This window comes from Anoplopoma fimbria, chromosome 19 (genome assembly GCF_027596085.1).
Source record: "Anoplopoma fimbria isolate UVic2021 breed Golden Eagle Sablefish chromosome 19, Afim_UVic_2022, whole genome shotgun sequence".
Lineage (NCBI taxonomy): Eukaryota > Metazoa > Chordata > Actinopteri > Perciformes > Anoplopomatidae > Anoplopoma > Anoplopoma fimbria.
This window is the reverse complement of record NC_072467.1, coordinates 5989008-6058820: the sequence shown is the minus strand read 5'-3', so window position 1 is coordinate 6058820 and position 69813 is coordinate 5989008. Positions and strand designations below refer to the sequence as shown.

At 40.7% G+C, this 69813-nt stretch overlaps 6 protein-coding genes and 3 non-coding genes across 10 annotated transcripts in view; 4 read left to right on the top strand and 5 right to left on the bottom strand.

The window, feature by feature from the left end:
* rhcgb (Rh family, C glycoprotein b) overlaps window positions 1-10123 on the top strand; it is a 10124-nt gene extending 1 nt beyond the window's left edge. The window contains exons 1-11 of one of the 2 annotated variants that reach the window (XM_054619238.1): window positions 1-222; window positions 1439-1631; window positions 2315-2465; window positions 2794-2941; window positions 3046-3212; window positions 3547-3684; window positions 4048-4184; window positions 4345-4469; window positions 4600-4673; window positions 5403-5455; window positions 10099-10123. The exon at window positions 1-222 is cut by the window's left edge and continues 1 nt beyond it. In XM_054619238.1, coding sequence (XP_054475213.1) covers window positions 1-222; window positions 1439-1631; window positions 2315-2465; window positions 2794-2941; window positions 3046-3212; window positions 3547-3684; window positions 4048-4184; window positions 4345-4469; window positions 4600-4673; window positions 5403-5455; window positions 10099-10123 — 1433 coding nt within the window. Of the gene's footprint in view, window positions 223-1438; window positions 1632-2314; window positions 2466-2793; window positions 2942-3045; window positions 3213-3546; window positions 3685-4047; window positions 4185-4344; window positions 4470-4599; window positions 4674-5402; window positions 5471-6080; window positions 6121-10098 lie in introns of those variants that run through there. The other variant, XM_054619236.1, reaches the window with a different exon arrangement.
* A 20020-nt stretch (window positions 10124-30143) lies between these two features.
* Window positions 30144-31639, bottom strand: LOC129107723 (Golgi apparatus membrane protein TVP23 homolog A-like). Its single transcript, XM_054619230.1, has 6 exons — window positions 31509-31639; window positions 30971-31115; window positions 30732-30821; window positions 30517-30645; window positions 30293-30421; window positions 30144-30195 (listed from the first exon to the last, which is right to left on the bottom strand). Exons 1-6 carry the CDS (start codon window positions 31637-31639, stop codon window positions 30169-30171), a joined length of 651 nt encoding a protein of 216 aa, XP_054475205.1. The 3' UTR covers window positions 30144-30168.
* A 391-nt stretch (window positions 31640-32030) lies between these two features.
* trnar-ucg (transfer RNA arginine (anticodon UCG)) lies at window positions 32031-32103 on the bottom strand. Its single transcript has one exon. It is a non-coding gene; the product is annotated as a tRNA-Arg (tRNA).
* A 237-nt stretch (window positions 32104-32340) lies between these two features.
* Window positions 32341-40624, top strand: polg (polymerase (DNA directed), gamma). The gene is made up of 23 exons (XM_054619229.1): window positions 32341-32438; window positions 33012-33609; window positions 33874-34069; window positions 34280-34447; window positions 34546-34692; window positions 34838-34917; window positions 35041-35223; window positions 35427-35569; window positions 35726-35849; window positions 35959-36183; window positions 36308-36425; window positions 36764-36847; window positions 37099-37212; window positions 37316-37476; window positions 37557-37610; window positions 37703-37820; window positions 37902-38037; window positions 38156-38402; window positions 38527-38649; window positions 38768-38936; window positions 39231-39439; window positions 39537-39697; window positions 40534-40624. Exons 2-23 carry the CDS (start codon window positions 33038-33040, stop codon window positions 40596-40598), a joined length of 3597 nt encoding a protein of 1198 aa, XP_054475204.1. The 5' UTR covers window positions 32341-32438; window positions 33012-33037; the 3' UTR covers window positions 40599-40624.
* A 68-nt stretch (window positions 40625-40692) lies between these two features.
* Window positions 40693-50850, bottom strand: fanci (FA complementation group I). Its single transcript, XM_054619228.1, has 37 exons — window positions 50536-50850; window positions 50363-50435; window positions 50119-50249; window positions 49203-49356; window positions 48991-49048; window positions 48766-48807; window positions 48486-48609; window positions 48308-48393; window positions 48073-48205; window positions 47893-47970; window positions 47665-47801; window positions 47297-47477; window positions 47109-47196; window positions 46865-46995; window positions 46635-46705; window positions 46366-46480; window positions 46112-46234; window positions 45786-45854; window positions 45575-45676; window positions 45296-45490; window positions 44770-44891; window positions 44516-44677; window positions 43957-44136; window positions 43683-43849; window positions 43507-43598; window positions 43134-43250; window positions 43005-43056; window positions 42798-42925; window positions 42528-42593; window positions 42318-42414; window positions 42005-42189; window positions 41859-41915; window positions 41717-41776; window positions 41483-41557; window positions 41217-41312; window positions 40944-41045; window positions 40693-40777 (listed from the first exon to the last, which is right to left on the bottom strand). Exons 1-37 carry the CDS (start codon window positions 50626-50628, stop codon window positions 40715-40717), a joined length of 4005 nt encoding a protein of 1334 aa, XP_054475203.1. The 5' UTR covers window positions 50629-50850; the 3' UTR covers window positions 40693-40714.
* Window positions 50851-52165: 1315 nt separating this feature from the next.
* On the top strand, window positions 52166-52238 carry trnar-acg (transfer RNA arginine (anticodon ACG)). Its single transcript has one exon. It is a non-coding gene; the product is annotated as a tRNA-Arg (tRNA).
* Window positions 52239-52746: 508 nt separating this feature from the next.
* trnar-acg (transfer RNA arginine (anticodon ACG)) lies at window positions 52747-52819 on the bottom strand. The gene has a single exon. It is a non-coding gene; the product is annotated as a tRNA-Arg (tRNA).
* An 828-nt stretch (window positions 52820-53647) lies between these two features.
* Window positions 53648-57784, top strand: LOC129108072 (fatty acyl-CoA hydrolase precursor, medium chain-like). The gene is made up of 13 exons (XM_054619720.1): window positions 53648-53782; window positions 54560-54752; window positions 54851-54989; window positions 55136-55269; window positions 55428-55581; window positions 55679-55783; window positions 55891-55986; window positions 56114-56257; window positions 56380-56457; window positions 56546-56693; window positions 56773-56922; window positions 57026-57098; window positions 57178-57784. The coding sequence occupies exons 1-13, from the start codon at window positions 53710-53712 to the stop codon at window positions 57362-57364; spliced, it is 1674 nt and encodes a 557-aa protein (XP_054475695.1). The 5' UTR covers window positions 53648-53709; the 3' UTR covers window positions 57365-57784.
* Window positions 57785-57978: 194 nt separating this feature from the next.
* On the bottom strand, window positions 57979-66739 carry fbxo31 (F-box protein 31). The gene is given in 10 exon segments (XM_054619719.1): window positions 57979-60000; window positions 60683-60858; window positions 60860-61054; window positions 61290-61443; window positions 61770-61879; window positions 62008-62082; window positions 62252-62419; window positions 62614-62690; window positions 63659-63730; window positions 66178-66739. Coding segments are annotated over 10 exon segments (1710 nt in total). The 5' UTR covers window positions 66638-66739; the 3' UTR covers window positions 57979-59777.
* Between the last annotated feature and the right edge of the window lie 3074 nt (window positions 66740-69813).

Below are 69813 nucleotides of genomic sequence, written 5' to 3'. Positions count from 1 at the left end.
TGGGCTGTGTTCAAAGCTTCAGGGAATTGTGCGACCGTCAAAAAAATACTAATGTTCGCATCAGTCTCCCAGCAGTTTGCATCGTGTGGCAAACAGCCATGATCATCTTGTTTGGGATTTTTATCCGCTACAATGAAGAATCGGATCCACACTGGATAGAGTACAGAAAAGAACAAAATATATCAAGTGACATAGAGAACGACTTCTACTTCAGATATCCAAGTAAGTCATTTCATTAGATTTTGTTTTTCTTCTCTCTCTACTATACTCTCTTTTTTCTCCAAATGTTTACTATCTTAATCATATCTTTTTTTTTATTTGTTAATATAGCAACCCTAGCAATTCTTAACTTAATATCTATCTTTTTTCATCCACATTGCTGCGCATTTAGCTTTTTGTTTATAATTTTATTCATTTTTGTCTTGTATTTAATTGACAAATGGATGTACTGTATTCACTAGTGTTAATAAAATGGCAAAAGATTTTTTATTTTAAATTCTAAAAGTTTTTTTGGTATTTATTGAGTGAGTTGTGTGTGGGAATCAAGTAACAACACACGTTGGCTTTTAAAAGCAGGAGAAGCACACATTTGATTAATAACATAAATAATCTCTACATCTAACTTGGTGTTCAAACGAAAAGGATTTGTTCATGCCGACTCGCTGGCATCGTTAATGTCAATTGTTACACCTGTGCTTTTCCTGTAAAGAGAAGTCAGAATATCCATAGTGAAAAAAACCTATGATGCAAAGTTTATTGATTTAAATAACAAAATGGATATAGAGATATATTTTTCCAATGCATTGATAACCCTGTTGATTGGAGATGAGTCTACATCAGTTGTCATTTAAGGACAACACTCTCAGCAGCAGGAGGCTGAGGTGAGAGGATTTTATATATTAATAATACTAAAATGTTTAGGAAACAGGATGTGTTGCCATTAGGTCGCTCTCTTGTCACAAGACTATATGTGTATGTTGAAATGTCACACTGGGAAAAGCTCAGGTGTGAGTAATACAATTAATGATGGCTGATTTTCCATTAAGCTGTTCCAGTTTCAGGGTTGTGATATTGTGCACGCTGGCTCACGATCACGTTGTTATGACTAACTGAGTTTATTAACATTGATGCAGGATGAATCTGAGTGAGGAAAGTCCACCTGCACCTCCCTCATTACCACTAGGGAGTTGCCCTTGAGCAAGACCTTTAACCCCCTACCATAAACTGAGAATACATATTTGTGTTCAAATAGAGGACACCTCTCTAAATGGCTTACCTTGATAGCTAATTTTGCAGAATCCTTGTTTAATTTCTTTATTTTGATAATACATTGCCTCCAATTTGATCTGGATGTGGAATTCCCTGCCTTTTCCTCCCCTTTTCTATTATTTCTACCACTTCCCATCCTCTTCCTCATCTCTCCTTTCTTATGTCCAAGGTTTCCAGGATGTCCATGTGATGATCTTTGTTGGATTTGGCTTCCTGATGACGTTTCTTAAACGCTACAGCTTCGGCGCGGTGGGTTTCAACTTCCTCATCGCAGCTTTTGGCCTCCAATGGGCGCTGCTGATGCAAGGCTGGTTCCACTCCCTGGACTACAATGATGGAAAGATCAAAATTGGAATTGAAAAGTGATTGTTCTGTTTTATTCTCAATCAAAATGCTCATGTTTTTGTATTTTCTTTAGAATCTTCCTTTCATCTTATTCTTTTTAATTTTGATGAATGTATTCAACGCAACCAAAAACAGAAACTTGTGGTTTAAGTACAATATACAAAAGGCCACGACCGTGAGAATCACTGCCAAGCAAATTATGCTATTTAGCTATAGTCCTTTTGTTTAATTTCTAGGAAATATGTCTGATAGGAATATGTTTACACTTGTATGTTTTCAATAGGAAAAAACAGACATGAATACACAACTAGGTGGAGAAACCAGTCTAACTGGCAGGATCTCGTAAAGATATTTCCATGTGGATTCAGTTTTTGTGGTATCAGTAGCTGGAAGGTAAACAGAAACTCAGACTACTGAGAAGATGATACCTTAGAAATGCAGCCACATCACTGTAAACATATCTGATTGCAGTATGAGAGAAAGAATGACAAAGAGTAGGATAACTAGATAAGTTTATGATTGCCTCAGTGCTCAACATGACATCATTCCTAACGGTTGTACTCTTTAAATAGTTTACTGTTGTTTAATAGGTGCATCCTTAGCCATTAATACTGTCTAATATTTGAGCAGAACCGAATACAACTGATTTCCATATTGCCTTCTTTTGTCCGCTACGTTTTGACCTTTTTTCCTTTCTCAGCATGATCAACGCTGACTTCTGCGTGGCGGGGTGCTTGATAGCCTTCGGGGCGGTGCTTGGTAAAGTCAGTGCAGTCCAGCTGCTGGTTATGACCCTGTTTGGGGTCACATTGTTTGCTGTGGAGGAATATATTATCCTAGATCTCATACATGTAAGTTGAAACAATCATTTTATTTTAATATAATTTGGCTGTATCAATAAAGCGGAAGAGAACATATCTCACGGTTTAGCTGACAATGTTTTTACAACTTTCCCAACATACCAACAGCAGGTTGAATGTAGTTCTGTATGTATGTGTATTTATGGTTTAGCTGCTCTATGATTCTGCAGCCGAGCTTTCCCCTAAATCCTTTGACTCACAAATGGGTAGATTTTACTTATGTTCTGTAAATAATGACACCTTGCAGCTGCTAAGTAACAACTAAGTTCATAATATTATTATAGCTGTACTACTAATGCTGTTATATGCTTCCCTGAAGGCCAAAGATGCTGGAGGCTCCATGGTGATCCACACATTTGGAGGTTACTATGGTCTCTCCGTCTCGTGGATGCTCTATCGGCCAAACCTGAACCAGAGCAGTCGTCTGCAGGGCTCCGTCTATCACTCAGATGTGTTCGCCATGATTGGTGAGCGTGATTTAATAAAACACTTACTTTCCCAATACTTCTTGTTATTCTGGAGGCACTGTGGATCTGCTGGATTTTAAAGGTCCACCCTGCTTTCTGCGTAGGGACCCTCTTCCTGTGGATGTTCTGGCCCAGCTTCAACTCAGCCATTACAGACCACGGTGACGGCCAACACAGAGCAGCCATGAACACATACCTGGCTTTGGCCTCAACTGTGCTCACTACTGTCGCCATCTCGAGCCTCTTCCAGAAGCATGGAAAACTAGACATGGTAACATCCAGCACTGTTTTGTTTTTTTATGTCAGTCACGAACACTCATAAAGTTGAGCAATTATGTATGATGGACATGATAATATGAGGTGTTTGTATTTGTCAAGCTGACAGTACTTGAAATAGATCGCCTTGTTAGATTGGTGAACACGACATGCAAAGGCTTTTGTGCACCACCTGAACAAACTAAAACTTAACTTTGTCAAGAAGTGACTGGATGCATACTCTGTTTCATCTGATACAGTCAACACACCATTCAGAAAATTGAGTTTAAACTGATACACAATTTATTCTGTGACTAACAAATGCATTTTTTTCTGCATGCCTTTTTCAGGTCCACATCCAGAACTCCACTCTTGCTGGAGGTGTTGCAGTAGGAACTGCAGCCGAGTTCATGCTGATGCCTTACGGGTCTCTGATCGTAGGATTCATCTGTGGCATCATCTCCACACTGGGATATGTCTACCTCACGGTATGGTATTTATCTGGTTTATTGTGATATAGCTATCATGAGATAAGCCTCACTTAAGTTTTTGAAAGTGTTCATTAGGCCATCCAGGCAATTGACAAAAGAAGTGAACCAATTTGAATGAAAATACAAAACCCTTAGAGTCTCCACAAACATATAAAAAGTTACTGAACCAACATATTTAACTTGCTGATTACTTTTTATCGATGCTTTTCTTCGCTGAGTTATAGTTAATAACATAGCACATTATTTGTTTTACCTCATTGCTTTTGCTGCTTTTAAGTGAACTCTCAGTCTTAACTAAGTCAAATTAAACTGTTAAGATGTTTAAGTAAACTCAGTTAATTCTAATTCTCTTTTTATCAGCCTTTCATGGAGAAGCACCTTAAGATCCAGGACACGTGTGGAATCCATAACTTGCATGCCATGCCAGGAGTCATCGGTGGCATTGTGGGAGCCATTACTGCCGCAGCTGCAACAACGTCTGTTTATGGTGCTGAGGGGTGAGTGGTCCTTGCTGACGAATAGAGAGGTCCAGGTAACTCTCACTTTTTTAATAGATAGACGAGTATCAACCAGTAAAGGAATATTTGAGTTATTTGGCCAAATACGGTCTTTTGTTCTGAATAACATTGTTAGTTCTACTTTTTTTCTGTATTGAAGGCTCATTAACACCTTTGACTTTGAGGGTGAATTCAAAGACAGGGTACCCACAGTGCAGGGTGGTCACCAGGCTGCGGCCCTTTGTGTGGCCATCTGCTTTGGTGTGGGCGGAGGTATTCTTGTCGGTAAGTAAACAGCCCTTCGGTGTGACCATATAACAGAAACTATCCAGTATGTACTGTAAATAACTGTGACCTTCGCACGTAGTAGATGACAGACTGTGTGTTGGGATAATGACTTCATTTGTATTCTCAGGCTGTATTTTAAGATTACCTATATGGGGAGATCCTGCAGATGACAGTTGTTTTGATGATGAGCACTACTGGGAGGTGAGAAACTATTCTTTACAATCATAAAGAGTTTTTCACAGTTTTAATGTCAATATCACTTCAGATCATCTCAGTCAGACGTTTCATCCCACAGAACCTGTGAGTTGCCCAGAAAAAATACCAAATTTGTTATAGTTCAATGATTTTTATTTGAGTTGTGTTTTTTCTGATGTTTGACAAATGCACTTCTGTTAAAATGGATTTCACTAAATGAAATTTAGGAATCATTAGGGCCAAACGGTCACAATGGACCCTGTTTGGTCGGCAGCAACATTCAGCTGCTCTAGTTAATCTGGTGCAAACCGATCTGATCGGAAGAATTTCGGTATTTTTTTATTGTGACGATCGAGTCGAGACCAAGTCCATCAGTGATGCATCACCAGAGATACTCAAAAGGAAAAACTTTTAATATATTCATTCATTCATTCATTCATTCATACCAAATATTAATATCAATGTTTACACATCTTTGCTCTTATGTTTATATAAATATGAAAACAGACTTTGATTTACAGGCTAGACATACATTTTCCCAGTCATTGTGTACAGTTGGGCTGTTAGGAAGTGGGTACCGTCATTGTGCCACCTCTATTTACAAAGGAATGGTTCATCATTTTCCATTTATTGACACTAACAAGGTCACATAGCGTCATACATCTATTTGTTGATTGATCATGCGGTGGTCATTCTACCCCACAATCTTTATATTAAAACTCTAATTGCCCACAGCTCCCTGATGAGGAAGAGACCATCCCACCAATAATTCAGTACAACAGCCACATGCGGAACAAAGATATGTAAGTGTGCTTTTAGTTTATCTGATAACAGTGTTCCTCTGGTCATGCAGCTATGCTATTCTCACACAAAACAAACCATGCAAGAAATGCCTTTGTTGTTGGCGAATGTGTTGCATTCAGCGTCCTCTTGGTGGCAGCAGATCCAAATTTGCAGAGGCCACATGTCACTCATTGCAACCCTTTGTTGGGAATATCTATTCATGGTGTTGAATGTTACCACAGAGGCCTGCAGTGTCCCTGTCACTCAGTGCGGGCCAGATTATGAAATGCTGACGTGGATCCTGTGCTCTGTGCTTTCAAGTGAAACTCATCTGTGCTGTTTGTTGATAGGTTTTTTTTATAATACAGCTCTGCATGTGCAGCTCCTCAAAGTGACCTTGAAGTCATGTTTACTGTGGAATTAAAAATGATACTATTAGAAGAAGCTGAGCAGTCAGTGTAATCTACCCAGTAGAGTGACATAGAGCATGCAGGAACACCGACACAGCAAATCTTTGGCCGAAGAAGAAAATACATTCATGAAAACCTTGACACCACACACTGTGAGACACAACTTGTCTATGAAGTTTCATTGTTTATTACTAATTTTGTGATGCTTATTTCTTTTCAGAGTGGAGTCGAATTTCTCTATGGAGCAGACCTCACGATAGGCCTTTTACAAATGGATGCCTGTCTTTATCACACATAACCCATTTGTTTCTTTTAATCTACTATACAGAAATATTCATTTGATACAATTAATTCCCTCCAATCAAAACCTTATTTTTCATACAGTATGTCTTTTTTATTTATATTTTTAAGTGAAAAAAAATCTGCCAGTGGAATAAGATCTTTTCTGTTTTCCCAAGATATTTATTTCAGTTTAAATCAATTGATATTCAATGAAATATTGGTATTAGTGTGATTGGCATTAGCAGAGTGATTTGCCTGATTTCAAAATTTAAGGTAAATTTACCTAAAACTGCAGACTTTGTCTCTTGTTCAATACAAGATGCAGAGCAGGGATGAAACTAACTTAATCATGACCACGAAAACATAACCTTGGTTCCTTTGAGAGAAATATTTAAAACCATGTTCTGTATTATGTATGTACGTTTGCTTCAGACCCACTTGAGTTGGACTTTGCAGTGGATTTTCCACATTAGCTTTCCCAACTTTTTTTTACTGATGTAGATTTTTTTTCTGTCTGTGTGACATTCCTTTTTAATGCATTTAAAAAAATAACTTAAATAATTTTCTGTTTCTACATGGAGATGTTATGAGATTTATCTAACATGTTAGTTAATATGAATTTTAAAATCAAGAACTGTGGTATTTGTTTTGAACTAAGTTATGCTGTGACATAAAGGATGTTTGGTAACATTTACTTGGACCCACCTTCACTTAGCATTAATAAACATTATATAAACACTAAAAAAATGTCTTGTAAGACACCATGATGTATTGTTGCAACCACAGAAGAATATGTTTTTAAATTGTATTTTACTGTATTGTCATTTATTTTCATCTTTTACACCGGCCTCCCACATATTGGTGCTCACAGGAAGAGTTGCTGAAAAATATGTTAATAAACACCAAATTATGGTGTATTATAAACCAATTAATGAATGTTTATGTACTGCTTATAAATGCTAAATAGGAGGGTTGAAGTAGTGTGTCGGTGAATATTTTTATCCTCGTTATCGTTTTGACAATGAATGATTTTGTCTAAAGCAGTTTGTACACTGAGACGTTGCACAGTAAAATATTTATGTTGTGCTGTTTTGAAAAGTTTAACTGTAATGTAATTTTGAAAATCAGTAAAGTGTAATTAATACAGTGTTGTAATTGCATGACTTGTTTATTGTTACCTAATTAAGTATACACATTTTTTTAGTAATTGAATACCTTTAACCACTTTAAGAAGTCAGTTTGGCAGAACACAATGGATTAGAAACACCTCGACTTACCAATTAAAACAGGAGGAAATAAGTCGTTTCCCTCATTTAAGAGCCCTTCAGCGTCCCCTCTCTCGTGGAGTCAGGCTGAGGGTAAAGGTCACACCCTTATTGCTCTCTCGGGATACTGTGTGACCAAAAACAAACGAGAGACCAGCCTCATCCTCGTGACCTCGGGTCAAACAGCAGCAAAAGGGCAAGGTCACCGGCCGGGCTGCAAACATATGCTGGAGTCTATCAATTTAAATTGATTGCTAGAGAGAATTCCTGTGGATTCATACACAGAATATTGGTGCTATTGTTTGCACATGGCTGGGTAGAAATGTGGAGTTTCATTCTATGAGTAATAGTCTTTCAATAAATGGAGCCTGATGTCTTTAAATACAGAATTTCATTTCACTTTGCAGTTTATTTCTGTCCTTCTGTCCATCATTTTCTGATGATTCATTAATTTCCATATGGTCTGTCTTCTGTCCACTTTGCCGTGGTGTTTTTCGTTGATCGAAGGCAGGCAGCAGCTCACGGTGGGAGTGCAGATGATTCCCACACATGAGTAGCAGCAAGGAATCCATCGCTTCGTCCAGTCTCCGCGCTAACAAAGGCAGGCTTAGTGCTGTTTTCTTTTGTCATCAGTAACGTGTTTGAGTAAAGGAGGTAATGGTGCCACAAGTGCTCCAATTAAACAAGATGCAGCCCTGCTGGGAAGAAAGGCTCCCCCATTGCCCCCGATGCCTCCCAAAATACATACACACACACAAACCGGGCCTCTTCTCATCCTACCCCCATGCAGTTCCCGCCCCAACTCTGCTCATGTTTATTCATCAACCACTTACAGGGCAAAATGTGGAGGCCTATTAAAACAAAATCTCTCTTATTTATAAATGATACGGGGCCATCCTCTCTGAGGTTGACGAAGCCGAGCCTTATGGCATCATGACAGCCATGTTTGAAGATGTTTACCCTCCCTCGGACAGACACTGACCACTGATTTGACTTCTACAGGAGGAAAAAACACAAACTGTACAGGGAAAGCAGGGGGGGACTGAGAGGCCACAGAGAAGGTGGGATGGAAAAACTTGAGGAGGCAAGGGGGCATGAAAAGAGGGAGGGACAGACAGAGAATGAGGCCTCACTTTCATTGCTGATGACTGACTGCCTGCCATCCGGGCTCAATCATGATCTTTGATTGGCAGGTCGGGGGGGGACGGAGAGGGTGGGAAAGAGGGTGCAGGACAAGAGCTTAGAATGGGAGCTGCACAAAACATACTCCCATGCAGGGGGCCGCAGAGACGCTCATTAATGATAAAGAACATACCAGGGAAAGCATGTTTTCTCTGCATGTTGTTTGTAGGTTGAGATTAGTTTGTAATCTTGTGATGTAAAATGCACAGAGCACCGCAGTGCTAAGTCCAACGTGGGAGGTCGCGTCACAGCACCTGGCAGTGGCTATTTGGCTTTTTTGTTTTCTTATTTTTCAGCATCATTCTAAGAAAAACGATGTAATATGTCTAATGGTGATTATGTTGCAAATGTATTCATTTGATTGTTTTACAGTTTACACATCGGTGTCAGTCACTCTGCAGTAAAACCCCCCTGAATTCACTTTACAGTTACGAGGATCTACAGCGGTTAGAGGAGTATTCAGGGATCCATGTTCACTCCCTTATAAAGAGAGCAGTAAAAGCCTCTATTGAAAGAAACCACAAGTCCATAGAACTGGTCATAAACCATTCAAGCCCTCACCCTTTTCTCTCTATACTTAATCTGCTCACGTTTTGTGCAGCTTCAGTGTCCCCTAAAGGTTACTTCTCAGCAGGTGCATCTGACTTCCAAAACATTTCTGACCATTTAGATCTGGACTGTCTTTTTGATGCCCAATACTGGCACTTATGGAGTGCCATAATGTCACAACATCAGTCCTATCCTCATCTACAGTGGTGAAACCAACTCTGCTTTCCAATCCCATACTACCATACTATTCAGTATGCAAGAAAAATATTTAATTTTTCCCAATAAATAGCTTGTCAAATGGAATACACCAAAAATACCTGGATATCCTTGCATTTTGCTGTATGCAAGCCAGAATGCTCTTATAAATACAAGAGGGTCAAGGTCAAGTCTATTGATAAAGTAGTATTTCCCAATTGAATGCATACTGCATACAACAGTACGTACTATGTGAGAGCAGCTGCAAAATGTTTTAAAAGTAAAAAGAAAGGGTATGCAATTTGGATCGCAGTGCAAGTTCATTTATTCAATACTTGGATTTCAGAGGGGTTTTATTTCACAGATATAGCTGCAGCTTTACATTAAATAATGTATGATGAGCTTATAAAATAAAATGTATTTGCTCCTTTGTGGCTTGTGGCCTTGCTTTTTTAGTGACTACTTTTACTTGTAGTGGAATATATTTGATTTGTTTTACTGGTACATTCAGAGTACATGATCCGAGGCTACCTCTTCCACCACTGCCCATCACTTTTTTCCCCTCCTGTTTGCAACTTGCTGATGTCCCTCCTAGCTCTGGCCTCCCCAGGTATCCACAGGCCTCCCCACGCCACTAACTGTCCACAGAGGCTGCTTAAGTGTCCCTATCGGACCACAGTGGAGAGGAACAGCAGATTAACCATGATCCTATCCGCTCACCGCTAGCCCCTTCATACGCTCCGTTACACCAGCATTTATAAGGAGGAGGGGACGCCATTCAGGCCCCTGATATGAATCCCAGACGAAGGGACAAGAACAGAGCTTTCACCCCCGTTTCACAGAAAAGACCCCTTTCTGGCACCCTCTAATTCTGGTTGCTACGGGCTCCTGGGTTCAATGGTGGACTCCCGTTGAGATGGGACAAAGCCCCTCAGTCATCCGGTGATGGTTGCTAGGGGAGGCAGAATGTGTGGGGAGGGACGGGCTGCCGTTGTCCCAGACGAAATGTCTCTCTTAAGGCGGCCGAGATCTGGTGATTGACAGGTGGCTACACGCTCCACTGCCGATCACCCGGGAGGTCTGGGGGGCCTTATATCTGTGACCGTGTGAGTGTGTGTGTATGTGTGTGTCCACGGCAGGTTATGTTAGTTGGCAAAGAGAACAGGGGGGTTGGAGACATATAGTATAGTATGCTTATATGAAAGTGGCACCGTTTATTACCTGTAGAGGGAGCTGCTTCTGCTTCAAATAGCTGTTCAATCACCCTTATGACTAATAATCTACTATGTCGGTGTCTTTGCCTATGAGCCTGGCTGGCCATGGTGTTAAAAGTACCATAAATCAAGTGAAAAAAAATTACAATTCAAAACCTGCATTCAAAATGCTGTTTAAAATGTAAAATGCCCTTAAAGCTCCCGTCCTGTTCAAAATGCTTTCTTTTTGCTGCGTCATTTTCAAGTTTGAGCTTCCCTGTGCAGAATGATTTTATGTGCCAAGTTTGACACCAATAGGTCGTTTACACGTTCAACTGCTGAAGGGGGAAAGTTTCTCTGTTATCATCTTTAATCTGAGTTCAAACGTTTATTTAGGAGCAGGATCTAGTTTAGACGCCAATCATGATTGTGTTTTTGTGTGGAAAAACGTATCTGACACAAATTATAATTCCAAGCAGAGTACTGTTATGTCTTCAAACATGTCTAGAAGGGCTCTTTAATTAAAGATAAAGAGTGAAAATGGCCGAGTGACTGATGTTAAACATGACTTTATTAGATTGTTAATACTGATGCATCAGTGCGTAAGCAGCATTTTACTGCTGTAGCTGGTCACCTTAACTTAAACAGAGGTTTCTTACGTAGCCACAGGGCCCCTATAAACGGTCAAGATAAATCTGAGGGGTTGTGAAAAAAAATACGTTTTGCCTCACAAATCTCTGTGAGTCTCTCTCCCTGTCTTGAGTTGACTTTTTTGTTTTTTTTGTGAAATAAATGGGTAACATTACCTCCTTTGGCCTCCAAATGCTTAAATGAGCCCATCTGAGGACTTGGGGTGGAAATTACTCTTTGGTGAAAATGAGAACAATTCATAGGTATCTAAAACATGACGGTGAACACCTTTTTTTTAGGGTTCACAATCTCCTGTCCTAACCCAGTGTCCCGCCAAATGCCTTTATTCATACATTAAAATGTGAGCGGATTATTAACATTTTAAATGAATATCTTTTAATAAATTGATAAAAAAGGCAATCTGAGTTGAAAAAAATATATAGGACCATACTCCAACTATAAAGTTTAACAATTACAGAGCAACATTCTCTCCATGGTTGTTGTAAATCTAATATATGCTGTATGTTTTCTTATATTGTATGTATATACACACAATATACATATCATGCATGTACAAGCATGTAGGTTAAGTATACTACAGAGATAAAGGTTAGATATTGGATATGAAGAATAAAACATACAGTTGTAGTTCGAAAGTGCAAGTTGGCAATAAGCATCATTGAGTTAACAGAAACTAAAACAGTTTGTCCTAGTTTAAGTGAAAAAGAAAAGCTTTACTGTCAGAGACAAAGATAAAAGCTTTTGTGTAAGTGAGACAGAGAGAACGCATTGTAAATCAAAAAGGGTAAATTAAGGCTGACGGTGTGTGTTTATCTGCATCAAAAGGATTAGTGATATTCAGATTTGCGTCTCTCCCCAGCCTGGGAACCATTACCGCGCCGCTCTCTAGACACCAGCGGTCCCTGTTTCCCCCTCCGGGGCCACGGAGGTGAGTGGGAACAGACGGGGTAGGACGTGGGGATCTAAAGGGGTGCACACAGGACACCGTCTCCCCTCCGATGGATGTCTGGGACAGTCTGGGCTCTGCACTCCCAGACAGGGAGCCCTTCCATCCATCAGACGCTGCCCACGCCCATCCCCATCCCCCTTCCCCTTGACCTTGACTCTCTGTCACCGTGGCCCTCCAGACAGTCTAGGGTCAAAGGGTAACACAGAAGCCACACATCAGACACGGTTCAAGTCCCCTGTGTCCATATGAATGCTGAATGGTAAATCACCCTAAAATCAGCCTGTTGGAATGTGGCTTCAAATTCCTGCGGCGAGGGATGGACCCAAAGAACTCGGGGAGACCGTTAGAAATGATTGTGACAATATGAAAGACCATGAAAACTATTTCTCATCCTGCAGGAATATGGATTTTAACAAAAATAAATTGTATTTGTTGTACAAATGAATATTTTTTTTTCACAATTATGCAGTGGTTCATCTATCATTTTTTTTTTTTTATTATTCATAAAGAGAATCAGCTTTCAGCCGCATTAAGAACCATTTCCCAGCAGCTATGCTACGTTTTACCTTTAACCTTTGACTGCTGAGTCACATCGTCTTCAGCCAATCACGGCCGAGCTAACCAGCATGTCATGACAGATTTGTGAGAGAAGGGAACGGCTGCATCTTCGTGAGGCTTTTTGAAAAATGCCATCCTGCACAGTGCGCAGCTCTGATGAGCCTCGTCTGAGCATGCGCACTGTGCTGATTGGGTCTCAACATGGGCTCATCTCTCGCTCTCTCACATACCGTCGCTCTCTTTTCCCCCCTCTTGTTTCTAAACGTCCATCACTGTTTGTGTTATCAAATCCAATATACTGATTGTCAAATAGAGATCCCCCCATCGTTCTCCCTCAAATCAAATGTATATTTTTAAAACAGCATTTTTTTTTTTTTTTTTTTGGGGGGGGGGACATTTTACTTCTAATAAGATAATTTTATGTCTGGATGTAAAGCACAATCTGAGCATTGCAGGGCACGAACACAGGACAGGACAAAAGCCAGCAATACAGCAGCATGTCACATTGAGTGTCCCCACATTATAGACGTGGACACACACACACACACACACACACACACACACACCGCTTCCTCTCCTCACTCACACATCAGGTTCATTTTATTCTGTAGACAAACAAGTAAATGCCTTTTGTAGTTTTAGATGCCAAGCTGCTTTGCCTGTGATGCTCCAAACATTCATTAGTTTCAAAAAAACAAAACGGAATCCATTAATTTCACCTGCTTTTTAACCCCCTATCTTATTAGTAAAACAGCTTTTTAAAAGGCTTGATTTGGGTGTGTAAATTACATTTTGAATGTAATTTTTTAATAGATATCAAGGTAGAGCACAAAACCCTAAGTAATAATTTAGTGAATACAAATGATAAATAAGGGATTGGTTAATCTTATTTGAATTGTTGATAAGGCTTCAAGTCTTTTTTTATTCGCCTGTTTTAAATGAAATGTTCTTTAATGTAAAATTGACATTGTCATTGACGTGACTAATTGTTTCCACTTCACAAGACTACATCTGATTTCAGTTCCTTTTCTTTTTCTTTCTTTCTACAAAAATCCATTCAGATAGATCCTGTTTCTTTTTGGATTATTTTCAAAATGGTTATAACTACATCATAAAAGGTTGTAAGACTGTTGCTTGGTTATTTGTAGAGAAAACAAATACACATCACACACGCATAGGCCTCTTACATTAAACAATTCGTGTGTTTTTTATGTATTCTCGAAAGTCTCGTTATACATAAAAAAAATATTGATATTTTTCGCATTATTAAACTACCCAGTTTTTGCCCAAAAAATAATCGCATGGCGAGCCGCCAGAATTTAAACTTAAAACAAATTCATATATCATCTCTTTATTTTGAATTCATGTCGTCGTCAAGCATTTAAAACCCCAGCGGACAATCATTAATGTGCCGACATAATGGAAGAGGATCCCACACGGGGCTGGAGCAGGCTGACTCTCAGAGGAACAGCAGTACATTACACCGTTTGTCCATTAACTGTATTACAGGCCGGGAAGGAGCTGCAGCAGGAGGCGGTGCACTGATGGTGTTACGCACCAATCAAGGGAGGCACTTTGGCTGTAAACACTGATGTAAACTCGTAAATGAAATATGCTAATTAACATCAGGGCAATTACAACAAGCACTTGCAAAAAAATAAACAATATATTTTTAAGTAAGTCAAAGTATTAGACTTAGTCAAATGTCCCCTTCAAAATGAACAAAAATATGCTTTACTTGATAATTGAAAAATGTAAAAAAAATAAAATATAAGAACTGTTATTTAGCAAATGTATTAGCTGGCTTTATCTAAAGGGTTTTGTAGGAATGTCATAGAGATATCTTTATAAAGTACACTTAATCAGTTTCTTAACATAATATAGGCTTATCCTTTTTTGGTGATTTTAAATGAGGTTTCATATTTAGAGGATGGTGTGTAAATTTGTGTACATAGTGAATATATTAGTGTATATATAACTGATCCTGGAACACATGTACTGTTCCAATATCAGTTTCTCCTTGGCTCTCCATTCAGTACCACATACAGCTGGTTTTCTCCAGATAATTTCTTATTTGTCTCTACCCTTGGCAAAGAAACACATATGCTCTAAAATGACTTATTGCATTGAAAACAAATGTAATCCATTAGCTAAATGTAGAACTGTCTTTGTCTTCATAGTTTTTCATCTAGTGCACGTTTTATATTTTAATTAAAAGAAGTCTCCATTTCACTGGATCCTTTCAAAAAATTGTTTTCTTTACATATTTCCATTCTTAAACTATTTGAGAAATCCAAAATAGTTTGGATTAAGCATCAGCTCCATAGGGGAGGAACCAATTGATTATAAAGAGACCTAGACTCTTTGGGAGGAGAAAGGGCCCCCAGTTGTTTCAAACCAGCTCTTCTAACTTCCCAAAGTGCAGGGGCCCAGAGGCAGGGCTGCGAGGAGTGAGTGTGCCTCCAGTAAATGACGCAGAGCGACCCCTCTGAAGCGGCAGTGAGCTGGGTGGTGAGGAAGGACTTCTAGGATGCATTAAATCAGCCTGATTAGGAGTTTTAGGCGAGGGCAAGGCTCAGGTCTGACTGAAAGGCTGCCGGCAGCTCTTGAGTGATACTATTCACATCTTGGGAGAAAGGTCAGTGTCAGAGGAGTTCACAGGCCCCATCTCCATTCTTATGCTAAAGGTTCATATACACATAGGCTCATTCAGGGGCTGGAAAGGCATAAACAGCTTCTACTGACTTTCCCTCCAAAAGATTTGGATTCTTTAGCTTGAACTCGGAGGTCCTGCCTCTGTGTTTCTCTCTCTTGTTGCTTCTGAAGTGGAAATTGGTTTTAAATTGAGTTTATTGAACTTGAAATCATCCATTAAAGTTTATTTGCATCTTTACTCTTGTAAGAAAGTCTAAATCATGTTTTAAAAAAAATGTCAGACCTTACAAGAAGAGATATGGCATTCTTTTTCTATATTTTCAAATGTGTCTATTCTAAATCAGAGCTAAACAAAATCTAAAAGTTGTTTTATTTTTTATTTCCCTCTTTTAAATATCCTCAGAGGTGAACCTGCTGTTGTTACCCCCCATATATTATCTGTTGTACCAGTCACATATTTGTTTTCTACTAACCAGGTTTTATTAACTTCCTGTAAATAGACTTCTTCCAAGCATTTTCCTGTCCGTCAGTGAGTCCAGGGGTCAATGGGGAATAGCAGGAAATAGCCACTTAATTAGCGGCCCTTGACCTTTGGCTCTGGCTCAGGCGGCTCCTGACCTCAGCGTCTCTCCAGCCTGTTTAATGTCCTCTGGGGGACTGTCCAGATCATGACCCCTGACCCCCTGCTGACTTACAGGGACTTCACCAACAGGTCCCTGACCAGCCGTCTCGCCTCACAAGACACTCATCAAAAAGCAATATTCAACCCAAGGAGCAGATTCAAGCAATTACTTCTGCAGAGGGATGATAGGACACTGAAGCTGACATGATTATGCCTGGAGCTTTCCAACACGTGTTTGCAGAAAGAAAGCAGAAAAAGACACACATTTGCAGAGCATATAGGGCAAAGAAAAATAAATTTAATGATGAAAATCACCAGTGTAACAGTTTTTACAAAATCAATTGAAACCTTTGGGCTTTCGTTCCATCCACACTCCACAGAGGATGATTTCACTAATTAGTTTCAAGTCATCCAGAGGGGGGGAACTAATCACCAAAATCAGTCGCTGTACAGCGTTTGGATGGATTGAAAACACACCGACTTCTGCATGGCTCGCCATGAGAGAGAGCTCCACTGCTACATGAGTGTGATTTTAGATTCGATCGATGTGAAAACACGTTGGTTTTATACTCTTTTCACCTTCAGACTCTCTTGAATCCCCACTTTATTTATGACTATTTTTGTCTCTTTTTTGTTTATTTTGGTTCATAGATCCTGTATTTAGTCTATAGTAGATAATATTAATAAGTAGTATTCTAGTTTTTTTAAGTTGCTTCTCCTAAAGTACTTCTGCCGCTTCAGGTTCACTTTTTTATCTTAATTTCTCTGTCATGAGGAGATGTTGATGGTTTTACACTTTATTCATTTTAAATAAATAAGTGAAAAAAAGGTTGTTGTAAACTTTAGGAAAACATTTTAAAACAAACTAAGATACATTTTGGCCCATTGAATAAAATCGTATAAATTATAGAAGTGATCCCATTAAAGTAATATTGTTTCATTGTTTAAAATATAAAACCTCTAAATCTAAATATAGCGTTATTCATTGTCATGCAGTGGAAATTACAAAATTTGGGACGTATACTAAAGAGACAGAGATAATCTCTTGTTTACCCTGCGTGTGTCCATCTGTTGTTTGACTCTGGACAAAGATCAGTCGGACACTGATTGAGGTCCAGATGACACCAGGAAGGCCTGTAATCCCAAAACCTGATTAATCGTCCAAACTGGGCCCTGGTGGGCAGTAAAACAATTTGGATTGAGTGTAAACAACACACATATTTTAAACCAGATTTTCAAATATAACACAATATTATATTTTATTAGTTTAGTACTTCAATTTTCCACAGTAAAAAAAATCTGCACAATGTGATTGTAAAATATGTGGGGGATGAAAAAAAGCTTATCTAATTTTTATAGTGGAGAGAGTTTTGTGGGTGATGAGCTTTTCTTTTCTCACACTGATTCAACACACGTCCCCTGTCTGCTCCTCCTAATTAAAACTTAATGTGGGGTCACTCAAACACTTTCTCACAGGATCCTCACACACATTACCATGTGAATCTAAAAACAGAAAAGAGAGAGAAGGAAAGGGTCCTGCAGGCTTGACTCCAAAATACATTGTCTATTTTAGATTTATTGTAATTTATTTTTTTGAAGATTAAAGAAAATATTTAAAATAAAAACACGTATTAGCATCTCAGCAGTGTAATAATCTATTGTTACACTGCCTAATTGGCCACCAAAATAATTTCTCAAAAACACGACTGTAACACAGAGATGATAATATTTCCAATATTTTTATTTCAGCATTAACCTTAAAACAATCAACTTTATCAATAATGCATTTAAATCATATTAATAACTATTTCAATTTAGGCATATGACAGCAATGATTTTTAATAAATTATGAATTAAAACATGCATGAGCTATGAAAATGCACGAGAAATAAATAGGAACATTCTGTTTTTTTTGCAATTTTAAAAATAGCACAAATGTGTAAACATGGTGAATCCCACACTTAATCATTAATACAGTCTCTTAACATAAAATTTTATAGATAACAGTCTTATTTGAGTTAAACATTTCAGGCTTACAGAATAGCCCTTTTGTTTATAAAGTCCTTTAACACACAGCACATCTCTTGAATTCACGTTGCAGTGAAAGGTTCTGATGACAACATTTCGTTGAGTTTGGTCCACGATCCCCTCCTGTCCGAGCAGGTTCCTACAGAGTGCAGAGAAGCTGGCAGATCCTGTCCCATCCTGGGGATAAACGATGGAGAGAATCATTAGCATGAGTTTCATAAACTCTTACATTCTGCATGGACCGTAATAATATTTTACAAGAAAGAAAGAGTATTTTTTCGTCACTACAATACATGCTTTTTCTGCAGATTTTACAGTTTTGAATATATATATTATGAAAAAAAATATATATGTTTAGTCAAGAACTAGAAGATACAACATTTATAATAATGAATATCTTTGTTTACAATCCTTTTTCAAAGCTTGCAAAGCACTTGCATCATTTGTTATAAAATAGATTAAAACAACAAAAAAAGCAAAGGGCCACAGGGTAAAACAACACATAAAAGTGCTGCCATATAAAAGCGAGTCTATGGAGATATGTTTTAAGAACCAATATGCAGAAGGCATTAATGATTCTGCAAATCTAACCCTCTGCAAACAAACAACTGAATTTGTAGTAGGGCAGGATTTTTACTTTTGCACATCAGAAATTGAAGGCAGTGTTTCAGAAAAACAAACTTTCCTTTCATGCCCTGTCAAAATAGGCCCCTGCGCTCTGCATGTTGTTCTTCTCTCCCATTTTCAGGCTGTATGCATGGAGGGATCTTAAGGCTTTTATCCCCACAGGGAACCAGCCCGAACTCTTTCTCTGTCAATTTTCACCCACTCCCCAATTCAGACAAGCCTTTTCTCCCACCAACCCCACAATGAAGGATTTGTCCTCGTTCTCTTTGTCCACCTCTGATATCTTTTTTTGACTGCTCCCTCTCTGCAGACAGCATGCAGCGTATGCAAATACCCACTCTTTTATTCCTGTGTGAATGCAACCTTAAATGAGGACACACTTGCACACGTTTACAGAGGGGGCATGGAAACATGCACATATTACAATCAGTGGATTTGCATGCCCCCTCTGACACGCAGCCACTTAAACATCGAACACTGGGAATTTTGAAATGAGCAGGCGGAAATATATGCTTAACTGGTGCCACAGATTATTTTATCTATATGCCTATATATGCAGTTTATCCAGACAAATGGATAGCAGAAAATATAACATAAGAATGGAGGCGTGGGACACAGAGGATGGATTCTGGTTGAAAAGACTTGAGTTATGTTTTAGTTGGGAAGCCTTTTTTGTGGTTGATTGTATTTATAGAACTTGAAAAAGAAGAAAAAGCTCTTTCTTTGCAATGTAAGAAGTTCTTTTATTTTCTGACAAGTGTTGTTTCACCACAAGAAATGGTATATTTGCTGTCTTATAAGCCCATAAGTCCACGGCACACACACACAATGGGTGTTCAGATGTGTAGGATGTGGCTGAAAAATGAGACACAAGTGGTCCGACACAATAGCGGGTCTGCACTGAGGAAGAGGTGTAGACTGGTAATGTGTGACTCTAAAGGCTGGATGAATTATAATGGTGTCTGATGAATATAAAGCGTCTTCTTGCAGCTTACATTCCCAAGCTGGCCCGTGCCATCTGTGAGTGTGTGTGAATGGGTTGGAGTTAGTGTGTGTGTGTGTGTGTGTGTGTGTGTGTGTGTGTGTGTGTGTGGTGGGGGGTTGACGTCTGCCGGACAGCTCTGACAGTTCGGCCTTTTCACTCGTACATTACTGAGCAGGCCGGCCTCTTTCCCATAGCAACCCTAACAGAGGTCAAAGGCTATGTACCCCCCACCCACCCACCCACCACCACCTCCTCCTCCTCCTGTACTGCAGGGTGGCCACAGACTCTCTAAACTCCCCGACTGGCCACAGACAGAGCGGCTGCACCCATGAACTTGAACTTGTGTGATGGAGTCGTATATCTTACCTGATGCAAGAAAAGCCACATGAGGATGAACATCCTCTGGACTTTTTCCTCATTTTCACCCTTTAAACCCGGTATCAAATTCCGGTACTGAGCCAGAAGAGTAAAAAAAAAATGAAAATGAGGTCACACCAAGGATTCCCCCTAATTCTCCTCACCCTAGAACCTCATCCCATCCTGGTATGATTACAAAGGGCCGCTGTATTAAAGGCTCAGTCACCTAATTCTCCTCTACTTTCATTGGAGCATACAGGACCCCTACTCAGGGACGCCACAGCCAACAGACGTAATCTGAAAAGCCTGGGATGTAGAAACTTCTCTCCATCTTCCTCTAAGATACTTAATGTCAGGCTTTGTGCTAGATTAGTCTCGGCCAAAGTTGCATTAAAAACCCCAGATGAGCCCCGCTTGACCCACATTGGACCTCATCCAAGACTATGGGCGGCCCCTGAGCCAGGCTTTATAAATCACAGTAGCGCCGTTAAAACATTAATAGTGTCCACACATAGTGAGGAGAATCCGAAGAGGTAACCCAGGAGCTATATGGTATTAACATTTTATCGCTACTATGGCTACGCTGCTTCACCCACACAGAATTGGAAGTGGGCGCCGGCTACTGTCACTTCATCATGTCACACATTATAATTTCCCTGCACTGAAAATCCCACAGAGCAAAAGCAATACATAGTTATAAATGAATAACAGAATAATAGAGAAGAAAGAGAGGAAAGTAATCATCTATATTCATTTTTTTGGGAGAAGATACTTTCTTTTTGTCAGTTTTTAGGTAATATACAAGAAGGAATTGAAGAATTAATATTTAAGTCACTGTGTCTAGACCATGCAGAGGATTTAGGGACGTTCACATCCCAAATCCTCTTGACACAGTGTCAAAGAAGCTGACCTCACTGTTCAGCCGCTCTGGATTCAGACAATCTTGATTGAAACCTCTGTTTGTTCAGAGCAGATTAAAACGAGACTCCTAAGCAGTTTCACCAAAGTGTTTTATAAGACATCACATTCTATCAAAATCCAGACAAGCTCACCTTGATAGCGTATTTTAATTTTGTGCCCTAACGCTCCTTTAATGTCAAGCTGCACATTGCAATTAGTATGAATTACAGACAGTCTTTAGATGAATACATATTCTGTGTGCTGGTGTGTGTGTGTGTGAATCACTCTTTTTTTTACATCCTAGAAATAGTGATTGCTCTTCTAGCAGGCATAGTAAGGACGAATACATTTTCCTGACAAATTTGCTTCAGTCACCGCCTCTCTTTGACCACGCTGTTTCTGCCGACTGCCGCAGCTATCACATACAGTTGCAGACCGACCTCTCCCTTACTCTTTTCAAACACACACACACACAAACACAAACACACACACACACACACACACACACCAGTCCTCCATGCCCAAATCCATGCAGGCTGCAAATTGCTTTAGCATGGCACTGCACAAGCTAACACAAGCTCAGCAGATGCAGAGGTAACACTGGTGGCTCAAACATGGCTGCCCATGTGCTACACCTGCCTCTGGTGCCTCCTTTACATACGCGGATACCTTTGTCTCCGCTGTCTTTAACCCTTTCTTGATAAGCCAATCTTTAGTTTGACTATACGAAAGCCACAATTTCATCATTTCCCCCATCTGCTCCTCTGTTTTCTCTAACGTAGCATGGAGATCTGCAACAGAGACGTAGCACGGAGCGAGCTACAGTATCTCCAAGATTAATTTCTCGCCTTCACCTTGCTTTCTTTCTTTCTTGCTTCTGTCAAATCTGCCCGAAGCAATGCGCTGTATATCACAGATAAGCAGCACAAATGCAATTATAAAGGCAGGTCTGAGTCTTTTATATGAATAAAGAGAGGGAATAATCTTTTGACATGTGGGCCGCACATGCCTTAGATATTTTGTGGAGGCACATGTACAGTATGAGGCTCATTAATAATCCTCATCCGTAGGTTACATCATTCAGCTTGTTAGGCACACCCATCGCCTTAGCTGAGTCATTCTTGGTGAAACACCGTTACATGCTGTCTTGTGAGATTTGTATGATGTCTGTCTGTCTCGCCATCTGAGAGCGATACAGATATTTGGATTCTGTTTGCAGGAAGGACAAATCATATCCAGCTGGTAAACTGAGCGAAGATAAAGGTGTGCATGGCTGATGACAGGCACACTGCATGAAATAAAGCCAGATTCCTAATGTTAAAAAAACTAAAAATGGATCTTTTTGGTGTTGAAACATCATTGCATTACGCCTTTGATACAATCTAACGGTAAAGCGTGACCTACTGTGTGACAGGGTGCAGGCCTGAGCTTCTATATGCATATCATGTATGAATGCATCTCTAATGCCAGTGAGATCCTTCTCCAAACAGCATCTACATGCCTTTCAGACATGCAGAAGAGGCTGAATAGACTAATGAACAGTCAGGTGGCACTCCACCCCCACCCCCATCACACACATATCAAACACACATACACTTGCTCACACATTAAAACTCAGCGGCTCGCCCGACCCCGGTGATCCGAGCGACAGTCTAATGTCTCAGGCATCTGCTCATGTCTAGTCTGGAGGGTCTTTCCCACCCTGCCCCCAGCCCAGGCCCGCCGCAGCACCGGCTCCCACAATGGTGGGAAAGCAGGCCTTTACGGGCAGGGGGGGGATAGGGGCGGGGGTGGGGGACTAAACAGCTATTGAGAGGGGAGAGAGCGAGAGAGCGGGGCTGAATGATAATGTGAAAATGCACGGCGCTGTTCATTAACACACAAGCAGCACTGCAGCTGCACATGTTGGCCCTGGACACACATGCTCACGTGTCACTCTCTTTTCTGCTTCAGGTTGCTGCCTGAGCCACCGGGGTTACAGAGCAGCTCTACGCTATGACAAGAGCGTTCACAGGAGCGCTGTGTGTGTGCGTGTGCGTGTGTGTGTGTGTGTGTGTGTGTGTGTGTGTGTGTGTGTGTGTGAGGTTACAGGGATAGAAGTGGTAAAGATTTGGAGCTTTGATATTTGTCAGTCACTGTTGGTTTTGTCTGTTTGTTTTGTCAGATTTTGGAAAGGTGTGACATTTTTACATCAGTGATGTTGGACATATTTAATCTTTGTGTTTGTGTGTGTGTGTGTGTGTGTGTGTGTGTGTGTGTGTGTGTGTGTGTGTGTGTGTGTGTGTGTGTGTGTGTGTGTGTGTGTGTGTGTGTGTCCAATAAATCTTCTTAACCATGTGTGCAGCGTTGTAGTAGCGGAGTTATACTGCCTATATACTGAGAGGTGTAATCAATATGAAATGTTTAGGACTAAAAGCTGAAGATGATATGAGATACAACATGTAACCGGTCTTTTAGGTGTATCAAAAATTCCATTTGAGGCACTTCACATGTTCTGAACATCACTATTAAATATCATATACTGCTAATAATCAGTGCAGATATCATTACAGATAAAGAGCTGCTTTCTGAGCCAACATATCTTTGTTCATAAAGTAAACTAAATCTGAAATTGTAATGGTTTCACGCAATTCCCCAAATAGCAATTATCTGAGTATCGCCTCCTCAACAGAATTCACCTGAGGACTTTAGCACATTAAGACAGCCAAGATACTGTACTAAACATCATAATATGAATCTCGTAATAAAAGCCGTTTTGCATGAATTAATCCACGAGGTTTGTCGGGAAGAAACACAACGTACACCACTGCCTGGTGTGCATCGGGGAGTAAAGAAGCACCATGACAAGAGAGGATGGCAGGTTTCCTTCAACCAGTGCCAGCTCATTAATTTTGTTTGCTACCCAGCCCCCCCTCGCACCACCAACTACCACCACCCTCCTCACCCACCGCCCCCCTTGAATCACCCCTTAACTGCTAATTAGCAGGAGCAGAAGATAGAAGAGAAAAAAAAAAAGGGGGAGGCCATGTGTGACTGGGGAGGAAATGGGAAACTCGTCTTCTTCCCCTCGTCCTTCCTCCTGCCCCCCGTCCCCCCATCCCCCATCACACAACCACACACACTCCCCCACCTCCTGCCCACCACCATCACCGCTGGTACCCAACGGAAAAACCATGATGCTGCTCACCTCGTGTGCCAGCCCAGCCATTTTAGGTGTAGCGGCAACGTCTCCCCAAGATGGCTCCTCTGAGCGCGCCCATACTCCAGGGATCCGGAAGGGTCTTTGTCCGTCCTCCTGGCACTGGGCAGAGTGTCCCCCCGTTGGCAGTGCAGATGGCATTAGAGGCTCACGGGCAAAAAAAGGGCGATGGGTGGGGGGAGGGGAGAGGAGGAGGTGGCAGTTGCAGACCAACCATTTTTCCCGCCTCTCTCCTCGTTTTCTTTTAATGATGGTTCTAACCCTCCTTTCAGGGATCCCCGATCATTCAATGTCGTTAATCGGAAGCCTGTAATAAGAAAAGATGGAAGAGGGAAAACAGAGGAAAAAAACATGAAAAACACATTTTGCACTCTTAGTTATCATTATAGCTAAACAATGGCTTCACTTTTTTCCTTTAAACCAGTAACACTTAACATGGGCACTGAGTTTTGGTAATGGAGTTATTAAAACATTTAAATCTCTGGCCAGCTTTGCTCAATCAATGTTCAGCCCCCTTGTTGAGTTTTTGTGTGTGCATGAGTGTGTGTATTTTTTGCTACAATAAAAGCACAAAAAGAATCATGTCCATTGTACACGTACGCAGGTTGAAACAAGAATGCCTTGGACCATCCCATAAATAAAGCCTCAAGTGTTTTTTTCCCCCTTCGCTAAGGAGGTGCGCCATGCTGACACGCCCAAACAGGCGAAGCTCTGGAAAAGACTTAGACCACGGCTTTTTTTCACACGCATCCGAGCAATTAGCCCGGTTTGACAGCAAGCTCTACTGTAATAGGTAGTTAAGAGAGTGAATGAAAACTCATCTCACTTTGGTGCTCTTAAGGCTTTAGTGGCATTCTCTGGGCTGAGCGTATGCACCACACAGCGCTGAAGTACCAAGTTAAAAAACTCAGGTCCTGTCCACAGGATGGCCTTGGCCTTCTCATTGAGCCAAGACACAATGTGTCTTAAAGGCCTTGAGATTAGCTACAGCTTTAAATACAGACGCCAAGTGTCTTTTTTAACCCTGTGTGTGTAGGGTGCTACACCACTCAACTGCATTATTAGCAGTCGGAGACATTAGTGCCTGGACAAAGCAGTAGTCTCCCTTTTCTTTCCTCTACAAACAACATCTCACAGGTGAAATCTAAATATATAATAAATGAAAAATATACTCTTACAAAAGATAAAAGAAAATAAATCAAACAGTAAATGCTAAACATAAATCAAGAGGATCTGCTGCGGTTAAATATGTGCATTGACTATAGGGATGGCAGGGTAACCCACCAGTATGTCCCAAAGCAGGAGCCTCCAGGGATCCCTGAGAGAAATCCTAGAAGACTTGAGCTTTCCTGTTTTTTCTCTTACTGCAGGTGAGCAGGAGGGATAAGATTTTTTTTTACAACCCAATAAAATAAAATATTTGAAATGGAGAAAGTTGAGGAGTTCTTGTTTTAGTCTGTGCTGTTCCCCTCCACCAGAGCGACAATAAGCACCATGTTTCAGAGGATCTGATTGGACAGCAACCCTTATCACCATAAAAGAAGAGCTCAAAGAGTGTATTATCTAAATCCTCAAAATAAATCAAAGTGAGATGGAAATAAAATTTAAAAAACACTGTATTTGACACTTGATAAATGAGAAGCTGGCTTAACTTGCTGGTGCATCTATTTTCTCAGAGACATTTTTGTTTTCCTTAGAAAAGACAGCCCCCCCCCCCCCCCCCCATGTATGACTGATATAGACAAGGCAATTAACACATAAAACATTTTGTTCTGCAAAGAAAAAGCTCTGCAAACCAAATATCTCTAAGTCTGCCATATGCTAAAAGCGTGTACATATTATATTGCAAAAGGAAAAAAAAAATCACGTATTAAGCTATATAATAACTCATATAATATATGTAAGGTTTATCCTTGCCATTTGGGATCATTATTTTAATCATTCCATTTTTTAACAAACTTTAAGAAAACCACAAAACAAAACTATTTCCTTACCTTTTTGAGTTTAAAGCTTGAGGAGTGATCTTTCTTTCGGGAGTGAACACAACGTCACGGAAATCATTTCTACTTTCGGTTATCTAGCTTTATGACAGGTATTTAAGACTCATACAGCTAGATAACCAAAGACAGAAACAGACCCCTCTCACTCTGCTGAAGCCCGACGTGATGCTGACGTGTTCTAGAAGGAGGATGAAGACGCATTAGTAGGCCTATAATACTTAAAAAACACATTTAAAGTATTTTTTTTTTAAATTACGAGCCACTAAGAAAAACAGCAGCCTGACACGGACAAGATAAGAGGAGAATGATCACATTTTTTTTTAACTCAAACATTTCAGCTCACATTTATCGAGTTGGTTAAATAAGCTAAAGCATCCAGACTTCACATATTCCTGACGTGATATATAACGTGTCTGGTTGAAGGCCTACTAAATGGTACAGTGACCTCATTTTACTTTACATTTTAAACTGTAGTTATATTTTAAAAAGCCTATTCAAAAACATTAAAGGAATGCTTTAAGCTTTAGTAAGAAAATTAAATGATTATTTTGCATTTAAAGGATAGGTTAAATATACTTGTGGGAGGCCTATTGCATTAGTATGCCTTGCAATTATGACCCGACTGTATTTCTATAACGTATCGGACATAATGTTCCATAGTTGACAACGTGTAAAATGTTTATTCTAATAAACCTCGGAGATACTTTGATTATCCAGTTTAAACAAGTAAAGGACTAATTGGAAAATGGTTAAGTTGCATTCAAAAATATACATTTTTAGATAATACACTCTTAATTTGTAGGACAGGCCCTTATTCTACAAAACTACTCTGTAACACTACACTACCCTCTCAGCATTAAGAATCACCGCTGGCCTGCCATGCCATTTAATCCAACTACTGACCTCTTAACACACACAAGGAATGACAGGTGGACGGCTATTTCACAACCTGACTTATTGTTGTAAAATCAGACACAGGCTTTATAACTTTGTAGATGTTAGTTGGTATGATATAAGATACATTTTGAGCATTTTGTGTGTGTCAGTGGATGATCAGGAAAAGTCAGTGTGACAAATCTGGGCGGCCTGAAAACATGTACATGACCATGAACCTGACACAGTGTTAGGAATAAAGAAATATACATTTGAAGAATTAAAACAGCAGATCAACAGCTGACCCTTTTTAAAAAAAAAAAAAAAAAAATCTACTAATTGTGAATAGAGCTGGGCTTTGAGATGTTTTAATTCGCTCTGGGCTCTCACAGTGCTCCTGGGGGCAAAGAATCCCTACTTTTAATGAGAGTTGCGATTGGCCTACTTCTGCTAAAGACTAAAGACTATTTCACATCTCAAGGATTATCCTCATAAGCTATTACAGAAACCAATTTATTACTTATCATAATAATAGACCAAGGAGCGTGGTGTAATATTCTGGCTTTTTTTTTTTTTTTATGTCTGTAAGCGACGCAAAACCTACCCTCACATTAAATGAAACGAAAGGGCGTTTGTGGTGGTTAGAAACATGTTACCTCACCTTCAATTTTTTTTTTTATCTAAAATGCAAACTCAACATCCTATGTGTAGCTATTTATGTGTGCATCTTATGGACATGGCATGAGAACAGATTCAAAGCAGGTGAAGTCGTATACGTGCAAACGCTGTGCATCCCCCAGACGCGTCTCTCACCTGTTTCAGAGGCAAAGCGGAGAGAAATGTCCTCAACTTTAGGTCGAAACGAATTTTCCAGATTGTTCCCTCTGCCTTGCCGTCGGGCCCTCGTAGAGAGTCAGCGCCGCCGCTCTCAGGTGAGTCCGGTCGCATCCTCGGTCCTCCAGCTTCTGCCTCTCCTCCAGCCTGCGCGCTTCCTCTACTCGCTCCCGCACTGACGTCATACCAGAACCGGGACCAATCACAGAGCCCGCCGGCGCCAAAGAATGCTCGAGTTCAAGAGGACGTCTCACTCTTAAAGGTTTTCTCATGCTACTTGTCGATTTCTTCACCACTACCAGTACTTCTCTACTACTAATGATTATAACACCACTAGCTTATATGGACGTGACAAAACAATGCATAAGACCAACCCTTACACACTTTTATGGAGCTTTTGATCACATGAAGTTTGCCCAGTTAGCATGATCATTTTAGATGTTGTACTGAGCACTCTGCTGAAAATGGGAAAATTCCTCCTTGACCTTCGAAACAGCAGGTGACAAACCAGCATCATTTCGAGATCCATTGAGTAACTATTTTCGGAATCGAATAAGTCTCAAATTAGGCCATATTGTGATCTACTATTTAAAAAAAAAAAAAAAAGCAAACAAATGGTTTCAACAGAATTTCAAAGGTAGTCTATTTTTCCAGTATTACAAACTACATGAAAACCCAGCTCCATTCCTCTGCAGTTCTCATATGTCCTTTCTCAGAAAAAAACAATTCCACATATCTCCTGATTTACATTAGCAAATGAATAGTCCTAACGTTTCTCCACTGCCATGTTTGACTCACAACTGAAATAAGATTATCAGCACCCTTGGAAGCACTGCCATTGTGGCTTCAGACAGAATACACCATTTCTGGGGCAGGCAAATTGTTCTAGCTAAGGGTTCATATTTTATTTAATCACTGGAAGTTACTACGGCCTTGACATAGCATACCAGTAAGATTATATAGAGTGAGCACTATAAATTGATTCCCCGCCCTACAGTGTTTCACAGGCTGGAAGCACGTGTGAGCATTCTCAACAAATAGAAGATCTTTGAGGTGTGAGCCGTGTGTGCGTGGTTTTGATATGTCAGGGGCCACGGCCAAGAAGACTGCTGTGAACAGTTCCCTCCAAATCTGTACGGTCAGAATATAATGTTTTCTGATAGATTTTAGTGTGTGTAAACTACACTGGGACTTTAATTAAAATACATTAAAATAATTTCCATTATGTCTTTTAGCTTACAGCAAACAATGTAAGCTTCAATACTGGGTTGGCGATTCATTGTCTCTGAATATTTAATATAAATTTAACAAATAGACCTGATTTGATCATTTAGTTTTAAAGTGCATTCGGAATGTTTTTTTGTTTTTGTTTTATGAAGCTCCCACTTCATTCGAGTTTAGGGATAGATGGCAATATTACTAATATATATTCTTAAAATGAATGGCTTGACTACTATGCAAAAACATTTTCTGGAGGTATTAGAACTGTACAGCTGCTCACAAATCAATACATTTCTCAAAGAAGAAAAAATATCATACAATAAAAAAAACTTTTAAATCAACTGGTCTCTGTAAGATTTTAAGTTATGTTTGAAACATTTTCATGTGGTGCATTCGAGCACACATTACAACACATAAACCTACAACAGGTTACAACAGTCAGCATTTTCATCAAACTTTAATGGGCATTTATTTTTCCATGTTGGCCAATAATTAATCATATGGTAAGATGCCATAAGCATTTCCTGTTGAAACTTTTGGAATAACAGTGTAACTAGTTCAATGAAACTCTGGAGGATGTGCCATTTATTCAATCCATTTCATACCCCATTTCCCTAAATCAAGTCCCTTTTTTTTAACAGGTATAGCACGCAAATGCCCATGTAGGGTTTTTTACATCAGGCTTAGCCCTGTGTTTTCTATAGCAGACGTCAAATAATATGCACATCACAATCTAGAAACATGGCTTGTTTATGAGCTGCTTCAAAACTATATACTTCTTAATTATTTCATGATGAATGCACTTGCAGATATGTGGTGTTCAACCAATGACAGTAGGAACAAATTAAAATGCCCTTATCTTTTATTGACATAATAGCCAGACTGATCCTTGGGCAACATGTGAAGTGAACAGTCAGCAGCATAAGGCATGCACAAGGCAGACAGCCATTCAAGTAGTTGCAGTTTTTGGGAACTTTGGAGATGAGTCAGCTCTCATCTATCTCCCTCTTTCTCTCTCTCTCATTCTGTCTCTCTCACACACACACACACACACACACACACACACACACACACACACACACACACACACACACACACACACACACACACACACACACACACACACACACACACACACACACACACAAACACGGCAGAGTGGCTGTGAAGGAGGAGGTAAGCTTCATAGTATTCCAAAGATGATGTCCGGCTGGAAGAGGATAAATTATCAGTGAGTTTATGTTCAATTTGAATGAACTCTGACAATGTTAACAGGACAATGCTTAATGCCGCAGTCAGTAACTCACACGCTGCAGGAGGTGCTGCCCTGAGAAAGAGCGGGTGTCTGCAGGCTGGCCATCCTCTCCTACTGCCTTGCAGCGTAGGTAACCATAGAGATTAGCCACTTGGAGGGAAATACTAGCAACCACAAGTGACTGGGGAAGACACACAAATTATGCATTAAAGAGGGATGTATACATAATCATAATATGCCTCTACAGAGCATACACACAAGCAGCATGTGTCTCACCAGCCATTTAATCTTCAGGGAGAAGAGGGAGGTGAAGAAGAAGAATGTCCATATGAGAGGACAAATGATGAGACCCAGCCAAAATATCCTTGCCTCTGCCTCTGTCCCAATGTTATCGCCCAGGGCGGCCTGCACACACACGTATATCAATGCCCAAATGTTTAATATACCAAAAATGCTCCCCCACAATCAAAAGGACACACACACTGTCTTACTTTTTTGGCCTCAAACACCCAGAGGCTCTTTCCATCCTCGTCGATCTGATTCCACCAACGCAGGCCGACCAGCAGCCTGCCAGTCACATTCTGAAACACAGGACAAACGTGTGAGTTATCAAAACTAGTGAGGTGAAAGAAAAAGGATTAAACGTTGCTGAAGTTCATAAGAGAACAAGAAATGGCCGAAGGCATAGGGAATTAGGGGGAATTAGCAGCTGACCTAGTTGACCTCTCACCTTGACAGACCAGAAGTCAAAGGAGAGCAGAGTGATGATCAGGACAAAACATGATGCAAAGTTCTCGCTGATCCAGTCAAAGACTAAATAGGCAATAATGGCAACCACCCGGAAGAACAGGTGGAAAAAGGAGGCGAGGGGGTGTCTGTAATCAAAAGCACAGGATAAGAAAAGAATGAAGAGCCTAAAAATACCAATGAAGCCCTTACAATTAAAGAAAGCAGCCAACTTTGGTGTAGGATACAGCATAAATATATTTCTAAGCACATTCAAAGCGATGAGACTCGCTCTGAATCATAGACTTACAGGGAAAAATATCCACATATAAAGGCTTATCTATATGAGAGAGCATTATTCGTCCAATTAAAGTTTTTGAGATTTGTTTGAGACGTTTCATGTCATTTTAAATGACACACATTTTAACAAGGATGGAGACACGCTCTCAAACGACATCGCTGTTGTATATTCATTTTACAAAAGCCAAATATTCTGTACAAGACACATTTCTTTATACAATAAAAAATATCCTGCAGTGCACCTTATGACTGCGCATCTACGCGCCCTCTCCTGCTCGTCAGCAGCAAAGTCCAGCTCAACATCCTCCGTGTCATCCGCCATCGTCTGTGAAGCAACGACAAAACACAACAGGATGAAATCATCCAAGCCCATCCTAGGTGATACAATACAGACAAACACACTGTATTTAGAGGCAGACAGAAAATACCCATTTGTGTCATTTTCGTAGATGTGTAAAGCAAAGCGAAGTACCATTATGGGAAAGCGTAGCTAGACTATAGGGATGGAACCTACCAGGTGTTGCAGTGAAATAAGACCGACACCAACGCTGTGCTGCATCCACGCTGCATCCTCAGTCACTAAAATGCACCTTCATATCAGGAAGCTGGGTTTAAAGCTGGGATTAAAATGATTTAATGGTCAAGAAGACTCTATCAATGTACCGCGACGAAAATACTTCATGCAGCCAAGGCAGGGATTGTCCCGATAACATATCTATTTTCCAATGCGGTTATCACAATCAACATCATATGGTCAAAAAGATCGACCGCGGCAGGACTCGAACCTGCAATCTTCTGATCCGAAGTCAGACGCCTTATCCATTAGGCCACGCGGCCGGTGTGATCATGTCTACAAGCATATCCGCTAAAGACACTGTGCATTACAATATCTTACTATATGAACTAACATTATTACTACTTTTGTTTTACTTATATAATATGTATGATCCACTTTTGCCATTATAGAAACAGATATAGCGTGCTGTTCCTCCAAATATTCATTGTTATCATTTGGTCCTCCGGACCGCTTGGGGTCGCTGACGCTTCGTCTTGTTTTGGTTTCACAACCTCGTGGATTCGCCATGCTGAATTAACACACTACTTTGTTGTTGAACGATTTTACACATATTGCGGTTGATAGCGTTGACCTTATACCTCAAGACACAGATCTGGTGAGGTGTCTTTTTCTGCTTTTAGCGACAGTATAGCTAACACATTTAGCGAGCCCAGGATTAAACAGCTATTATATGTGTGGTTGCCTCACAACATAGCAACACTCCCCTTCAGTTATTAGTAAACATGCGTTAGCAGGTTAGTGATAACGTTGGCTTATACTGAAATAAGCCAACCAAATAAGGTGTGTGTGCAACTTAACGCTACCTAACTGTACTCTGCTTAAGTAGGTTAAGTAACGTTGATTCCAGCACATGTTTTCAGTCAATTTATTTCTAATGTTAATGTTAAAGTTGGGTGATTACTTTTTGAGACAGGTAACCTCATCTGAGTGAAATATCTGAAGCTGTGTTCTCTGACCAAAAACATATCCGCCATTCAACAATATTGCACTTGGAAAATCACACATAAGATAAAATCAAACATCCCATTATCTGTATATCTAGTAGCTACATATAGCTGTATATTGTCCCGGTTTGTTTCTCTGGTTACTTATCGTGAGAGGCAAACTGACATGATACACTAAGCTCTATCATGTCCTAAAATATTGCTGTTGTCTGAATGTCTTCCAGCTCTAGTGTGAAGTCCTCATGAGGTGATGCTGCATGTTTTGCACTGTCCTCTGCGGAGGACTCTCATCTCTTTACAATGGAGGTGTCTAAGGTCCCTCTACTCCACCAAGCCTCACTCTCTTCAAGGAGAGGACTCTACAGAGACCCGCATAAACCCCCTTAACATCCAGATGCTGTCAAAGAACCTCCATGACCAGATCTTTCGAGGGATCCAACTGGAGTACAGAGAAGATGATGTGGAGCGAAGCATTAAGCACCTGCAGAAGCATCAGCTGTGGGGGAAGGAAACTTCTCTGTTGCCCGAAGTGGCGCTGAAGCTTCCCCAAATGTATGGCAAAAATATCGACGAGCACTTCCGTATCCTGGCCCAGAAGCAGAGTCTTCCCTACCTTGAGGCTGCCACCAAGCTGCAGCTGGCTGATCTACCTCCCATGCCGCAGGAATGGAGCTGGGGGGTTGGATGGACACGCTATGGGCCCAATGGGGAGAGTCAGAAGGTGGATTTCCCAGAGGAGTCGGCACTGGTGTTTGATGTGGAGGTGTGCGTAACAGAGGGAAGGTGTCCCACGCTGGCTGTTGCTGTGTCTCCCACTAACTGGTGAGGAACATGCAAGACATATAAAGATTGTGCAAAGGGGAGAAATGCACCTAAACACATCATACGGTTTACTGGCAGGATTGATTAGCTTCATTGTGGTGTTTGCCATGGGTCGAGTTGTTTTGTGTAATAGCCAGAAGATGGGTTTGAACACAACATTTCCAAAAATTCACATGTTTTTCTAGTTAAAATGGGATGTGGGTGTAAATGGGCCAATAGTTAAATCAAAAATTTCCCAATAAGTATATTTTTCTTCCATTCCAGGTACTCCTGGTGCAGTAAGCGCTTAATAGAAGAGAGGTACTCCTGGTCAAACCAGTTGACCCTTAATGACCTCATCCCCTTGGAGACACCTATCAACTCTTCCCGCCCACCAGGGGGAGAGTGGAAGAATAGGCTCATAGTCGGACATAATGTCAGTTTTGACCGCTCTTTCATTAAGGAGCAATACTTACTAAAGGTCAGTATTCAGAGGGTGGTGTGTTTTGTCCTTTGTTACCATCTTAGCTTTCTAGTACTCTGTCCCTTTTTTCTGTTTGTATCATTATTGATTTATTTTATGATCCTTGTTGCAGAGTCACATGAGTAAATGTACCAAGTAGCATGTACCTGCCTGTGTATGATATAAAAGTATGTTCACTCAAGAGAAAAAGTGTTTTCTTTCCTAAAGGGCTCTAAGGTACGCTTCATGGACACAATGAGCCTTCACATGGCCATCTCTGGGCTCACCGGGTTCCAGCGCACCCTGTGGATGGCCAATAAGCATGGCAAAAGGATGGGTCTTCAGGAGGTCAAGGATCACATTAAAAAAGCTGGACAGAAAAGGGAGGGTCCAACGGTTCGTGTTCAGCTACAATATGCATTATTGGTGGTAATGTTGCAGCTTTTCTTTTGTTGAAAGTTTCAGGATCTCAACGTGATGGTTTTTGTCTGTAGATTGGCTCCTGGGACTGGGTTAATATCAGCAGCATTAATAACCTGGCTGATGTCCATTCTCTGTACGTGGGAGGGCCGCCACTGCAGAAGGAGGCCAGAGACACGTTTGTGAAGGGCAGCATGATGGATATCAGGAACAACTTTCAGGTCAGATGTTTATGACAAGTCCTGTGTCAAATTCTCTGTTATCATAGGCCAAATGTATTGATATATGATACATTTAAGTCTCCTAAATGACTTTCATTCATAATGAAGTACTGACAAATACATATGGCTTTGCTGACCCCTTCAGGAGTTAATGCAGTATTGCGCAATGGATGTCGAAGCCACACATCAAGTCTTCACAGAACAGCTTCCACTCTTCATGGAGAGGTCAGTTTATCCCAACACACAAACATTTTCTATTTCCTTTTATATCTTTGATTTTCCAGCCAATATGTCATTGCTTTGTACACAATGCTGCATAATGAGTCCATCTCTTTAATCTTTAATAAGGTGCCCTCATCCAGTGACGTTTGCAGGAATGCTGGAGATGGGTGTGAGCTACCTTCCTGTCAATCAAAACTGGGGGCGTTACCTGGAAGATTCTCAGGACATTTACGAAGAGCTCCAGAGAGAGATGAAGAAGTCTCTGATGACTCTAGCGGACGATGCCTGCCAGCTGCTGCAGGATGAGAGGTGAGCAGAGCACCTATTTATTAGCATGTTTCTGACTAAAGCACATTGTTTAATGCTGGCTGTGATGAATAAAAAGGATTATAGATTTATGCATAATCTGTAGTTCCATAACTCCAAGGGACAGGTGCTTTAAAGTGATTTGTATAAAAACATCCACATTGTCTATCAATGTACCTAGGTCTTTTTGTTTGTATTTTCTTAAGATACAAAGAAGACCCCTGGCTTTGGGATCTTGAGTGGGATGTGCAGGAGTTTAAACTGAAGAAAGTAGCAGCCAGCAAGAAGAAACACTCTAAACAAGCAGTCGAAACAAAAGTTGCTACTCCTCTTCCAGACTGGGATGAAGGTATATGCTCAGATCGAGAGCCACATTTACAAACCCAATGTTGTTATCTGCCCTTTTTTAATAGGACGTTTGTGGGTAAAATGCTATAACAGCAATGAATAAGAGGTTAAAGATAACGGATGTGATGAAATTGAGTTTGAGTTGTTGTGATATTAGACCCAGGTCCACCCTCTGAAGAGGAGATGATCGGCCCTTGTCCCAGAAGGCTGGCTGTGGAGAAGCTAAAAGAAACAGTGAGTCGAATTCCTAAGAGAAGGCAACATCTGCCTGGACATCCAGGGTAAGTAGGGTCGATCCAAAGCACCGCAAAGCCATCTAATAACATTTATTTTTTTACTTTCCGCTGACATAGTCAGTCAGCGCTTCACCCCCCTTACTGTGTCCTTCAGGTGGTATCGTAAGCTGTGTGAGAAGATGTCTGAGGAGGACAGCTGGTCACCTGGAGCCAACCTCATCAGTCTACAGATGAGAGTAACTCCTAAGCTGATGGGTCTGACGTGGGATGGTTTCCCCCTGCATTACTCTGAGAAACATGGGTGGGGCTACCTGGTTCCTGGACGCAGGGATAACCTGGTACCTGAGGAGGAAAGTACAGGGCCTGTTTGCCTACACAGGTACAGCACTTAATATACTATGATTGCATCATCATGACATGAGCTGTTCATTATTTAGTCTTAGATTATTACAACATAGGATGTGTATGTGTTTATTAAAGCATTGTTTTGTCCCGTCCCACAGAGTTATTGAGAGGGTTTACAGAGAGTATTGTGAGCAGAACAGCAAAGTGCAGCCTGAATATCTGGACCGCAACCCTTCAGATGACCTCATGTGGACAGACAGCGCGGTGTGGGCAAAGGTGCAAACGCTCAGAATGTAATTTAGCTCATTCTTGTAGTGTTTACAAGAATGTCTTTTTTTCATGAATATCCATAATGTTAGGAATCATATGAAAGAGACGTTTAAGTTCCTATGAGTTCCTCATAACCATAAAGTAAAGTAATTAAGAAGGATGAATAAAAAAGTTTAGGTAGAAAATAAAGGGCTAAATGTTGAATCCTGAAAAATGTATATTGCGTTGTCCTGGTGTTGGTGTTTAACCAGTGCTACTTCGGATCATTGATCAGGACTAGGGGCTCTATAGTGATTGATAACATATATCATGACTTTTTTTGTGTTTCTTAACCTCAACTCAAGGTGGAGGAGTTAGGTTCCTTGGAGAGTCTGACAGAGGAAAACGGAGTCAGAATGATGAAAAATGGGGAGAGTAAGAAAAACAGGGTGAGTGAAATAGTCACTGTCATTTACAGGTGCTTTATGACTTTGTAACATGAACACTTTTAATACTGTATTGCAGTCTAATTTCTATATTTTAATTACTATTATAGCCTTGTTAATATGGTACAGCACTATCTGGTCTAACATGCAGCGTGTTGTGGTTTATTCTACTTTTTTTTGTTACACTGTGCTGAAATTGAACATTAGTTATTGTGACTTGTTGTATGACAGTTTGCATTCTGTATCAACAACAGTCTCAAAATCCACATAATGCCCCGGAGGAGCATCACTGCCATTATCACCATGGAAATGGTCCCTACAACGATGTAGATATCCCAGGGTGCTGGTTTTTCAAGTTACCTCACAAGGTAAAGTTTTACTGTTTACCTGGAGCGTCGTGAATACCGATCATTGGCATATTGTTACTTCATTGAATTGTTTTCATGGTCTCACTGAATATGTGTGTTTCAGGATGGTAATCACAACAATGTTGGCAGTCCTTTTTCAAAAGACTTCCTGTCCAAGATGGAGGATGGTACTCTCAGGGCTGGACATGGTGGAACCAACGCTACACGAGCTCTTGAGATCAACAAAATGGTGTCCTTCTGGAGGAATGCCCATAAACGTATAAGGTACCTCTCAGTTTCCACCATAGTTATTCATACGTTTGTCATAAAGATGGTGAATACAGGATTTCACTGTGTCTTTTTAGCTCTCAGATGGTGCTGTGGCTGAGAAAGGGAGAGATTCCTCGTAGTGTCAGCAGGTTTGTCTAATATAAAATAGCTATCCTGCATTATTCCTAAGCCATATTGTGTGGAATTTTATTCATTTTAACCACATTTCTGTCTCCCAAAGACACAAAGAGTTTGATGAAGGGGGCCAGTACGGTGCCATATTACCTCAAGTCGTCACCGCTGGAACGGTAACACGCAGGGCTGTGGAGCCAACGTGGCTGACGGCCAGTAATGCACGGGTAAGAAGCAGAGCCGACAAAGACAAACGCAAGCCTTTGAGAGAAATGTTGTTTGTATTGACTGTTTTTTTGGGTCCACAGCGGGACCGGGTAGGCAGTGAGCTGAAAGCCATGGTGCAGGTCCCACCTGGATATCACCTAGTGGGAGCAGATGTAGACTCTCAAGAGTTGTGGATTGCTGCTGTGCTTGGAGAGGCTCACTTTGCTGGCATACATGGTGAGATTTGCCCCTTTTTTGATATCTTGTGTAGTTCTTACTTAAACACCATGTCATTAAAATTGTAGAAGGCAATACATCTTTTTTTTTTTTCATCTCATGTCTCTGCTGGGTTCAGGTTGTACGGCGTTTGGCTGGATGACCCTTCAGGGAAAAAAGAGTCAGGGCACTGACCTGCACAGCCGCACTGCTGATACTGTGGGCATCAGCCGAGAGCATGCCAAGGTGTTCAACTACGGACGCATTTACGGTGCGGGACAACCCTTTGCTGAGAGGCTGCTATTGCAGTTCAACCACCGCCTCGGTCAGACAGAAGCTGCCAGTAAGGCCAAGCAGATGTACGCCTTGACAAAGGGCATACGCAGGTACGCTCAGTAGTCGTGTGTTCAGGTTAACATTTCATATGTAAGTTTAAGGTTTAGTTGTTTGTGCAAAGGTTATTAAGTCGAGCTTTAGTGCTACACGTTTGTGTTTTGTATGTTTTGTCAGATACCAGTTGTCAGAGGAGGGTGAGTGGCTGGTCGATGAACTGGGTATAGACGTGGAGAAGGAAGAAGATGGAAGTGTCACCCTGCAGGAGTTGCGGAGGATCAGTAGACTGGCCTCACAGTGGTGAGTGAGCATTTAAAACATCACATGGACATCTAGAAGCACTTTTAGCGTCACCATATATTGTCACACGTAGTCGCAGTTGCTCTGTTCCTTAATTTCCCTCGTTTACACCCCTCAGCTCGCGGCGGAAGAGGTGGGATATAGTCGACAAACGTCTGTGGGCTGGAGGTACAGAGTCAGACATGTTCAACAAGCTGGAGAGTATTGCTCATTCAGCCCAGCCGGCCACTCCAGTTCTAGGCTGCAGGATTAGCAGAGCGCTGGAGCCCAAGGCAGTTAAGGATGAGGTGAGGCCTACATCTAAGCAACATGGCGGTATTCAACTAGCATGAAATGCCAAAACTCTTTTTTACCCTATAGTATCATTTGGAGGATTTGTTGTAAGAGATGTTTATTGCCTTTTATTTATTATTTTACTGTCCATAGCCAAGAGTCACCAAGTCTTAAAATCTGATCATAAACTGTAAGAAGATATTACTTGGTTTTTTTTTTCCTCCTAAATAATGAATTGCATATACGTTTCCCAAAAGCCCTAACAGGATAACGTTTAAATTGAGATGGTGCCATATTTTGTTTGTCAGTTCATCACGAGCAGAGTGAACTGGGTGGTCCAGAGCTCTGCGGTGGACTACCTACATCTGATGCTGGTGGCCATGAAGTGGCTCTTTGAGGAGCACAACATCGATGGCCGTTTCTGCATCAGCATCCACGATGAGGTGCGCTACCTCGTCCAAAGTGAAGACCGTTACCGAGCAGCGCTGGCACTCCAGATCACAAACCTGCTCACCAGGTCTGCTTGCTGCTTTTTCTTCCCCGTCAGAATTTCTATTATGGAAAAGGCAATACACTTTGCAGCTTTTCTAAATGTGAGCTTGTGTCTCCTGCAGGAGTGTGTTCGCCCACGCGTTAGGCTTGCAGGACCTTCCCCAGTCAGTAGCTTTCTTCAGTGCAGTTGACATTGACCTGTGTCTGAGGAAGGAGGTCACCATGGACTGTGTGACCCCCTCCAACCCCACAGGTCTGGAAAGAAGATACGACTTACCGCCCGGTGAGTTCTGCACACCATCATAAGCTTTGACATAAATTGCCCGTAGCAGGGTTATATTTTATGTATTTTTCAAATGTGTGATTTAAACAGTGTCCATAAAAAAAGACGACAGGGTAAATTGAGGATCAAATACGTGCAGGTATCAAAGAAGTATTTGTGTACAATAATTAGTATTTGAATCATTTTTCATTTGAAGATAGTTTCAAAGATGAATTAATCAATTCAATCTGGCTTAAATCAAGTATATATATATTTATATATATGTGCCTCAGTCCAAAATCTAAATATCAAAGCCAACATGCCATATTACATTGTCAATTACCTTTCAGTTTAGTTGCACTGCATTACACAGCCTTGCCGGAAAATAGTTAAAAGGAGTACTGAAATTACATACAATGTAGTTATTTATTTAGGGGAATTAATTACAAATTAGAGCACATACCAACATCTAAACTCCTGATAAATGCCAGCCTTGGTAAAATTCCATGCAAAACGCAATAAAAAAAAAAAAAAACCTGTAAATAAATAGAATAAGCAAGTTCATTTTAAAACAAAACGGCACTTGACACATAGTTGGGCTGAGAACCCTTCAGATTGCATTTATATGTATTCGATATCATAGATCCACCTCTTTCCTTTGTCTATCAAATAACTGATAAAGTAGGGCCATCTTAAGTATTACTATATGTAGTTACAACTGTACTATCTTTAATGTGGTCCCTAAAAGTGGCCGTCGGAAAACGCTACAATTAACATGTTTAGAAATACATGTTATCAAATAAAGTGAACTCTAGGAAACACGCGTGTTAAACAAACTTTGTGTACACTTTCCACAGGTGAGGCATTGGACATTTACCAAATCATCGACATCACGAAAGGCTCCCTGAACAAAGGAAGATAGCAATTTGTGCAATTCAGAACAGCAGATCAAACCCTCAACTTCCAGGAGGCTGTTTAGCCGCAGGTCAAGTTCAAGATCCGTGAGGAATCTGGAGATGAAACAAAGGGAGTCTCGGCTCACTGTTTTCTCTTCTTCTGTTTGGGTTCTCTTGTCTCCTCTGCATCCTGTGACTCATTGGTCTAAAAGGATCAAAGGAAGAAACAGACACTAAGATCGACGCCAGCAGAGTGTTTAAGGAGTTTCAGGGGAACATTCTGCTTTGACTAATGAGATCAACTATCAATCTGTAAGAAAAGACAGAGTGGACCTTCGGAGCTGCTATTTTCAGTATGAGATTGCACTTACCTCCTGACTGTCGTCCTGCTCTTGCAGGGCTGCGTCCAGAGAAGCGGGGTTGATGCGGAAATCTCTTGAGGTGCTCAGCTTCATGTACTGCATCAGGTTTACCTGGACAGACATACACACAGGTGTTGGTGAAACACTCTGTACGAGTGGCCTCATTGGTAATTCAGCACTACAAGGGTTTAGCAAGCTTTGTGTGTTTTGTTCAATGGTCTGTTTTACAAGTCTCTTTATTGTATTGTGTTAACTACCTCAAGCAATCTAGTTCCCACATACCTTTGATTTCTTTGAGAGTGTGATGAGGTATTTCTCATACTGCTCAATACCGAAGATCACGTTAGGGATGGCTTTTGTCTCACGCAGAAGCTTTGCCTTCCAAGAGGAAAAAAAAAAAAAAGAACAGTTTGAAATTTTGAATCTGATTTGTTTGAGGCACAATAGTTTTTTATTTGTACAGTGTAAATATACATGATTATTGATTTAATATAGAAACGGAATGTGTAAATCATAAATTACATAATTAAAAAGGTGAAAATCCTTACAGAGGCACCAGTGTTCACTTCATTTCTTTTCTTTTTCTTCTTGTCATCAGCACCTCCACCACTGTAATCTCCACTCTATTAGGAGAAAACACATTGTTTTCAAAACATCAACAGTCCTCCATGAAGCCCAAGTTGCAGTAAACCATAACTGAAAAACTCAGGGCCAGCGCAATCATAATGAGAGACAACCGTTTGTCTGAAAACCTGAAGCTTGGGGCGGGGACTAATCTGTACCTGTGCGTAAGTGATGAAAGAGTAGCACTGTGGCGTTAGGTGGGAGCCCGACAGTTTGACCTGCACAGAAAAAAAAACTTGATGAGCATGACATCAGAAGTATTATAAGATTCAAACAAGAGAAACAATTCGTCAAACTCACCAGCTTCTCAAAGCGTGCTGGCAGTGCACTTTGCTGGGTTGCACACACCTGTATGTACTAAAACGACACATGGAGAAAAGAAGTGAATGTCACACTGGACAAACTTTACATTCAGTCAGAGATCATAGAAGGGGACACATGCTTACATATTTGACCAGTGTGGTGAGGATAGTGTAGGTGCGACTCAGTTCCCTCAGCAGTGTGATGGTGCAGGTGCCAGGCAGCAGCGCTGTCTGGACCAGCTCATTCAAAGCCGTCAGAAGAGTCCCGAGCTGCAGCGTCACTGCTTTCTCTATTGGATCCTGTTGGCCTGCAGTCTGGGTGGCATCGCCTACACGCCAGGAAAGCAACATCACAGAAGTTGTATTACTTTTCCCTGACAGAGATGCATCTCCTCCCTTGTCCCCTCTCAACTCTCACCATTAATCCAACTGAACATCAGTGTGAAAGGCTTCTTACCAGCGCCTGATTTGTCAGAGGATGTCTGGCTTTTCTTTCTGGCAATCAGCCAGTCCACTTCATCAAGCACTCTGTCAACCTGAGACAGGACCAGCAGCTGTGGCAAGAGATTAAAGTGATGAAGATGGGGAGCACACTGCGCAAACAGATTCTGAGATATTTTTGTCACAGCAAATCAGAAGGCTTCCGCTTGTAGGAGCCAACACTCACTGCTCCTGTGGTTGCAGTCTTCATGTTGACAATGGCAAAGTGAGACTGTTTTTCCACCTCTACATTCTGACCAAACAGAAAACAGGGCAGAAAAGAACAACATGCTCATTTTGACCCAGGTAACAGGACGTATCAGTATCATATTATTTTAATATGTAAATATGACATAAACAATAGCAAAACTGTGCTTTGAAAGTTGCCCAATTTGCCAAAATGAAATGGCTAAAACGTTATAATGCCAAATTGCTTGTGCTCTGTAATTGTGTGTACCTGATCGATATCTCCCAGTTGACTGTGGATGTCTTGGCACAGTTCCAGCAACAGGCTTACAGGACTCTTATAGAGAACATGCAGGTTGAAGAGAAGAGAGAGCAGGCCCTTGGAGAAAGCAGAGTCCTCTAAATGAGAGAAACAGAGATCTCAGAACAGTACACAGTACTGTACATAGACGCAAAGATTAAGTAGACTGTCGCTCACCAAAACTGGTCTCCTTGCAGATTTTCACGGTCCACGTGATCATCTGTAAAAACTTTAGATGAAGACACGTGTTAGCGGAACATGTGCTACGGAGTAAGTTGTATAAAGTGTGTCTAGGAGTTCAGCTACCTGCTGGGAGGAGGGCTTTAGCTGGCGTGAAAGCACACTCAAGATGCTGACCAGCAGCTGAGCCTCTTTGCTGTTAAATTCTTCCTCCCCTCCACTTAACTGTGTAAACAGAGCCCTCTGTTGACAGGAGATAAAAAAGAAACAGTGCTCAGTACAACATTGCAGTCTGAAAAAGTCATGTTGGTTTGTTTCTGACATATTGAAAAGGCTCCTGGTACAACATTTTGTGAAATGATGTTTAGAGCCAGGCTTCTGAAACAGAAGCAACGAATAGGCGTGACCGACACTTTTCCACCAGAAAATAAATGTTTGGAGGTAACCTTTATCATACATAGATAATAAACAAATCCAAATTCATTCTGTATCGGAGCACCTGAAACTGTCTGATGTAAAAGAAGTTCGTCTCTGTAACGTGGCCATCGTCTGCCTCAGCATCGTCTGGCTGGGCATCGTCCTCAGAGATTTCTGGAAGAAACACAAAATGTGATGACTTTCTGCGTACTGTTCAGACTCACTGCTTCTACTGTTTGAAAACTGTGTGTGTCTTACCCATGGTGGAGAGGAGCTGGGCCATCCTGTCTGGATAGCGCTGCTGACAAGTTGTGAAGATCCTGAGCAGACCTTCCAGACACAGCAGGGACAAGCTGGAGCGCTTCTCCTTCTTCCCCGCGTCCTCCACGACGCTGGGGATGTTGGTGTAACGCCACATCAGCACACTGGATAATGCAAGGACAGATCTCTCGTGGGTCAAACAATGTCATGGACAACAAAACCATAAACACGGTCTAACTAGATGCCGTTATTTAGGCCAAGGGATTTGGACCTTGTCATGTCACAGAGGAAGCGGAAAGTTCTGTCTGTGTTCTGTCCATCTGGTCCATCCGTGTGTCCAGTTTCCTCCAGCTGCTGGATCTTCTGTACAGATACATTTACTGCGTAACGCACAAATTCTCCGCTTGACCGAAGCACTGATAGAGCCTCCTCTCTGCTCTGAGTACTGTCCCTGAAAAAGAAAACATGCACTTTTTGTTATAATTTTTAAACAAACAATCCAGTCGTGTATTTTCTAGAATTGATTTTTAATGTTTTGGTGTTGCCAATACTAACCTTGATTCAATGCACATTTGATAATATAGTATTTCTAACTTTTGGCGATTCAAGTTTGTTTATTTTGATAAATGCTTTGCAAGGTGTTCAATCCATGTAACAGAAAAAACTAAAATGAGCGCGTTCGCCGATTAATACCTTACTTTTAAAATATGTTTTCCAGGTGTATTGTAAATATATTGTGATTTAATTTCATAAAATGTGATCTCTATATTCAGACAGAGCCAGTAGGTATAACAGTAATCCATGTAAACATAGCCACCAAAAGCATTTACCTGAACAGCACAGTGAGGAGAGTTGATATGAAGCCCAAAGAGAGTAAACTGCGAGGAGTCTTGTTAGAAGGCACTCGACCCTTTCCAGATTTTTCCTTCAAGATCTCCACCAGTTTGTGGTAGCGGTTAAACAGCTCCATGAGCTCCTCAAGGCGGCTTTTACTGCAACACACAGAGGCAAGCACACAAATCATCAGTTTAACAACAAATAAGCTACACAAGGTCGTGACTATACAAAGAGAAGTGCTTGTTACCTGTAGTTGGCTTTGATGAAGTTGTACTCCATAAGGATCTCATACACGCCCATCACCAGCACAGCATAGATATTATTCTTCACCCCAACACTGGATCCTGTGGAGAACTCAGCTGACTTGTCCTGATCAACACACAGACAGTATATGGCTTCAGACCATGCTTTCAGATGCACAACATTATCTAGCAATGGTAGGGACAAGCATGGAAGCAGTACGTGTGGAACACAGTAGAGTTCAACCGATATAAAATACAAGAAAATGTTCAGAAATTCAATCTTAAGGAGTGAGTGCTCATTTGCTTCCTGCTTGCAAATCTCATTAGGATTTCAATATTTTCTTGAACCAGACTACTCATTTTTGTTAGAATTACAAACTTAAAGTCTTGTTTGTGTTACACATAATTAAATGGGAAAGTTACTCCTGCTGTTGACTAGAAAGTGGGAGTTAAAAACTAAGCCAAACCTTTGAACCCCATACAATCTCAGTGTTACACAGTGTATGCTGTATACTTGTCTTGAATGCATACCAGCTCAAAGTCCTCCAGTTCACTCTTCATCATGCGTCTTGTCATGCTCTCTAGGATTGTCTGTAGTTCAGACTGGTATCCCTCCCCTTCCTCCTCCTCCTCATCGTCATCGCTGTCGTCAGCGTTGGGGTTGGCAGATCGCCGCATGTTCTGCAGCCACAGCAGGCAATGTACAGTACAGCTCACCAGATGGGCCTGAAGTGGAACAATGATATTTACAGTAACACATTTACACAGCAAAAACACAGTCACAAAAGTGCTATAATGCAGACAGAGTACCAGTGGCTCCTGGAGGTAGACTTGGTCTCCGAGCGCTGTGATGCACGGTTCCAGTTTCAACGGGGGCAGGAGATCTTGTTCAGGCTCGTAGTACCGCTTCAGCTAAGGATACAAAGACATGACATACAGCTCTCCATCTTATAGATAACATGACAAACAGGATATTATATCTAACCCAGTATGCACCTAATACACACACACACACACAAACCTGCGAGAGGAGGGTCTGCATGATGGAGCTTGCAAGTTGAGAGTTGCGACGGAGGACATCAAAGAAACCCTGAAATAGTTTAGAATGTGATTTTTCAGTATTAAACATCATTCCACACACTAAATGTGCGGTGCTGCGCTGATGAATCACACAAGGACCCTACTTCAAACGTTAAAGGGTTTCTTTTAGGATTTTGTCTGCAGTTGAAAGATATGTATATGTTTGCAAGATGCTAAAGGTGAAAGTTAAGCTTATCAAGGCTACAACAATGGTTATTCATTGTTGCAGCATGTAGCAAAATTAAACACAACTAATAAACATCTAACCTCATAGAGCATGAGGCGCACGTCAGCCTGCTGGCCGAGGCAGCGCCGCAGGCTGCTGAGGATCTCCAGACAGAACGCTTCATTGGCAGCTGAGTTGTAGCGAGCGTGAACGTCCACTTGGATCTATTCAGGGGTTCGGGCAGACACTTATTATACGACAGACCATGTTAAAAATTGCACATATCGTCAGAGCTGCATCGGTTTGCCAGCCGCCTTGTTGCACACGCCTCAGTACAGTCTAACTGGAACTGTACCTGGCTAGAGGAGATTGCTTGGCTACACTGGCTATTGGCCAAGCTCCCCAACACTTTGAAGTTCTTCAGCAGCAACAAGAAGCCAGTCACTGCAGACTTCCTGCCGTCCAGTTGGCTTGTAGAGAATCATATGGAGGGAAGAACAGTGTAAGAAAACATCTTTAATTGAGGTGTTACACTACCTTTTAATTACAGTTGTGTTGACCAAAGCATTATTCAATAAGCTGTTCTGATAGTCCTCATCTGATTCAAAGCAAAGCAGTACCCACCTGGAAAACATGGCCTTGCGGAGAACGAGAATCAAAGCATCCTTCAAGGACATACTGACTTTGAGCAAGGGCTGAAGATTGAACAGAGAACAAGGATTTAACAGAATCACCCTCTACAATGAGTGTGTGTGTGTGTGTGTGTGTGTGTGTGTGTGTGTGTGTGTGTGTGTGTGTGTGTGTGTGTGTGTGTGTGTGTGTGTGTGTGTGTGTGTGTGTGTCAGTTTAGGTACCTGGATAGCTTTTAGTAGACCCTGAACGGTGGTCAAAGGCAGGTATGACAGGTGGTCAAACGTCTCCGTCACCTTGGAAGATGACTCCAGGAGGATCATGGGAGCAGAGACCACAATGTCAGAGAAAAGATCTGATAAAGAAACAAAAAAAGAAAGGGGAAAAGTCTGAAGTTGTTTCTAACTAGAATGATTAGACACTGGTGTACACCAGAAAGCTAGGACTAATATTTTAAGGTTGTATTACCTAAGTAATGATTGACAGGTGAGGCTGTTTTTGTGACCAATCGATTCAAGACCTGGTCCAGTATCTCGCCTCTGATAGGCTCGTGCATCTATTGTAGAAGAAACACACATCCTTCAGTGAGAAAAAACATTATAATGATGTAGTCAATTATCAGTCATTTACATTGTTGAATCTATCAAATAAAATACCTTAAAGCCCTGCAGAAGCACCTGTCCTCCCAGCTTGCAGGCCTGCTGATTGGGGGTGCGGGCTATGGTCGATAACCCTTCTGTCGTCTTGCCAAATGGTCCAGGTTTGGGTCCAAATGCATCCATAAGGAAGAAGCCCAGCTGCACCAGCCCCTGGGTCACATGATCCCAACCAAACACACTGCACAGGCAGAAGTGTAGGATTCATGTGCAGATGATCAACCACAAATATTGTTTCCATGATGTATGTGTGATGATAAAGTAGTGAATCTAATTTCAAATATTGTTAGAATTTAGGCAAAAAAAAAAATCATATCAAGACATGAAAAGTTTCAGTGTTATAGAGTTAATTATTTTGAAGCTCTGACCTGTTCTTGACTGTGTCCAGTATCATCTGAGCCACACTGCAGTGCCCAGGCAGGAGGTCCTGCAGGAACTTTGACCCCTGCTGCAGCTGCTCATCCTTAAAGCTCTTGATGATTGCCCCCTTCAAAACATCAAACACCTAACCAAACCAGACAAAGGATAAATGTAGAGAAAAGATCAAATAAAGAAGACTCCAAAGAGTATCGGGGAAAAATGTATAGATTTCTCACCTGCTCCTCATAACGCTGGATGCGTGCCACTGAGAGTAACAGGGCAACGCTGAAGGGGCAAAGATCCCCATAAGACATCTGCAGAAATGCAATTCAAGACTTATGGCATACTCTTCATTAAAAAAGGTAATCATTTTTTCAAAAATAACTTCAATAACCAACAGATGAGTTTTAAATAACCTTAAAGCTTTTAAGGAATTCTCTCCCGAGTTCATGGTCAAGTCGTATGGCAAAGACTATGTGGAGGATAGCAGTGCCCTCCACATGCCTCAACTGGTCCTGTGGAATGGACTGAACCTCTAGATCCAGGCTCCTGAGGAAGAAACAGTGAAAGAAAACCATCAGTACTGGAAAGTGGGCAGTACGATTTAGAGTGAACACAGTATGCTCCACTTGCAGTGTGTGACCCACTCACTCTCCATGTTTCTGCTCCTCTTCCTGGCGAACATCTTGTTCCTTAAAATAACAAATGATTCCATCCAGGACCTGTTTCTTACAACCCTAGCAGACAGAGTTCAGGGCAGGCATTTAGATAAATAAAACAAGGAGGAAGGATGATTACCTGTTGATTTGTTACATACATACAAGCACACCTTTGCAGATAAAAGCAGCAGTTGATAAACCAGTGGTGGTATCTCCTGCAGATCCAGCTTGGTGAACATCCTCAGTACTTTCTCCACCAAAAACTGCAGCTCCTCCGATGACAAGGGCACATCCCTAAAATAAGGCAGACATTAAAAAATAATGTTGTATGCCCTGAGAGGCAGCAGTTGAAACAAGTATCAGCAGATGAAACAAGTATCAGCAGATAATAACATTGCTATTCACTTGTTCTGTGGGTTTATGTGATGCTCTGATAGTCAAAGGTGTTACCTGAACATGGTTGTCAGGTGGATAACACATTGTGGGTCCCATCTGCAAGAAAATAAATACAAAACTCCTATGACTATTTGTTTAAGATCCATATGAAACGGTTTGGACTCAAATATATCCTCTCAGTGAGGCGATTGGGCACGTCGTCATTGTCATGTACGTTCAAAAACTCCTTAAAATGTCATGTAAAATGTACATATAGTTTGAAATATGAGATGTCCTCACCTGCTCGAGCAAAGGCTGTTGATCAGCTGTTTCTTGTATTCTTCGCCACTGAGTTCGCCTAACGTTACGATAAAATGCCAAGCAACCACAAACGACATAAAAATCATTATATTATATTTTGCACCTTGTAGTTTACGCAACAAAGTAAGATGACGATGTTTTAGATATAGCGTTAAATGATAAAGTTACCAACAATAGTCATTTGAACTCACCTTTGCCATAAGACAAGGCTTCACATGCTGAAAGGGCAGTTAGCACAGTAGGAAATAGCTCCAGGGATTTCCCACTACCCATTTTTCCCACCTTAATAGCTTCAACAAAAAGAGACGCCAGTTTTGCAAGAGAGGGTCCGGGCAGTGTATGAGTCTGTGTATAACAATAAAGAGGAAAATTGGTAATTAAACAGGGGCCCTACCGCAGACATGAACAAAAGGAGAATGACAAGGAGGCGCAATATGTAATGACATGTGTACAATCAAAAATATGCTAAAACCGAGTTGACAGCCACTCAGTACAGGATGCTGTTGAAAAACGTGTTTGGATTAAAAGAAAAGAAGTTGATGCAAGATGAGAAATGTAGTAGCCCAGAGGAATTTGTGCATGTCACAAAACAATGTTGTTTTAATCAGTGGGTTTGAAATTATTGCTACCTTTTAGGATATTTTAGCATCATGTTGAGGTGATGGTGATCAACCCATATCTCATATACTCATACTCAGAGTATATGGGAGAGCATAGAGCTCAAAAGAGTAGTTAGCCTTGACAGGTTATTTCATTTATCATACAAAGACACACTTTTGAAGCCCAGTACAAGCACAATCTTTCCAGTTACAATAAATATTTTGCTTTTTATATGTCATTACCTTTGACTTCCCTTTGACACAAGAACAATTATTATTAACCCTTTCATGCATAGAGGTCACTACAGTGGACAGCTATTCAAATGTTGTTTTCTTGTATATGCATGGGTTTTGATGGAATAGTTGCACATCAGCCACTACAATAGCGCTCACTGTAGTGGCTGATGTGCAACTATGCCATCAAAACCCATGCACATACAAGAAAACAACATTTGAATAGCTGTCCACTGTAGTGACCTCAATGCCTGAAATGGTTAATAGTTTATACCTCCAGCATCAGCAGTCCAATGATATCAGCTGCCACCTCAGTCTGAAGGTCCCCAGACTCACACAGAGGGATGCAATGTTGGTAAACAAGAAGTCTGCGGCTTGATCCTTCAGTGGAACTGGGTGGGGAGCCTAAAAAAAAAGAGCAGACAATTTCAGTGATTGTGACTAGAGATATGATAGTGTAAGTAATACACTGTGTTATGAACTTTAACACCTCTTTCAGCAGATGACACTGTGCTTACCTTTAAATATGCCTTTAATCATGGTACCGACCTTCTTACCCTTCAGTGCGCCATTGTTTATCACAGTGGTTAGCTAGAAAGCAGAGAATAGAGGCACGTGTTTCATGAGGTTTTTTTTACCAGTGAGATTATAAAGTTAAGTGGGCCAAGTTGACAAATGAATTTAGCGTTACCTGGTCATTGGTAAGGGAGGACAGGTACTTCTGAAGTTCAGCGGTGCTGTCATCATCTGACAGTGTGACGATTTTATCCATTTCAGCCCTCATGATTTCCGAGCGAACAGACACAAGCGGCTGGTAAACGTAACGTGAGAGATAAATCCCCCGTGTGTTGTCAACCTCGGCGAGCTCGTTGTAACCGTCCTTGACGATCGCTTATCTTATTTTGATACTGGACATTCAATTCAATTAAATAAACTAGCTGACTATAGCTAGTCCACGAGAAGTCAAAGGCAAGCCCTCAGTAGCTTTGGTGAGGCTTGCATAATAACAAAGATTACGAATTTCCCGCCAGCGCTCACTTCCTGTTTTGCTTTGTGGTTGCCACATTCTGCTCAAAGTATCCCGCAACCCTCGCAACATTATATTACATTATACCGTCAAATGCATACAGTAAAACAACATGTGTTTTACTATAACCCGAAATGGTAAAACAAGAAGCATAAAGGTGTATCTAAAAATGAATTTGAACATTTAAAATATATATATATAATATTTTGTAGAAAAACGTTATTTGTGCAGACCTGTCAACCCCGTTGACAAGGCACGCCTACAAGCGTAATGTTAAAGTTGACACTTACCCAGACTCTTGAAACTCAGTATTTCAGGCTTGTGTGTTACATTTTTGGCCTTGGCTGTGTTTGATTGTATAACGATATGGTAAGATATAAGGATGTATTTTTTTAATACGGTTCATAAATAACCTCATTTAATAATGGGTTTTGCAAAATTGACTTTTGTATTTACTTTCCATATGATTGCACAACAGGAATGAACTACTGTTTGTGTTGTGTTTTGGTTATCATGTTATTACTGTATTTGCATCTCGTTTTGCATAATGACAATACATTATCCTGAACCTCGAGACTTCACAAATGAAACTGCTTCGCCTCGTCATTTTAAAGTCAATAAAATATGACGTATGGCACAGCTGCACCAACTGTCCATTATTTAGTTGTACCCTATATACAGTCTATGGTAATACCTCTGAATGTTATGACCTCTGTCAGATGAGCAAAACGGTGTCATGACAACTAATATAGTGTTATATACTATTAATACAATTCACAACTTGCATAATGTGACAAGAATATTCAGATGTCATGCATTTGTATTTACCACACAAACATACATTAAAACATATATTTATATATATCATTGTATGAAGCACTGCAAATGGTTTTTTTTAAACCAAAAGTACTAAACAAATAAAGAGTGACATATGTTTTACATGACTGATCATTTAAAGAAAGAGAAAAGGGGAAGATTAAGGCACAAACACTTATTGTGCAATTACATACATAGGTAAATAAATCACAGATGCATGCCATTAGTGTTTTTATGGCCTTTTTCTTGGTACAGCATTTAATATTTTTTGTATACAGTTCAAACGTTTTGAAAAAACACAACGAATAGGTATTTATACCTATATCCACACTAATAGATCCTCCCGAAAGCAATACTCGCTCCACGAGATGCATTATATGAATTGGGGTGTCCTTTAAGGTGGGTCAGAAGTCATCTATCATATTAGGGTTAGGGTTCGTGACCTTTAAATCGTACCGGGTTAGCGTGTAGATTCAACGGGCTAGTGGCGCAATGGATAACGCGTCTGACTACGGATCAGAAGATTCTAGGTTCGACTCCTGGCTAGCTCGTAACTTTTTCACATTTCATTTTTCCCCATTCTATTGACATGTGATATTTAGATACAACCCCCCGCCACCCGTGAGTCGAGGTAATTAAATATTAGTCATGTAAGTTCTCGTCATTCATCGTGAGTGTCCGTGAGCCCGAAGCCGTTGATTGGTCAATTCATTGTAGCTAGACGAGCGCTGATTGGCCGGAGCAGTCAATTACTGCTAGATTATTGGTAGCAGAAGGAAAGGCGATTGGCTGTGGCTACTAAGAATTACCTCGACTCACCTGGCTAGCTCGGAACTTTTTCACATTTTATTTTTCACAGTCTATTGACATCTGATATTTAGATGCAACTCCTCACCCATGCCGCTAGATTTCTGTTAGTACATTGATAGAGTAATTCCATCACGCAAGAGCAATAGAATGGATAACAGAAGCTAAGAGCAGCTAACACATATCTAGCGGCATCTTTGGGTGAGGAGTTGCATCTATTAATAGAATAGATGCAAAAAAATATAAAAGCTACGAGCTAGCCAGGAGTCGAACCTAGAATCTTCTGATCCGTAGTCAGACGCGTTATCCATTGCGCCACTAGCCCGCTGAATCTACACGCTGACCCGGAACAATTTAAAGGTTACAAACCCTAACACCCTAAGCATGTTAGCTTGTAGCTACTGTGAACAGACTGGTTCAAGAGTGAATATGTTTTTAATTCTTGTTTACTTTACAGACATCCATCTGAGACCGGCTCCTGGAGGCTTTGACAACGACATTTAAAGAAGAAACAGGATATTCTGTTGTGTGTATTTTCAATTTCATTGTAGTTGTATCAATAAAAACGAATTAATTGTTGCCTGTGTCAGATGGTCTTATTTGTCCTGTGAGTGTAATCTGTTAATGTGTTACTATGACTACGTGTTTAATTGCTACATATTTTACTGTGAGCAGTTTGAGGTTCAAAAGACTTTTAGAAAAGGTTTATGTCTAAAAGTGGTTCAAAAGTGAAAGTTTATTCACCGTCTATTTGTAGACGTCTATTAGACGTTCACCTTTAGACGTGATTTGTAATAGTGCATTTGTAATCCTCTATGTTGTGCTAATAATGTTATATTACTAATGTAGCTTACTATGAAACCAAATCCACATTTCTCAGTTGAAAGCCAATATTGAAAATCACGTCTGAAGGTGAACGTCTAATAGACGTCTACAAATGGACGTTGAATAAGCTTTCACTTTTGAACCAATTTTAGACGGGGAAATGCTCACTGGGATGCTTTTGATAAAACATTTAATGTAAAAGTATAAGCTATTGTTTTACATTTTTTAATATGACGGCAATATTCGTATTCGTTTGCTGCTAAAGCCATGGTGACCAGTAACGTTATCGTTATTTTGGACTTTGTATTAATTGCAGCAACTTTATCACAGTTAAAAGAGGACATCTCTTGAACCCAGCAGTGTTGCAATCCATGCACGGAGACGGCCACCATGATGTTCCCTGCAAAACAAACGTTCGTCTTTCTTTCTGTGTTTTTTCTCCATGTTGCTGCAGACCTACATGGTAAGAAGGGAAAACTAATTTAATTACACAGTAACTACGGTGATAACGATAAACAGGCATTGCTTTTGGATGGTGATTTGACTGCACTTAATAACAAAGAGCCGCTCAAGTTACACAATATCCTGTCTTCTTTTAATGTATTTCCCAAAGGACTGAATCTGTTGTTACTTCATGTTTCCTGCTTGCATTTCATTTCGCCTCAATCGAGGGGATCTTTTACCTACATATTTGCAATTATGACTGTGTGCGAAAGTGAAACGCCTAACCCAGAGAGCGACTGCTGTCAAGTGAAGCAAACTGGGTTTAAATCAGGCTCATGATTTCTTAAACTGACCTCATGTTGCGATCGGATTGGGATTAACAGTGTATTAAAAAAAATACTACTCATGCTTTATAACTACCCAAATGGAGCAATGTGATACACCATTTCAAAATCTATTTTACTTCTTCTTTCTTCCTCATTTCTACTGTGGTAATATTTTACTGACCAGGTTAGTTGTTAAAAGAAGTTCAACACAATGATCTAAATGAAAATAAATGAATGCCCAGCACGCTCCACACTTATTTCGAGATTCGAACAATCATGGATTGGGAAAGTTGTTGTATTATCGAATAGGTGTCCAATTGTCAGTTACGACATAAACTCAAACTAACAACCAGATTTTTAATACATGGATGATTTATATTCTTTACTTATATAATACACATTTTCCTGTTAAATGAAACTGATTAATAGCTTTACATCATGATTTTGATTCAGTCCTTATATCCTGACAGCTCCTGAAGTCCACACAAAGCTCGGGAGCCTTAGAGGTCTGAATGTGAGTGTAAAGGGGAAGGAGACCGGGGTCCACGCCTACCTGGGTGTCCCATTTGCCAAGCCACCCGTAGGCCCTGCTCTGAGACTTGCTGCACCCCAGCCTGTACAGGGATGGGAAGGAATGAGAGACGCCACCAAGCAGCCACCCATGTAAGGCCTTCATGTGCTTCTGGTGTCGCATAACAACAATTGGATAAACCTGTTACGACCTGTTCTGACTGTAAAAAAACAACATGTCCCTTTTTCAGGTGTGTTCAAGATAAACAGCAAACTATAGATCTGCTAGATCAATTCGGAATGTTGATTGATCTCCCAGAAGTTTCAGAGGACTGCCTTTACCTCAACATTTACACTCCTGCAAATAAAACTCTTAGTGCCAAGTTCCCAGTAAGTTGCTGCATGTTTGGAATGATTCAGATTCAAGTCTTTGTTTGATGTAGATTGAGGGAGATTTTTATGAGCTCTGATAGAAAAAAGTAAATATGTGCTTTATTTTTTGTGGAAATGATCAAGGTTTTTTATTGTCTTACCAGGTCATGGTCTGGATCCATGGTGGAGGGTTTACCACGGGGCAAGCTTCAGTGTATGATGGCTCCGCCCTGGCTGCTTACCAGGACGTGGTCGTGGTTCTGATCCAGTACCGATTGGGACTTCTGGGCTTTCTCAGGTAAAAAGGCTCAAATTACTAAGCACAGGTAGACTGGACATGCTATTATTATATTCTATTGCTTTTGATCTGATCTGTGCCAGATGTGAAAAAAAAATAATCCTGAACTGGGTCACTTTTACCAGCCGGAGTAAACTATAATTGTATGCTCTATCCAGCACTGGAGATGAGCACATGTCGGGAAACTTTGGTTTGTTGGACCAGGTACAAGCTCTGAGGTGGATCCAGCAGCACATTCATTACTTTGGAGGGGACCCAGATTTAGTTACCATATTTGGGGAGTCTGCTGGTGGAGTGAGTGTATCCCTTCTGGTAAGGATAAATCAACAAATAAAGCACTTTAAATCAACTCGTCATGTCACTCTACGGTCCGCAGAACCTTTATTTTTTCTGTTGCTTGAATCAACAGCTTCTCTCGCCATTGTCTGATGGCCTGTTCCACCGAGCCATTGCTGAGAGTGGCACAGCTGCAATAAGTTTAATCGTCGGAAATGATCATGTCACACCTAAGCAGGTTAATTATCAGTGTGTTTATTTTGGTGTGTTAACATTTGTCAGTGCACCAAATTTTGAATTTGTGTTTCTACATTTTTTAAATGAATCCCATATATCTCCCCTCAGGTAGCAAATCTAACTGGCTGTAGCTACGAAAGCACAGAGAAGTTCGCTGATTGCATAAAAAACCTCGATCTTGACCCAATTATGGTTATTGCGCAGGTGAGATATAGTATGCAAAACTGATTTAATGGAATTAGTTTAGAATCTGTCTATTTATTTGTTTAATTTACTTGTAGATGTTTTTCTTGATCCCACCTTTTTCTTTTGCACATTCTATTCTCTTAAGGATCAAACATTGATCATTTCTTCAAATGTTGATGGACACTTCCGGACAAAACCTGTGGCTGAGCTGTTCCATAGACATGAACTACTCACTGTACCATTCATGACTGGCGTCAATAATGATGAAGGGGGCTGGCTTATGTCTAGCGTGAGTCTGAATGCTACTGAAATTGTGTGCCTGACGAGCTTACCGATTTCCAAATGGGCCCATGGAAACATGATTTTGTTTTGCTTTGGTGCATATCTGAAATGTTGATTGTCTCTCCTTAGTTGTTTTGCCCTCCGAACTGGATGGAGGGATTAGATCGGGAGCAAGTCACCAACTTGCTGTACGTATTCTTCCCTGATGTGAGGCAAACCGTGCTCAACACTACAATATTGTTTTGCTTCATTGTGCTCAAACGTCTCTGACAGATGTGCTGTTAATGTTTTTAAGCCCAAAGATGAGATCCTCAGAGATTTGATGGCAGATGAATATATTGGAAGCGGTGAAGATCGTGTGAAAAATAGAGATGGGTTCACCCAGATGATTGGAGAAATGATGTTCACCATTCCAGCCATTAGTACTGCCAATGCCCACAGAGGTATTTTTATTAACTCCTGATAACTTACTGTCACACGCTTTCATAAACAAGATATTCACACCCATTCCTCTACTACTAGATGCAGGCGCCCCCGTGTACCTGTATGAGTACCAGCATCCTCCCAAATTCCTGCAGGCAAGAAGGCCAAGCTTTGTGGGCAGTGACCATGGAGATGAAATCTTTACAGTATTAGGATTTTGCTTCACAACTACCCATGTCAAATTAATCTGTAAGTAAATATAAAAATCCCTTTATCAACAGACCACCAGAGATCTGGGTTTTCTCTAGGTTTCCTAAGTGCAAAGTGTTTTACCAAATTATCATTATTTTAGATGCATGCTCAGAAGAGGAGGAACAGTTAAGCAGAACCATGATGAGCTACTGGGGAAACTTTGCTCGCACAGGGTAGGAGTTCACCGTCATTACAAGGTATGATACACATGGAGATAAGACTTGTTTTAACTTGTGTGCATGGGCATCGTAGGTCTCCTAATGGCGACGGCCTTGTCCACTGGCCAAAGTATGGAGCAGAAGGAGACTACTTGTCAATTGATCTAAAGGAGCAGGTAACTGGTCAGCACCTGAAGAAGGACCGGTTTGTTTTCTTGACCCAGACTTTCCCGGAGACGGTCCGACAACACAGAGAGAAGATGGAGCGCAGCGATCTGTAAAACAGTCACCTCTCCTTTTTCCATTCCATCCATTTTTTTTTCTGAATCCATCTTCAATCACAAATATTACATACCATAATTCATTTGTTAAACTGATGTAATAATATTAATTGTAATTTGGAAAGGAAATGCTTTCAAAATGCATCTTCCGACCATTTAAAAAAAAGATTCCATCTGTAAAAAAAGCTGCTTGTGAAGTGGCAGTAGTGAGTCAGAAATGAATTGGGTGAATACTTTTTGTAGCCAATGATTATATTGAACATCAGTTTGAATCCAAGCTAGATAGCCTCAGGGAATTCTTCTTTAATGTCTAAAATCCCAAAAGGAAATATGTAGTAGAAGGACACCTCAATCATGAGATACCCTCTCTGTGTTTGCGCACATATTTAACATCTAGATTTCAATAAAAAATAAGAAAAATACTCTGCAGCTGTTTTGTGAAATGTTGTACTATTTAGTTGAGTGTTGTCTGTATGCCTGCTTCAATATTGCCCAACAATTTCATTCACCATTCATACAGATGAACACACACAGTGGCCGTTGGCGTGAAAGGGTTAACATGGAACCAGGGTTCTTCATAGGTCAAACAATGTGGTATGTAAGGTGAACATGGGTTCAAACCTTAACCCACAACTGTACACAGGGCTTGTGTAATACAGGGCTGTTGTGTGAAGGGATGTCACATATTATTACATTTTAATCAAAATACAACTGTGGTTCTGGAAGGAGAGAATACTTTTGGGTAATAGTTGAGCAGCAATGGGAGACACATACAACAGATTTGACAGTTTTGTATTTTTTATTACTGAGAAGAGCGCTTAAGCTGAAAAGCTCCCTGAATTCTGATGTGAGCAGTTCAATAGGTCAAACTTGAATTATTTTTCACAAAATCAGGCGTATCGCATTGAAAATAGTAGAAAGCAACATTTCATTTTTCGAAGGCAAACCATTCAAATAGCCGGGTACAGATAGGAGAATGTATAAAACAATTATACTGGAATTGAGAGGAAATGAATAAAAAGTAATTAAATAAAAGGATAATGCTTTAGCAGACACTTTTTTTTTTTTTGCAAATGTTAGTAAAGCTGCAGTCTGATACAAAAGTGCTGGCCAGTGGTTTTGAATGATTCACTATACTGCCCAGAAAAGTGCACTTGGAGTAAGAAAGCTACTGAGCAACCCCATCAGGCCGTAAGGAGACACACAGTCACTTATTTAGTACTTTGAGCTGTTAGCTTGTACAATGTTGAGCCAGCCTGGTTTCAAGTTCAAAACTAATAGGGAAAACTGGAGGGAATAGATTTGCAGGTAGAAAGCCAGGCAAATGTTTCGTCAGCCATTTTAAACCAACAAATGCAATACATTTCAAAAGGTATGAGAAGTTTCTGTTTCAGATCATTATATAAGAACATAAACTGTATATCTTTGATATTTTGATTAGCTTATGTAAAGGTTATGTTATTCTACTACAGTACAATACATCTTTCCAACTTACATAATATTATGTCAGGTGGGGTGACATGAAAGGTGTGTTTGATGTAGGACCATGAGCCAGGACATATCACTATCTCTTAAGTTCAAAGGGCATAAACTGGCTGATTTATCTACAGCATACCCTCTCTTGTCACTGGTGGCAAAATTGCCTAGCTGTGAAACTCACTCAGTATTTTACTAGACAAATTTCTCAAATTAATGTAACTTCATACATTTTTGTTATTCACATGAATACTTAAGTTCTGGATTTCACTGACTTGGTAAAGAGAAAAACACCTGAGAAGCTGTCTTTTTTTTTAAAGCGCAAAAAAAAAGAAAAAAGAAACAACTAAAAAGCAAGGCATGCTGCTTAATGAGAATAAAACATCATGTTCTGATAATGATCCTGTTTGAGATGTGATTAGATCTAAACAAAACGCAGCATGCAGTTCAATATGTTGGGCACTGAACTCAGAATAATGCTTTATAGTAGAATACATTGGACACCTTTATCTTCTTCAAGCACTATCAAGTACAGACAGTTTTAGAATCAGAGGCACGTACAGTTTGATCCATAATAAGTGGTATGAAATATCATTCCTCATCTCCTGCAGGGAATAAATAAATAAATAAAAGATGTTAATGTGACTCGTTTTCATGCTGCACTGGAGGATAAAGGTCATAGTGAGGTGAGGTGATAAACGGTGACTTGGGAGGCCTTTTAAAGTGCTTGCATGGGAACAGTATCGTGAAAGAGCTAGGTCAGCGTGACATAACTTGCTTAATTAGACAGTCAAACCCAATGTTTGTTAAACATACTGATAGAATGTGGACATTTGTGATCATGAGCTATCCTGGTAGGTCATAGCCCATGACTCAAAGGAGAGCAGGAGATGATTTGTGTAAAATGCTTGTTTTTATGCATTTAATATGTGGTGCATCAGGATGTCCAGGACTGCATGTTACACAGCATGGCCTCAAATCGCTCCATATTTGGGGCGTGACCGTGAGCTAGGGTGTCCGTCAGCCGACTGTACAAACTGAAAGACTTCAACTCCAGCCAGATGAAGCCAAAACGGTCCTCATCGAACAGCACAAAGAGGCCCGGGGTACGCTCTGGACTTGTGAAGCCGTGACCAGCGATCAGGCCTGTACCATAGAAGCTGAAATGGAGGCACATCAATTCGTAAATCAATCAATCATTACTTTCATGGATATCAGTTTCAATGGGTTGTAGACTCTGTTCTAACAAACATTGCGTACATTAATAATAACAACAGGTAACGCTTGTGACAGCAGCAATTTACAAATAATGACTGGTAATAATTACTGAATATTATTTTCCATGAAGCTTTTTAGTAGGCCCTTATAGCAATGTGTCTTAAAGCCTTTAGCACACACGTCTTTGTGGATTAATGCATATCAATTGATTGGGATTCTGTGATAGTAAGAGTGTTGTATCACAATTATCCAAATCCATCTTCAAACTTGAGTGAAATCAGTGTGTTTCTTTTAGGGTGCCACCACAGCATGTAACCAATTAAAAAAGAAGCATGAAGTTACATTCATCTCACAGATTGCAATTCATTTTGGAAGTCAAAATCATCATAACATTTTTTATATTGTTAATTAAAAATCCTTATCTGTAAAACGTTGACAAGCATTGATTAGAGGCCAATATGATTGGCCATAAACTTTTAACAACCTACAAGCAATAACAGCTCAGGAACAATAGGCGCATTGTGTCTAACGCCACAGTTACTGGAGCAAAGGCAGCTACAACCAATCCACCTGTTCTCTGTGAAATTTATACTACATGCATATTCCATACAGCCGAGTTCTTACCATTTCCTACAGGTGCGAGGGTAGACCTCATTGCGAGCCATAACTCCCAGGGGCAGGACAAAGGGCTGGGCTTCAGGAGGACTGTTGCTGCAGCTGGGGCCGGGCTGGCAGCTGTCTGAACTGGTAACACAGTCCTCCTCCACCCCTTCTGCTGCGCTGGCATCCTCACAGGCCCCCCTCGGCTGAACCTTTGACTGTGGCAGGATTGTCCTTGGCCTGTTGCTGTTCTTCTCTCTGGACTTCCGCGTGTACCCCCAGTACCAGCCGGGACAGCTCCTCTATGTTGCGCTGGTGCTCCAAGTCTGGGAGGAATACAGGCCGGCTCAGGTCCACATCTAAAGTGAGTTGCCCTGCAGGAACATTGGGGTCTCCCTGCAAGAAGGAGTAAAATTACAGTCTGCACCACTAGGTGATTCATTTTGTGGGAGAATATCACATCATCTAGGTTAAAATTGTAAGAATGTTCCATTCAAAGGCACTTTGTCTGTAGAACTTTTAGGATAAAATCAACATGCATGATTCATTTGATGGTTAGAAAACTTTGAAACAAGGAGAGCTTCTTTTTAAGACAAGCACAGCCTCTGGTAATGATTTTTCTATAACTTACAGTGAGCTTGGTGGCTCTCACGGAGGGCCCGTGAAAACTGAGCATGACGATCTCCAAGCCATGACTGCCGTAGGTGCCTTTGAAGAGGCCCGGGTGCAGAAGGTCAGTGGGCATCACAGGTGGCAGGTAGATCCTCCGGTATGTCAAGCAGTTACTGTCAAAAGGTGGCAAACAAAATCAGTTAAAATTGACATTTGCCACTGTTTAGTGATTTAAATTCACTGTAGATCTGCAATGATATGTAACAACCCAATTCACATTATGAACTAGATACATTTAGCCACAGCTTTACCTGAGCCTCCGCCAATGCCATCTGAACTACATGGACAGGTTATACATTCAAAGACAAGTGAAAATCAGAACTATCTCTCAAGATACGAAGCCATCCTTGCAATTATTGTTTAAACAATAAGAGCTACTGAGGGCGGCACCCTTGATTTCATCTTTAGCTAAAGTGTGATGTAAGGAAGAGACTCATACTCATATTGACTGGTATAAATGAACTTCATCAGGATGAGCTCCTGCATGTGCTCATGGAAGATCTCTTCCAGTGTTCGGCCCCATTCTTCCTCTAACCATGTCCTGAACTCCTACACACACACACACACACACACAATTAGAGAAATCAGTGGAATGCTGACTTTCTCACTGTCTTTTAAAACATAAGCAAGATAAGTGAATAGTTGAAGCAGGTTTCAGGTAGTAATTGTTGCCTCACCTCCTGTCTGCCCCCTGGCATACGGTGATGATCAGTCTGGTTACACTTAGTTGAAAATTCATCCTTCTTCACAGTCTTAAAATAACAGAATACGACACATATTAAAGGCCAATATATAGTTTTATTAATTTTTAACCTCAATTAAAGTAGAATGACAAAAACTGTGCCAATGAATATCAAAATGATGTAAAGCAGTTCATTTTGTTGGTGCACGGAGAAGCTTTTGTGCTCTGCAAGCTCTCACCTGTATGTCACCTTTGTGTGGACCCTTGTGTCCGTACATACACTCCACAGTTGCCTTTTGGCTCTCCCACAAGTGGATACGGAAGAGCGGCCGTCTCCTCATGGGATCCTCCACACGGGGGTCGTGAGGCGGCAAATACATCCAGCCAATGATGAACAGCCCGTCCACCTGAATGAAAATACTTTCAATGATTCATAAGCCATTGAAATTATCCTAAAATGATGTTACGATTCCTGCCAAAGCATTATCAGCTGATTATTGCCGCATCTTAAATGACATGCAAAAGACGGTCAACAAACTGTACACTGCAGTCATTGTTTCTTATCTCAATGCAAATGGCTTGATTGAGAAACACGACTTACCACAACGTTGAGCAATCCCCCATAAGGCCCTATGTCAGGCTGCCATAAGCCCAAGATATGTCTGTACGGGTGAAGCACTGCAACACAAGAGCACAATATCACACCATACTTATCAGTTTCTGTAATGCAACAACCGAGCTTTACTATGAGTTACACTGTGCATGATTACAAATATAAGATGAGATGTTAAAACCCACAGCCACAACTTTCTGTTTAACGCTTGCAAGGATGGAGTCTATGACATGTAGACCCGAAGGGAAGGAAGTGCAAACCGACCCCGCTCCTGTACACCAGTCCAAACACAACACACAGCACACAGCACACCAAATAACCTGGCTTCCTTTTCACACTTAATATGAAAGCAAACAGCATTGAGGAGAGTTGTGAATATGTTTACATTTCGAAAAGGGATGTGCTAACACTGCTGCAGCTGTTTGCTTGCAAATTCAATCAATAAGAGTCCCACTCACACAACCCCTCATGCAGCAGCCATCCAGGTTGAGGGCCATGTACATACAGCGTGTGTACACGTCTCTATAGTCCATGTGCTCGTAGTCCGGGAGGAGCTTCATAAAGCGCCCAGACTTCACCCGTGGGTTGACACCTGGACAGGCACAACACAGGCATGTGTAGAGCAGCCGAAGACTGAGGCGGGCTCAGCTCAGCGCAGCCCTCTAGTGAATGCAGTGATGTGCTAAAATAATCTATTCAAAGAGCAAACACGTGCCTCCACTTAGCCTGGCATGTCTTGTGGCAACTGGTATTTCAAAATAAACTCTACATCTCCGCTGATAAACAAATGAAGAACAGATGGGAGAGAGAACATTTGGGAAAAATAGTACCATCAATAATCTCAACTGAAACCACAAGCATTCATATCAGAAAAGCTGTTGCTGGGACTGTTTCATATCTGCTGCAAATCTACACAACTATACACAGGAAAATGTGAGGCTGCAAATGCCAAATGGAGTAGGAATCCACCAAATACTCTAATGGATCAATTCATGGGTGACATGAGAGCTGTTCAATCAGCAGTCTAACTCACGTTTAACATAAAGGTCCCGGCTAGATACTCCTCCCACTTCCATCTTCCTCAGATCCTCCTTCATACCAAACTCTGCAGAGAGAAAACACATGAGAGAAAGATGTTCAACATTACATTAACTTTATTAAGGCTAATCATGCAAATGATTACATAACGTCAATCGAGTTGTTTACACATTATGGCCGCTCTACACAGAAATGTGAACTGAGCAGTGGCAAAAGTCTGATCAACTGAGAGCAGTGGAACAGGAAGTTTGAACAGCAGCCAGCAAGATGGACCGTCCAAGCTTTGGATCCAGTCATCTGACGCAGACGTGACCTGATCACCTGAGACTCTAAAGATGTCTTAAGCACACAGCCGGCCTGAGGTATAAGTGAACTAAGAAGTCACCACAAGAACCCAGAAAAGAAAATGTGTAATGTTAAGTCTCCCCGAGAGCTCATTGTTTTTTTTTGTTGTCTTTCATCATTAGTAAAATGCACTTAACAGATATATTTTACCAAGCTGCCTGACAACTAGGTGGTATTATGACACTGCAATTATTTCAGTTTTTAAATCATAGATCTTACTGTTTTTGACTGTAACTGTTCACGCTTATTAGTAGTCATAGTAAGATCTATTTGATTGCTATTAATGGCAACGTCTCTGACTCTGCTACCAGTTTTTTTTACTGCTTGCTGTCTTCAGTGTAACTGTTTTTCTTTATTTTAATTATTAAATAAAATGTTAAATTATACAAGTATTCTTCCAATTAACAGATAAATCATTTAATATATAAAATCACATGAAATCGAAGGAACAATGCCCAATACACAAGCCTCAAATAGAATAGAAGTTGCCTGGTGTTGTTTGGCATTCAATAAAAAAAAAGAAGTAAAAATTAAATTATTGTTAAGAAACGTATAAAGCAGTAAATGCTCAGACTGGAGAAGCTGCAGTGAGCAAATATTTAGTATGTTTCTGTAAACATGAATTCAAGTATGGATGGGCGATATGACGCTATACATTTGTCCACCATTCATTTTCAGGTATATATCCCTTTAACATCTCTGGTTGTAGTTAGCTATTGTGGACAATGTTGCAAAACACTGAGCAGACCTGCTTAGTGGCAATATAGAACCTTTATTTGGTTATTTCAACTATTAACAACTTCTCATTTGATTTACCAGAAAAGCAATTATATCATAATGTATATCATTGTATAAAATTACATATGCCATAATAGAGGATTTTATCATACTTCCAAAATTCATTGATTGATAAAAAATCAGCAGTATATACTGTCACAAAAGTAGTCCAGTCCTGTTTCCTCCAAATCATCCTCACTCCCCCAAACCTGGAAAAAAATCATACATGCATTTGTGTTTTCAAGACTGGACTACTGTAACTCCCTCCTCTCTGGCATTAACCACAAGTCACTCTCTCGCCTCCAACTGGTTCAGAACTCCGCAGCGAGGCTTCTTACTGGTTGTAACAGACGACATCACATCACCCCAATCCTGGCTTCTCTTCACTGGCTCCCTGTTTGTTTTAGAATTGATTTTAAGATTTTGCTGATCACTTTTAAAGCACATCTGGGTCTGGCCCCGACAGACATAGGAGAAATGTTGACCCAGTATGAGCCAGCTCGCAGCCTTAGATCCTCAGGTGGGGCCCTTCTGGTTGTTCCAAAGTCGAAACTGAAAACCAAAGGCGACCGTGCTTTTGCCATAAGGGCCCCTCGGCTTTGGAATGACCTACCGGAGGAGATAAGGCTTGCAGAATCAGTAATCTCTTTTAAATCACTTCTTAAAACACATTTTTATAGATTGGCTTTTATGTGATGTCGTCGTTTTATTGGTTCATTTTCATTTGGTCTTGGTATTTTATCTTATATTTGTTTACTATATTTTACCATTATCACTTGATTTTATTTATTTCATTATTTTATTTGTTTATTTGATTGTCACTTGTTATTTCATTTTGTTTCTTATGCACTGTCTTGCTGGCTGGTCTGTCAAAGCACTTTGTAAACCTTGTTTTTAAAAGGTGCTATATAAATAAAAGTTATTATTATTATTATTATTATTATTATTATAGTATCTGTGTCATATTTTGTGTCACAGGTTATGAGACATGTTTGATCAGACTTGCAATAGTGCAGTCCCCTGACTAACAAAAAGGGGTGACGGTGGTGTTCAGAATAATGCTCAGGGCCCCCAATAGGTTATGTCCCACCTGCATCAACAGTCTTATCAGCTACACAGAATGGCTGACACAGGCCTAATAACAGTAAGAGGCCTAGGTCCATGTTTTTACAGCAGTGACTGTGTGGGGTCATTTCTTTCATGGTTCACCTACAGATCAATAGAATTGCTTTTAGGGGAACACGTTTCCAAATAACCAGAGCTGGGCACCGAGCCTGACACAAATAACCTGTCGACAGAAAGGACACACATGTATCCTAATAGTGATATGACTCAACACTGTATTTGGAAATCGTTTAAATGATCTTTATGTGCAGCGATCACTATCTTTACCTTTCATGCACCGCCTTCTCCAGATGGTTTCAGTGTTGAGTATCTGTCTGAATTTCTTGCCTACGAGGGCGACATTTGGTAGTGCTGTTCCGGGAAGCAGGGAGAATATCTCCACTAAAAGCTCCGGCGGTAATTCCGCTAATGATTGCGGGTGTGGAGGTCCCGTGCTTGTGCGATCCAGAGAGCCCCCTCTGTTGACATGACCGCTGCCGTGCTCGCCAGCGACGCTCGGCCCTGCAGTGGCTCCGTCGCTGTCCAGGCCTCCTCCTCCTCCTCCTTCTCCTCCTCCTCCTCCGACGACGACGACGACGGCGGCGTCGCCTTGCCTCTTGCCCACGATCTGCTCCTCTTCCTCCTCGTCCATGTCGGAATCGCTAGCCTGATCCTGCTGGTTATGCCGCTGTCGCCTCCGGCACCTCCGCGACTGACCCACTCCGCAGAGCCTGGCACAGACAGCCATCCGTAGTCACCAAACAGGCAACATTACATCACTACAACACATCTATCAGCTGCAGTCTGGCTGAGCTCCCGTCTCACTGCGCATGGGCAGAAGTGTTGCTCCTGACGTCACATCGGCGCGTAAAGAGCGCAGCGACTTCGCTCCTCTCTGCTTGCCTACACTAGCGGGCGGTATTAATACAGTTTGTTGTTGTTATTATTATTATTACGTAGCTGTATGCATTATATCCATGCTTGACATCCAAGGGGGGTAAAATGAGTTAGTAGCTTCTAAGAACAGTATTTGTAGGCTACTCCAGTTCTGAGCTCTTTAAGTCGCTCCTTAAAGGGTCAGAGGTTGAGGATGTTATGCAACTTTTCTTGCCTTCAAGTCAATTCAATTGCTTAAGATTAGATAGCACGAACTCATAACAGAAATGATCTCAGGTCACATTTCATATAGGTCAGGATTAGACCGTAGGCATTATAGTATTGTTTAAAAGTCACTGCCCATCTTTAGGCGCAGGCTGAAAACTCACCTCTTCAAGAAGCACTACCCTGAGCCTTCCTCATAGCACCTATTGCACTCGTATTAGTTGTTGCACTTACTGTATTCGTATCAGTTCGCTGCACTTATTGAATTTGTATTTGTTTACTGCACTTATCCTATTCATAGTAGTTTGTAGCACTTACTATATTCGGATTAGTCTGTTGCAATTATTGTTTTCGTAGTAATCTGCCTCTGCACTATACTTTTGCTCTGGCTTATGCTTTAAGATGCTTGTTTAAGAAAGGAGATGCACTTATGACTTCTGGTGACTAGTAGTTCTCTTGAATACCTATGTTGAATACACTTCCTGTAAGTCGCTTTGGATAAAAGCGTCTGCTAAATGACTGTAATGTAATGTAATGTAATGTAATGTAATGTAAAAAGACCCAGCAATCAGCACCATGAGCAAGCGCTCGGCGACAGTGGCGACTCACTTTTTACAGAGAGGAACCCTGATCACTTCTCCTCATGGAGCTCCGCTTCTCTATTTCACTCTGCTCCTCTCTCTGATCCAATCCCAGGCTCTATCCCAATCTCCACACTCACGGATTTAAAGGCCATTGTCAACTTGTGAGCTCTTTATGAACACTTTTCGTAGATCCGCATTTCTTTGCCTGAGGCAATTACCCACAATACATAGCAATGTGACGTTTAACATGGGGTTACCAGTGGAAGCTGGAGACGTAAGAAGAAGAAGAAGAAAAAAAAGGTAAACAAAGAGGACGGCACATGTGTGGTCAGCCTGTCAAATAACATTAACTCAGAAACATTAAGGATTTAAGATGGAATATAAAACACATGAAAGCAGAGGAATGAAAGCAGAGATTATATTATACAGATTTATTCATCAAACATTTCATTGTGCCATTGAAGCTGGTTATTTGAAATAACCTCTCATCTTGTGAGAAAAGAGCCTGGCAGACGTTCAAATCAGGGAGCAAAAAGTTAATAATATCAGCCAAGTGCTGTCCAATTCCTATTTACACCACTTCAAGCCCTTGAAAGTCTCTCACACTCAACTATTTACCAGTTGACGTCAGTGAAGTCCCTGAGGGTTCAGGGTTCCAGGCCTCAGGGGGGACATTGGGATCGGGCCTCTGTCTTTTCCTCTTTGGGGAGTGCTGGATGGTGTAAGGAACGTCTGTCATGGAGGCTCCAACAGGTCTGTGAAGAAACCACAGGAACCAGAGGGAGGCAGACAGGATAGGATGGGGACCTGGTTTGGTTGCCTGGCCTTGCTTGTGAAGTACAAGGAAGGGCAGCCTAAGACCAACAGTAAGAGCCACTGGCAGGTTCAGTGTAGCGTTGTTGCTGGTAGCAGATTTAATAAATAATCATTAATTTATATCAAGATATGTAACAATTATAAACAATTAAATGATGATTTATCAACCCATAAATTAGTATTAAAGAATGATGGAACTCAGCTTACGCCATAAGACACCATTAGTTTAATTAACAGAATTTAACGTAAATTTCAATATTGGACGCCACCAAATTTAGGGAAAACTTCAATATGTATGTATATCTTAGTCTCAGTGTTGCTACGGAGTTCTTCTGCAGGTGTACAGTCACTTATTATTTCATATACACACAAATCAAATGATCAAGCTTTTTATGAATGAAATATTTATTCGACTAACTGCATTACTAAACTACTAAACAGGAAATACATGAATAAATGATCAAATTAACTAAATGAAGGGAATAAATGATGATTATGATGAACAGAACAATGAATACAGATGAACCACAAATAAATGAAAAGGATTGAATGTGACCAGGTAGAATCAGCGACTCATATCATTGATCGATAAATTTACTTCAACGATTGACGTTTTACATTAAATTAAGTTCAAATGATTTAGACAACATTCAGCAGCTGAGAGTTGTAGAAGCACTGGGGAAGATTTTAAGCACCTTTATAATAGTATTACTTGTTGATTTTCTACTGTTTTTTATTGCTTATTTATAATACTTGGTTTTTTTTATTTTCATTTTTTACTCTTATCTTGTCTTTCTTCTACTATGTCTCTTGTGTGCACTTTACTCTATGCTGCTGTAAGCCTGCACATTTCCCCGCTGCGGGACTAATAAAGGATTATCTTATCTTATCTCTTATCTTATCTTATTGCAAATGCAAGGTTACTTACATTACTATGGATAGTAGACTATTCAAATGAAAATAGATATGACCAAATACAAATGCAGATTGTACATTAACATAGCGAGTAACTTAGAGTCCAGCAATAGGTGAATATAAGGTAAAAACATCAACATGCAGGTTAGTTTGTCAAACATGTTTCCGATAAATTGACATGACATTGACAGTACATCAGCCCAGTAACGTAGTGACGTCAATCCTTCACGTAAGCCTATGGCACCAACATGCAGGTAAGTTTGTTGGATATGTTAACGATTAATCATTTGACATTAGTCACGTTAGGCTTAATTCAGAAAGTCTAAATATCGCTATCTGAAAGCAAGTTTATAGGTAACATAAGCTAGAGACGTCAGCTCGTCGTTAGTAAAAAGTTACTGAGCCACGGGTCAATTATTCAAATATCGATATATCTCAAATCATTTGGGTAACTAAACTGTACCGTATACTATACTGAATGATGAACGTCACCTGCATTCTGTCATTA

What these genes read in the sequence shown, in the direction of transcription:
- LOC129107723 (XM_054619230.1), bottom strand. Translation starts at nt 31,639, where the DNA reads ATGGGCTTGGATGATTTCATCCTGTTGTGTTTTGTCGTTGCTTCACAG. An exon ending in CGTAGATGCGCAGTCATAAG is followed by an intron (nt 31,116 to 31,508) that starts GTGCACTGCAGG and finishes TTTTGATTACAG; the next exon opens with ACACCCCCTCGCCTCCTTTT. An exon ending in TTGACTTCTGGTCTGTCAAG is followed by an intron (nt 30,822 to 30,970) that starts GTGAGAGGTCAA and finishes CCTGTGTTTCAG; the next exon opens with AATGTGACTGGCAGGCTGCT.
- polg (XM_054619229.1), top strand. Translation starts at nt 33,038, where the DNA reads ATGCTGCATGTTTTGCACTGTCCTCTGCGGAGGACTCTCATCTCTTTA. An exon ending in CAGCTGCTGCAGGATGAGAG is followed by an intron (nt 35,224 to 35,426) that starts GTGAGCAGAGCA and finishes TATTTTCTTAAG; the next exon opens with ATACAAAGAAGACCCCTGGC. An exon ending in AAGATACGACTTACCGCCCG is followed by an intron (nt 39,698 to 40,533) that starts GTGAGTTCTGCA and finishes CACTTTCCACAG; the next exon opens with GTGAGGCATTGGACATTTAC.
- fanci (XM_054619228.1), bottom strand. Translation starts at nt 50,628, where the DNA reads ATGAGGGCTGAAATGGATAAAATCGTCACACTGTCAGATGATGACAGC. An exon ending in GAGGAGCAGAAACATGGAGA is followed by an intron (nt 48,206 to 48,307) that starts GTGAGTGGGTCA and finishes TTTCTTCCTCAG; the next exon opens with GAGCCTGGATCTAGAGGTTC. An exon ending in CTGCAAGGAGACCAGTTTTG is followed by an intron (nt 42,926 to 43,004) that starts GTGAGCGACAGT and finishes TCTCTCATTTAG; the next exon opens with AGGACTCTGCTTTCTCCAAG.
- LOC129108072 (XM_054619720.1), top strand. Translation starts at nt 53,710, where the DNA reads ATGATGTTCCCTGCAAAACAAACGTTCGTCTTTCTTTCTGTGTTTTTT. An exon ending in GGGGCTGGCTTATGTCTAGC is followed by an intron (nt 56,258 to 56,379) that starts GTGAGTCTGAAT and finishes GTCTCTCCTTAG; the next exon opens with TTGTTTTGCCCTCCGAACTG. An exon ending in GGAAACTTTGCTCGCACAGG is followed by an intron (nt 57,099 to 57,177) that starts GTAGGAGTTCAC and finishes TGGGCATCGTAG; the next exon opens with GTCTCCTAATGGCGACGGCC.